Source organism: Panthera uncia, unplaced genomic scaffold (genome assembly GCF_023721935.1).
Source record: "Panthera uncia isolate 11264 unplaced genomic scaffold, Puncia_PCG_1.0 HiC_scaffold_401, whole genome shotgun sequence".
NCBI lineage: Eukaryota > Metazoa > Chordata > Mammalia > Carnivora > Felidae > Panthera > Panthera uncia.
Window position 1 is genome coordinate 1 of NW_026059541.1, and position 50,815 is coordinate 50,815.

The window sequence follows — 50,815 nt, forward strand, 5'->3', positions numbered from 1 at the left end:
CTGCAGGGGGCCAGTGTGGCCGACCGCGGGGCGGGGTTGCGGGGGGGGCGGGAGGGAACGGGTGCTGGCGCGGCCCCAGGAGCTCGGCAGGAGGCGTCTGGGCCGTCCCGGAGGACCCTGCCTGGCACCGGACTCCGGGCGTCTGCCGAACTCGCGCCCCGGAGCCCCGGCCCCGCCCCCGGAGCCCCGCCCCCCCGGTGCCCCCGGTTGGCTGGAGCCGGCGGCCACGCGCGGCGATTTGCCACGCGCCGCGTCATTGAAGCCGCTCCTGGTCCCGGCCCCCGCGGGCTGGTCAAGGAGGCAGCGGCGGGGGGAGGCTGGGGCTGTAGGGCGCGACGCCGCCGGGCCGCCCCGCCCTGGGAGGCGCCTAAGCCCTCATCAAGTGACCAGTATCCCTTCCAGGAGAACACGGTTCTTCACAGGGAAGCGAGCTCCAGCCTGTAGCCCCGGCGCCAAACCGCCGTCATCTCCTTCCTGTGCCGGGTGATCCGTCTCCTCACCCACCCGGAAAAACATAGTCCGCCCCCCGCGTCCTTGTGGAGTAGCGCTTGCTTCCACTGACTCTCTTTGCCCGTACCCTCGTCTTTCCCATTCCAAGTACTCTAGGACCCACCGAGAGTATAAGTCAGCGCTGAAGAGAAACCTCAAGGGAAAAGAGAGAGAGAGGGAGCCGAGGGAAAGGGAGGGAAAGGCGAGGCTGGCGGAGGGACACCGAGGACCGCGGCCGTAGTGCGCACGCGCGGCGGCAGGAACGAGTTCCGGTCTGGCCGGGGCCTGTCTCCTAAAAATAGCCCCGGTGTGGGGATCCGTGCGCGGATGTCCCGGCGAGTCCCGGGCTGAAGGAGGCGGCTCCGGGCGGCGCGGAGCGCTGGTGGCTGGCCCGGGCTGCAGCGTGTGCGCGCCCGTCAGCTGCGCCGGAGACACGGTGAGGGCCGCGGCGGCGGGGCTCCGTTCACCGGGCCGACGGTGCCGGAGGGGGCGGCGTCTCGGCGAGGGGCCCGGGTAGGGGCCGGGGGGCGCTGGGGCGGGGGGCGGCGCGGCCGAGCAGGAGCGCCCGCGGGGCTCCGGGGACAGCAGGGCAGGGCGGCGTCCGGCTGGCAGGGGGCCGTGGTCGCGGGCGCGCGGCGGCGGGGCGGGTGGGGTGCGGGGAGGCGGCGCGGGGTGGTCGCGCGGGGTCTGCGTGGAGGGGCGAGGCGCCCGCGGTGGTGGGGGCGGGGTGCCCCGAGGGCGGGCCCGGGGTCTGACCGCTGTCGCGCGGGCCGGCGGAGGGAGGCTCGGCCGCGCGGGTTCGGCGCGAGGAGCCTCCCCATGCGCGCACGGGGCTTGGGGCTGGGGGGCGGTGGTGGACGGCGCCTTCTTGAAAGTTGAGGGACTTCTCTGGGGGCCCGGAGTCTCTCCGGGGGGTTCCGCCCGAAGGCCCGTTTCCTCCCTCTTGCCCTCCGCGGCCCGGGTCTCCCCAGAGGGATTGACCCCTCGTGCCGAGGGCGCTCTGCGCTTTGGTCGGACTTGAAGAAGTTCCCCCACTTCTGCTTTGGGAGAAGGTTGGTCGAAGCGGGCGGAACATTGAGGTCCGAACTCTGGGCGCGTGTGTGCAGATGTCAGTGGTGGGGTCGGTATTTGGGGCGGCCCGGGCCGGGGGCACCTGCGGGGTGCGGACGTCCGCGGATTCTGGGAGACGTCGCGGGGAAGGGGAGGCTACAGAGGGAACAGCTAGCTACCCCTGACATCCAGGTAGATCCCGGCTCCCAGGAAAGGTTTTATGTGGTAGAAACTTTGCCTTTTAGTTTGATATCCTCTGTCTTCGAACAGCGGGGATTAAGTCGGTAGGTGAGGTAGTGCAAACAAGTTTGGAAGAGGTGAGCATCTCTGAATTAGAAAAACAGATCTCCCCTCCCTCCCCGTGGAAGTGTGACTATAAAAACATTCTTCAGACCTGAAGTGTGGCTCCAGTGGTACGAAGCGAGCCCCCCCCCCCACCCCCCCACGCCGTCATGGTCCAGCAGGGAAACCGCGTGTAGACTGAAGAATTGCGGCAGCGTTGACCTGCATTTTAGTTGACAGTAAGATTGGTATTGCAATTAATGCGCTATTTGAAAGGCTGGGTGTGATGTGTTGACAATGGTGTAAGTATTTTTGAACAAATGTCTAAGATTTTTCAAGTTTTTTTTTTTTTTTTTTTTTTTTTTTTAGCACAGCTTGTTTCCCCCGTGTCTCGTATCATCTTTTACTATATGAAGAGAAGGTTCTCCAAAGCTGTAATTAGGTGTACATTACACAAGAGTACTTTCCCTTTAAGAATCCAGCTGTGTTGTTTTGGCAATTGCCAAGTGCTCCAGTTGTCAGTTTTAAAATCTGTTACCTTGGCAGTACTTGAACAGTCTGTGGAAAAGGTAAACAAAATAGCTTGAAAAAAAATCTTTTTTTGAAAACGCAAACATGGCATCTATTTTAGTATGAATTTAGAAAGTGAGGATTAAATAGCTGTGTTGTGCTGTTACGGCTTTTGTATGTACATTTTTGTTTTTGGGTATATTTTTGGACGGTTCAGTCTTTACCAAATGGCAACTTTTGTTTTAGGAAAAAAGTCCACAAGGTGTTTAAATTAAAAGGGATGCCAATTTTAGTTAGGCTTTATAACAAACATAAGGAACACTTGTGTCCTATAAATTATTAAGATTAGTGTGTGTAATGATACACTAATTGGTTCTGGAATCACTTTTAATTCTCAGTGAGCACTGTAAAAAGTTGTGATAATGGTATTATAATTAAACTCTGAAGAGCTAAAGCTAGTGATTTAAATACTTTGTACAGACCTAGTTTTTAACAATAGTGTTGGAAGTGTTTCCAATAGAAACGTGTTCGTTAAAGCAGTCAGCAATTATGAGTAAAAATATTTTTCTAAACGTAATTATTTGCATATCTGTTTCATTTGATTCACATTTTGTTATATATAAAACCATGGTTTTGTTCATATTGGAACAGAGGGGCTAAAATTATGTTTAACCCCATAAATTACTTCCTAGCAAAAGTTTAAATTCTTGAGGGAGGCAGTGAGAGGTGGGGGGTGCCCAGTGGAAGGAAAATAGCTCATTGGGGCTCTGAAATGATAATTGTAATGTCACTATGCTGAATTATGGTTTGAGAATAATCTCCTTCCAAATGCTTAAGAGTTTCTATGTTTCCTTAATGGGTATGTGTGACAAAGATTGTTTTTTGTAAATGCAACCGGAAATAGTCTTTTAAAGGTATTGAGTTGTTTTCTGGTGGTGATGTTTTATTTTTCAAAGCAATTGCATTATAGTTTTGTATAGGATGCAGTACAGGTTAATATTAATTTTATTAATATGCAAGAAGTAGCAATATTTGGCTACCAAGAGGAATATCAGTGTATTCTGAGGGTGGTTAAGTAATAATAAAAGTGTTTTCTATTAGAAAATAATTCTGAAGTTTGAAACACTTCAGAAGTCTTTTAAAAGATTTATGTCCTGATTTAGGAGGAGGAAACTAAGCAATTTGTTTTTGAGAAGTAGCATGCCTTTCAGTCAGGTTTTGGAAGGCCACCTTTTTTTTTTTTTCTTCACTCTCTTCACTGCTTGTAAGTCTGGCAAGAGGAGTTTAGTCTAACATACAATGTTGATGGTCTTGAATTTTCTCTGGGCATTTTCAGTTTCATGTATTTTGTCTTGTAATTAGACCGTACTTTTTTTTTTTTTTTTTTTTTTTTGAAGAGGTGCTCATGGTGCATATGAATGCTACAAAGTCTAGCTGAAGTTTTCTTTTAGCAGTGATGGAGCACTGAAAATACTGCTTTGTGGGTTGAAAAGGATCATTGCTCTTTTCTAGATGAGAGAGAAAATCTGTGTACATTCTTAGTAAATTGAGAAGTGAGTGCCTAGTTAGATAACCTCCTGCAAAATCAATCTAGTTAGATAACCTCCTGCAAAAGAACACTTTAACACGTCCTGCTGTGTTTGCAAGTCCTCATAAAGGAAGGCTGCTAGACTTTGTCATCACATCTTGGTTCAGATCCCAACTCCGCCACTTACTCATAAGGTGTCACTTATGAGATGTCTTCTGTAAAGTGGGAGGGAGTTATACTACCTGCCCCATGGAATTGTTAGCATTAAATGAAATAATGGGAGTGAGAGTTCTTAGCACACTACCTGAGGCTTAATGTACAAAAGTGCATATCGCCTGATGTCCTTCATCCCTTCCTCTGTACACCCCTTCCTCTCCATACATTTTCCCTTATTTCCTATGAAGACTGTAAAAGTGCTGTATCCGATGCCTCCGTCTGTGACCAAGAGGACTTCATATAATGTATAAATGCAGGAGATTGCTCATTTACTTTTGGAACAGAAAAATCCCAGCATTTTTTAAAATATTTTTTTTTTTAACGTTTGTTTTTCAGAGAGAGAGAGACAGAGTATAAGCAGGGGAGGGGCAGAGAGAGAGGGAGACACAGAATCTGGAGTAGGCACCAGGCTTTGAGCTGTCAGCACGGAGCCCAACACGGGGCTTGAACCGTGAGATCATGACCTGCGCTGAAGTTGGACACTTAACCGACTGAGCCCCCCAGGAACCCCCAAATCCCAGAATTTTAAATTTATTGTCAGATTATATATAAAATGTTTAGTTGGCCAGTCTACATTAGGTTTTTGATTTGCAATCATTGATTGTAACCTCCATAATCTCTCTAAATATTAAAAAAAAATTAGAATTCAATGTAAGTATATTCCCTACTCTTCACTGAAATATGTTTTTTGTGAATTATCCGTGCGAGTGGTCTTCAAGATACAGTATTTAAAATTTGAAATTAGAAAAATATTTTTATTTCCTACCTGGAATAGGTATATTTTTAAAAATAGCCTTTCTTTATTGGGTATCTGTAAGTTTTTATATTTCATTTTACCTGCTCTGTGGAACTAAATGATTTAATCTGTGTATGCTTTATCACTGTAATCTTTAATAAATGGACCTGTGTCCAGTGTGTTATAATTAAGAGTATAAACTCATTTATTAATCTCTTGTATAGCATATGTGTTGCCGTATATTTAATAAATACTGTATTTTTGTTTGGATGTTTAGTTACTGATTTTAGTAATATTTGTATTTATTGAGTTTAATTGATATTTACTAAACTAAATATTTAATATTGAATTGTCTTAATCACTTAAAATCATAAACTGGTGAGTTAAAAAAAATTAGCTGGTTTGTGAGGTGGAATATCAACTGTTTGAACATTAGTATATGACAGCAGGTAATTTACTTTATTGGTTTCCTAAGTGATGATGCTGAAAGCCAGAGGAGTTGTTAACATGGGGGAAAAACACACTAGTTGATCAGATTTTTAATAAATATGAAGGCACATCTTGTTTTGAATCAATACTAATTTTATTTTCTTCCTTATACAAAAATGTAAACTTTATGAACTTAAAAAATAATTCAACCATCAGTAAAGTTACATGTTTTGGGAAATATTTTGGTATTGGAGCGCAAATTTATACTGCATGAGCTGGACCTTTTTACCAGGTTACATAAAGAGTATCCCTTTGTTTCAAGAGTCACAAATCATACCTCAAACTAATCCAAGTCAACCTGCATATGCATGGTGCTTGTAACAAAAATAACCTGGTAAAATAACTTGTAACTCTTGGTTTAGTAAAACTCTGGTGCTCTTGCTTACAAGTCTCACCTTATTCCCTAGCCATTCGCATTTTACATAGAGACGGGGACTATATTTCTAAAATTTACATCTAAATGTCATTCTTTTAAGGAAAACTTTGAAGGCACATAAAATCAGTAGAGAGGCAGTAATTTAAAGGATAAGATTGAAGACTGCCTAAGTTAGAATATCCAACTCTAGCACCTTGTGTTCTTTGGCAGTTTCTCAACCTTCTTGAGGCTCAGTGTATAAAATAGTGATTATAATATTACCTACTTCATAGGGTTGTTGAGAGGATTAAATGAGATGTTTATTATAAAGCCTTTAGCACAATGCTGGCTACCTAATTTTTTTTTTTTTCTCCTACTGTTACTGTTGCTGTTACTTCTATTGTTGGCATTAATTCATCATGGTTCACTTTTTAATGATTCTAGTCTCTCCAAACTCATCGTCAGCCACTACCCTTCAGTTTCTGTGACCCAGTTAAGGCCAGCTGTTTGCTCTTCCCTGAAAATGCCATATATTTTCATGCCAATGACTCCCACTTTTATTTTTTTACCCCAGAATTTTCCCGAGCCTGATGTTCACTTGGAAATCTAGTTGGAATCTCAAACATAATGTTAACCATATGACTGAAATATAGTTATCTATTCCTCTCCCCCAACCTTCTTCCCCCTCTTACCCCAGACTCTGATGTCTTTACTGGCCCTTACCCATCTCCGTGAATGGCAGTACTCATGTCGAGAACTTAAAAGATAATGCCAGGATTCTTTTCTTTTCTCTCAAATCCAGTCCATCCATACATTCTCTTGTACCTTAAGAATTTATCTTGTGCCAGTCTACCATTCTAGTCTTCACTGCCCCCTCTTTATTTCAAGGCATTATTATCTCTTGTATGAATTGCTGCAGTAGCTTCCTAACTGGGCTTGTTTCTTCTCTTGCTCCTCAGACGTTGGTTCTTCACATAGCAGCTGTAGGGATCATTTTAATATCCTAAATCATGTCATTACTCTGCTTAAAATCTTCCGATGACTTCCCATTCCTCTTCAAATAAAGTCTGTATTTCTTTCCATGGCCTGAATGGCCCTGAATAATCTTTCTCCTTCTCATTGTTCTTCCCCTGTTTTATTGTGTGCCAGCCACACAGTCCTCTTATTGTTCTTTAAACCTTATATGTCCTTTCCTATTTTAGGTTCTTTTGCACTTTTTGCACTACTTGCTTGAAATGCTCTTCAGAAGGCTGCATGGCCAAACCCTTTGGAATATGGCTCAAGTCTCACTTTGTCACCCAGCACACCTTTTTTAATGTTGCACTCTGATAGTTACTCTTTTGTGCATCTCACTTACTTCAAGACACTATAATTTGTACACGTTTTGTTATTCCTTATTTGTCCATTATCTGAATGTAAACTCCTTAAAGGCAGAGGCCTTGTCTGTCTTCTTGATAACAGTCTCCACAGGCATTAGCACACTGTCGGACACTCGGAAGACAGAAAAATTTGAATTAATGCTTCTGTATCTTTGTTCATGTTTTTGCTGGAGATTGGAATGCTCTTACCTTTAAGTTGTGGCTCAGGTGTCAGGTATGATACCAATTTTAGTCTCTAGACAAAATTTGTCTCCCTTGCTCTTGATACAGACACAATTTGAAGAGTAATTCCATTTTTAGATTTAAAGGATTATAATTGACGTCATTTTCTTCTGTGCTGAGTTCTTGTGTCAGGGACTATTTTGTTCTTTGTGTATGCCCAGGACCTACCAGTCTATCATGGTGCATAGTGAATGTTCAGTAAATGGTGAATGGAAGTTGTCTTAATCAACTAAAATGACCACAAACCAGTGTACCCACATCAGACTTTCAAAATTATAAAGGTACTTTTCACTATAAAGTACTGCCTTACATATTTTCTATACATATTAACATGTTGTCGTCATCATTTTGGGTCAGGACAGGAATCCCAGAGCTGTTGAGCACAAGTGGCATTTCCTGAGATTCCGTGTGCCTTCTTTCTGGACAGCGAGTAGCCATCTTGTCTGAGGGCTGTATTTCCAGTTTCAAATGTGTAACCTAGTAAAAACGGTGTTAGAAATTACAATTAGTTACTGGTTGTTCCTTACTAACCAACATTCTCTCTCTCCATCTTATCCAGCAGATTCCATATTATTTCAGAAAGGCTAGGGAGATGTGCAAGTTAACATAGTATTGTATTTCACATATACCATTTCTGCTGTATTGCTAAAGATTTATCAAAGAGCTTTTGTGGCCAATATCAGGAACTTAACCACCATTTGTAATAGTGAAAATCAATGCACATTATACACAGTGGATTTATAAATGGGCTTTTTAAAACATTTGGGGACTGCTTTAGTAAAATGTTTATCTTAATACTGAAAATTTTTTTCATAACAGTATTAAACTTAATTTGACGTGGATTATTAAAGGAAAAGGAGAGAAGAATCTGGGAGTTAAGATTTTGTTTTTCACAAATGACTTCCGTCAAAGTAAAGTTTCAGCATTGGCAGGTTTTTTAACAAAACATTTTGTCTTGAAAAAATTTACAGAAAAGTTTCAGGAATAGTACAGTGAACTCTCATATACTGGTCACCTAGAGACACTAATTGTTACTGTTTAGCACAATTGCTTTATCATTTTTTATATTTGCAGAGTGGGCCTGAAGTCTGGAAATAGATATTACTGTTTTATTTATAGCTTTAAGCTCCTTGATTACATCTTCTGGAGTATGCTCTAGATGCAAGTTTATTCAGTTAAAATCAGAGGCAAATCATTTGAGGCAAAACCTTACAGATGTGTCTAGGGGTAGATGGAATCTTGCATTAATGCATTGTGTACCTTTCTAACAAGGAAAACATATTAATATTATACAATGTCATTGAACATTAACATGTAATAGCAAGAATCCATTCTGTTGATCTTTTTCCTTCTTCCTCCTTTTCTCCCTGTTTCCCTTTTTCTTCCTCTTCCTCTTATAATTTTATTATTGAATCATTTGAGAATATGTTGCATACATCATGGTCCTTTATCCTTAAATTCTTCAGTTGATATCTCCTAAGAATTAAGACATGTTCTTATATAACATGTAAGAATAGTATGATGGATTCAAGAAACTTCATACTGATACTGTAATTTAGTCTATAGTTCATGTTGACATTTCTTCAGTTGTGCCAATAATATATTTTAATAGCATTTTTTTCTAAATAGTCTTTCAACCTTTTTTTCTTTTTCCTGAAATTAATAGTTTTGAAGAGTACAGGCCCTTTGTTTAGTAGGATGTCATCAGTTTGGGTTTGTCATATTGCTTCTTTGTTAGATTCAAGTTACGCATTTTTGGCAGCAATACAAAATAAGTGATGATATACCCTCAGTGCATCACATCAGGAGGCAATATGATGTCAAACTGATGGTGATGTTTACTTGGATCACTTAGTTAAGGTTTGCCTGCCAGATTTCTCTGTATAAAAGTTATCATTGTCCTCATTGTTGTTATTGAATAATCTGTGGGGAAGCATTTTCAGACCATGTAAGTGCTCTGTCCTCCCCAAAACGTTCACATAATTCATTGCTGATTCTTGCCTGAGTCCGTTATTACTCATTGGTTCCAAAATGGTGTTTGTCTAGCTATTCGTCTGCATTTATTAGTTGGCAATCTGTTGTAAAGAAGAGCTTTTCCTTCTCATTTGCTTACTTAATATCAATATAAATTCATAGTCTTTTTTTATTAAGTAGATTATACTCTGTTACTATCAGTATTTTGGTATTCCAGATTAACTCAGGTTTGGTCAGTGGGAAATCCTGCAGCCTCCTCATTTTGACACATTTCTATCATGTTTGGAGTAGTTTCTTACTTTTGGGACATTAAGATATTCCAGGCTCCTCATCTGCTTTTCCTGCTCATGTCCTAGAATCAGCCATTTCTTCAAGGAGTTCTGTTTTCTCTTCTTGTAAGACTGTTTAGAAACCAGGAACTGGGCAGTTGTTGGTATGCTCCTTGATACTGGAGTTTCACTGTTTCAGAGCCCTGTCAGCTGACCAACCTAAGACATTTTGAGTTTATGCTGATTTCTCAGTAGATTATCATTTCTTTACATTCCTGAAACTCCTTAGAAGAAAAGTCTATTCCTTTGAAAGTGTTAATAATTTGATTGTTTGCTTTTACTTTATTTTTTTTAATGTTTGTTTATTTTTGAGAGAGACAGTGTAAGTGGGGGAGGGGCAGAAAGAGAGGGGACACAGAATCCTAGGCAGGTTCCAGATTGTGAACTGTCAGCACAGAACCCGATGTGGGGCTTGAACCCACGAACTACTAGATCATGACCTGAGCCAAAGAAGTTGGATGCTCAAGTGACTGAACCACCCACGTGCCCCTGCCTAGTTTTTCTATTCAACTCTATAATGGTTGGTTCTTGTTTTCCAAAACATATTGTACGCTTCTTGGGAGTTAGGAATGCCGTTTTATATCTCTTTGTATATTCCGTGTTTGTGTTCCACAGTGCCTTGAACATGGTTGATAACCCATGTGTTGCTTATGATACATAATTACAGTAACGGCTATTATCTTTATTACTCTTATACTGTGATTAAATATTGTTATGTTTGTTATAACATTCTAGGTAATTTTGTGGAAACTTTGAAGTGAATTTGTTCTGTTTTTGATAACATTGTTATCCTAGAAGAAATGAAAAACTTGAAAGTTTTTCAACTTTAAAAGCTTAAAAACTGGGGCACCTGGGTGGCTCAGTTGGTTAAGTGGCCGACTTTGGCTCAGGTCATGATCTCATGGTTTGGGAGTTCGAGCCTCGTGTTGGGCTCTGTGCTGACAGCTTGGGGCCTGGAGCCTGCTTTCGGATTCTGTGTCTCCCTCTTTCTCTGTTCCTCCCCTGCTCACACTCTGTCTGTCTCTCTCAAGTATAAATAAAGACTAAAAAAGTTTTGTTTAGGGGCGCCTGGGTGGCTCAGTTGGTTAAGCGGCCGACTTCGGCTCGGGTCATGATCTCGCGGTCCGTGAGTTCGAGCCCCGCGTCAGGCTCTGTGCTGACAGCTCAGAGCCTGGAGCCTGTTTCAGATTCTGTGTCTCCCTCTCTCTGACCCTCCCCCATTCATGCTCTGTCTGTCTCTGTCTCAAAAATAAATAAAACGTTAAAAAAAAATTAAAAAAATGTTTTGTTTAAAATAAAGGCTTAAAAACTTAATTCCTGAGATTAAAGTATGTAATTAAAAGAACATCAAAATACCTCGTCTTGGTATTGCTGTTTAATAGTGTTTTGTTCATTAGCAAGTAATAACCTTTCTGGGCATCTCTTTAATTATAAAATGAGATGATATCTAGATCCTTTTAAACTCTGAGTTACCTACTTTACGCTTAATTAGCATTGAATTGTTTATGAAAGTAAAATTAAGTGCCACAGAGTATAGTGGAAAGAATATTGTGTGCCTGGACCATGAGTCATTGGGTTCTAATTTTTTGTAAGCATACTGTTACTTTAGCAATTTATTTCACAGTTTGGTCTTTATTACCTTACTCGTTCAGTCCATTGGTCTAGGTGAATGAGGAATACAGTGAACAGGCTTGGCTTTCATAGATGGCAGTATGGACATATGGTTTTATAATTCATTTTGCTATTCACTTGATGTGTACCATGCAGAGTGCTATAGGAGCATATAGAAGGGGTGATCAACCCAATTTCAGGGAGGCCAGGAAAATTTATACCAGAGGAAGTGACACTTCCATTTAGTTTGAAGCCTCAGGAGCATTTAGCCTTATAAAGAGGGTGGGTAGTTTTACCAGAGCTGTGTTAAGGATGAGAGATACACTTAAGAGAGTTTGGATTGCTTGGAGAAACTCAGTACAGTATGGATGGATCAGGCAGTATAAGAGAGGGCAGACACTGTAGGAGTAGTGAAAGATGAAGCTGAAGACATAAGTAGGGGCCAGATTATGAAGAGCCCTTAAGCTGTGTTAAGGAATTTGAACTTTAAGGGAAAATTAGAATATCTTAAGCCTGGGAGGAAATTAAAAAGATAATGCTGCACTGGGTGTTATATGTAAGTGATGAATTACTAAATTCCTCTCCTGAAACCAATACTACACTGTATGTTAACTAACTTGAGTTTAAATAGAATCTTGGAAGAAAAAAAAAGATAATACTGATTGCACTGTGGAGAATTCTTCAGAGAGTTAAAAGTGGTAGGCAGGAAGAATAATTAGGAGGGTGTTACAGGAAATTAGTTAAAAGAGGTAAGGTGGCTTGGACTGTGGTATAGGATGCGGATGGAAGAAATAAGTGGATTTGAGAGATATATAGGGGTGTAGAATAATGGAAGGATTCAGTGATGGGAGGGCATGTGGAAGGTGAAAGAGAAAGAGGAGTTGAGAGTGATGGCTTGGGCAATTGAGGGAATGAATGGGTAGTTTACTGATACAGGAAGCACAGGAAGAAGAGCAGGCTTGAGGGGACTATGATGAGTTTACTTGTGAGAGAGTGCCTGGAGGATGAAGAGGTGTAGTCAGAGGTGGAAGACTTCCTGGTAATGACAAGACCTCGGGATTTGGCCATGGAATGGGTGTTTGAAGAGGAGTGGAAGTGAAGGTGGGATATGATCTGGAAAGTGTGTATGTGTGTGTATGTGTGTGTGTATGTGTATGTATGTATAGCCAAGGACAGGTCTGTGTCCTAAGGCAGAGTACCCTATTTTAGATGATCTTAAGGTTTTCATTGTTTGGTTTGGAAAACAGAAATGAAAAATTTCAGATAGGGTCTTAGTAAGATTGTCCTATTAAACACAAGAGCAAAAAAAAAAAAAAAAAAAAAAAACCAAAAAACCCCACAACAATGAAACATTTTTTCCTAAACAGAGTGGGAAACTATTGCCCCAGCTAGCTAAAAGTGTCAATGCTTCTCAGTAGTGGCTAAAAATTATGAAACCTATCAGGTATACGAAAATCAGAGTGAATAACAGAGCGTGAATGTAATGTAAGAATTTTTATGAATCCCATTGCCCTTTTTCTTCTGCAGAGGTAATCATTACCTTAAATAGGATTTACCTTTTTCATTCATTTTTTAAAAATTTTATCTTTTTAATTTACATCCAAATTAGCATATAGTGCAAAAATGATTTCAAGAGTAGATTCCTTAATGCCCCTTACCCGTTTAGCCCATCCCCCTCTCCCCCAACCCCTCCAGCAACCCTGTTCTCCATATTCAAGAGTCTCATGTTTTGTCCCCCTCCCTGCTTTTATATTATTTTTGTTTCCCTTCCCTTATGTTCATCTGTTTTGTCTCTTAAAGTCCTCATATGAGTGAAGTCATATGATATTTGTCTTTCTCTGACTAATTTCACTTAGCATAATACTCTCTAGTTCCATCCACATAGTTGCAAATGACAAGATTTCATTCTTTTTGATTGCCGAGTAATACTCCATTGTATGTATATACCACATCTTCTTTATCCATTTATCCATTGATGGACATTTGGGCTCTTTCCATACTTTGGCTATTGTGGATAGTGCTGCTATAAACATTGGGATGCATGTGTCCCTTCGAAACAGCATACCTGCATCCCTTGGATAAATACCTAGTAGCGCAATTGCTGGGTCATAGGGTAGTTCTATTTTTAGTTTTTTGAGGAACCTCCATACTGTTTTCCAGAGTGGCTGCACCAGCTTGCATTGCCACCGACAATGCAAAAGAGATCCTCTTTCTCCATATCTTCGCCAACATCTGTTGTTGCCTGAGTTGTTAATGTTAGCTATTCTGACAGGTGTGAGGTGGTATCTCATTGTGGTTTTGATTTGTATTTCCCTAATGATGAGTGATGTTGAGCATGTGTTTTTATGTGTCGATTGGCCATCTGGATGCCTTCTTTGGAGAAGTGTCTATTCATGTCTTTTGCCCATTTCTTCACTGGATTATTTGCTTTTTGCGTGTTGAGTTTGATAAGTTCTTTATAGATTTTGGATACTAACCCCTTATCTGATATGTTGTTGGCAAATATCTTCTCCCATGCTGTTGGTTGTCTTTTAGTTTTGCTGATTGTTTCCTTCACTGTGCAGGATGAGGTCCTGCATTTTGGTGAGGTCCCAATAGTTCATCTTTGCTTTTGTTTCGCTTGCCTCCAGAGATGTGTTGAGTAAGAAGTTGCTGTGGCCAAGATCAAAGAGGTTTTGCCTGCTTTCTCCTCGAGGATTTTGATGGCTTCTTGTCTTACATTTAGGTCTTTCATCCATTTTGAGTTTATTTTTATGTATGGTGTAAGAAGGTGGTCCAGGTTCATTCTTCTGCATGTCGCTGTCCAGTTTTCCCAGCACCACTTGCTGAAGAGAGTGTCTTTATTCCATTGGATATTCTTTCTTGCTTTGTCAAAGATTAGTTGGCCGTACATTTGAGGGTCCATTTCTGGGTTCTCTATTCTGTTCCATTGATCTGAGTGTCTGTTTTTGTTCCATTCATTCCTTTCATTACATTCATTCATTTTTAAGACCACATATCCATTTATATTGCTAAAAATATATAGTGTTTTTCATGTTTTAAAACTTTATAAAATGATATTGAATTTGCATATCCTTCTGCAGTTTATGTCTCAACAAATAATCCATTGCAATCACGTTCTTTCAGTATAATGAATTGGATATTAACATTGGAACAAAATGATATGTCATTGATGAATTATACTTTGAATTGCCATGAGAATTATCATAATTTACTTAGTAAGATTTTTGTAAAAACTAATCATTTTGTGGGTATTTCTTTTTTTATATTTTACTAAAAAGATACATTGTGGAATAATGTTGGAGATAGAGAAGAGTTGAAAAAATAGTATGACTGTTGCCCTAATGTTGGGCCACTATGGTATAATAATCAAAACCATAAAATTAATATACTATTTGCTAAACTAAATATCTTATGTGAACTTCATCAGTTTTTTTCCTAATGACCTTTTTTTTGGTCCTAGGATCCAACCCGGGATCCCACATTGCATTTATTTTTTATATAGTCTCTTCAAATCTGTGATAATTCATTCCTTTCTCATTCTTCTACCCAGATGCTTCCTGAGGAGTACTGGTCATTATTTTGTAGAATGTCATCCAATTTGGGTTTCTGTTGCTTTCTTAAAATTAATTTGAATTTTGCGTTTTTGCCAATAAAACCACTGAAGTAATGGTAGCATATCAAAGAGGTACATTTTATATCAGGAGTACATGATGTCAATATCTGATGTTAATCTTGATTACATAAAGTGGTTTCTGCTGGTTTCTCCATTGTAAAGTCACAGTTTTCCTCTTTGAAAATGATAAATATCATGGGGGAGATACTTTGAGAGTATGTTGATTTTCTGTTTCTTCTTAAACTTTCACTTGTTTTTAGCACTCATGGGTGGAACTTAACCTGCAACAATTAGAGGATTTTCCCCCACTATCGAATAGTAGATTGTGCCTGTGAAACCTTCTAAAAAGGTGAAATGGTGTAAAGAAGCCATTACCATTAATTTATATGGAAAAATTTTTGAGATTTTTGTTTAAAAACATAACCTCTTTTAGGCTTTTCTGATACCTTAGAACACATCATGTTAATGGATGTGCAGAATGAATAGAGATAAAGCACAGATGTGCACGCACAAAATTCAAAACTATGGCAGCTTGAGATTAGAGATGCTGAGTGTAGTTACCAGAACAAGGAGCTTGGTGGTGCTGCTCAGGGTGTGTGCTGCCTCTGTAATGACTCATTGCAAAATAAATGCTGAATACTGTTTTTTGCCTTTTTTCTTTGTTTTTTCTTTCTCTATTCATTCTTTATCTTTTGCCTTTTTTCTTAAAAGAAAAAAACTCTTTCCATATTTCTCTCAGGTAGAAAATAGGTGCTGTTGTGGGTCTTTCTAAAGTGAAGTGGCTTAATGTAAATTTTCAAAAAGCTGGGGTGGGGGGATACCTGTATTATTGTAATAGTTACCTAATGGCAATTTTGTTTTGTTTTGTTTTTGTTGTTGTTGGTTTTGTTTGGTTTCTTTCTCATTTATCAAATAGAATTCTTATTAATGAAGAGATGTCACTTCTCTATTCGGTTACTTATTTATATCATTATAGACTCAAAGGTATTTTATATTGTAGATTATAATTTGATGCTATCATTTATTTTATTTCTCAGATTGTCCAACTTTGGCCATTGAGAGCTCCTCCTGTTTGACTCTTGTGTCTTTTCGACATTCTTTCATCTTTTTTTAAAAAGAACTTCCCTACTTTCTGGTGCTGCAAGAAACTCCAGGCTCATTTATGTTTTACCTATCCCAACCCTGGAATTACTCTCTTTTCCAAAGAGCCCTGACTCCTTTTATTGGAGGATGACATTTAGAATCCAAGATCTGGATGCTGGGTGTGCTCATTGCTTTTGGGGTGTCATTGTCTGTGTCTGCCTTCTCAGCAGAGCTAAGAAAATAGATGTGTGTATATTAACCCACACATACACATCACATTCAGTTCTACTATAACACAGTATATGTGTTCCTAAAAAATCACCATGCTGTGCAAAGTCATGCAGTAAAAACCATGGATGGAGTTCATGGGATCAGTGGAGTTAGCGGAATAATACTCAAAAACTGTCAGTGATACACAGTAAGGAGGGACCTAATATATTTAGAACAACAGCTTAGTTTTAGACATGTTGAATAGTTAAGCAATACTTGGTAATATGGCATTTCACTATGAAAAGGACATGAAGTTTTCTTATATGAGTGTTAGTATGGCTTGTGAGGATTGTGAAGCAGTTGGTGGATAGACAGTTATTTGAAATCAGATGAGAAAATAACACCAAATGTGGATGGATGTGGCTTATAAATCTTGTGGTAGACTGTGGTAGCTCATATTCATTTGAGTTGTTCTTTCTTGGATGCCTTGCAATTTATTCTGCATTTCTAATTTTAGTTTCTCCATTTCTTTTTGAATTCATTCACCTTTTAAAATTCTCTTTCTGTTTTATCCACTTTTTTTTTTTTTTTTTTTTTTTTAGTTTTTGAATTGCTGATTCAAAGTAGTTTTCATATCCTTAAATGTTTGTCTGGATGTCTTTGATTTGGAGTATTGACTTACCTTTTTTTCTTGCTTTGAGTTTGTTTTTGGCAGTGGGTTTTCCTCAGTTGGTAAGTGTCAAATTCAGTTTCCTGATTTTTCTGGATTTCACTTTTCTTTTGTTCATTTTTATGGTATTGGGGTGTTGTACAGTATTCCTAGTTTAATGGTGCCCTCTTCTGTCAGTATAGAACAGTCCTATTCAGTTGATTTTTGTTTTAATGGTTGGAGAAGGGTTGTGAGACTTCCAGTTTTATAATTCTCTTTGATCATGCAAGACCTTAAATTTTATCCTTGTTCTGTTTCCTATTACCGTCCAATTGCCAAAGAACTCTCTTCCTTTCCTTTTGCCTGTTTTCTCCCCCAGAAGCTATGTGTTTCAAAGTTGTGTCCCTTTATGTGGCAGCCAGTGCCTTAAATGGCACCTGTTCCTTTAAATCACCAGAACTTTGCACTTTCTTACCTGTAGTCTGTGTTCTGATCTGCCCAGACACTTTTCCAGTATATCCAGGTTTAGGAAAGGTTTCATACTTTCAGTTTTCGTGCAAATGACCCTGAGGCTCCTTTGCTTGCCTCCTTGCCACCAAGCCTCTGTGTTCAAGTAGGGGTGGAGTGACAGCCTAAGAGATTAAGTGCTAGGATTTGGGGGATTTTTCTGTTTTCATTCACAGTTGTTCTGCAGTATCAGCAGTCTTTGTCTTCAGGCTGTGCTGAAAACATGGTTTTGTATAGAACTTCTTTTTCCTTTCTTGCTTTTTTTCATATGGTTTAGGGGGAATATTTTTAGAGTTACTTAGGTATACCATCACGGTTGTCCTCACTGAAGTCTCTACTTTTGGGGGAGGAAGAGCAGAAATCTTGAATTATGCTGCCAGTGCTACAAAGCCTTTAGTTAGAAAGAGACCTAGGCATTCAGCTTCCACTGGTGAGCTAAAGACTCTAGAAAATACCTTGTAAGAGAAATAAACTAATCAAATTTAAATACTCTTCATTCTATTAGCATGCAAATGCAGTTTCTGGTATTACAGGAGTCTTAAGTGCTTTTCTCTGTAAAGCAAAGTTACTAACTCAAAAAGATTTTTTTATAGAATGTATATTGGAAATGCCTTGGTTTTAGTATAACATGAATGAGTTGTAGGCCTATATTTAGCCAAGGGCTTCTTGGTACTTCTTTATTCTAATAGCAAGCCAGTATGTGAACTTTTGGGAGAAGGTAACTTTTAAACTTGGGAATTGATCTGATAGGTGTTAACTTCTTTGAAAATTAAACTACATGTATCTCTTTTCGTTCTTTTTCTACTCTCTCTTGGTTTTCTCTATTTTATGACCTTGACAATTGTCTTTTGATTACAGTAAATGGTAGGTGTGGGGTTATTCCTTGCTTACGTACTCATTATTATGTTTAATAAGATAGCACTAAGTCTGTTTACTCTAAGTTTACTGGGTTTTTTGTCTTTTATGCTATTTATCTGTCTTGTTAACATGAGAAATTAAAGTTGGAATTACGTTGGTTCTAGAATTCAGTTTAAAATATTTATTACCTTAAAACATTCCTTTTCCTAGAATTAACAAGTTTTTTTTGTCAGTATCTCATGTTGTTGGAGTAGACATGGACTTGTTTGAACTAGTCACTGTACATTTTAAAAAAATAAAAGTACCAACCAGGATTGAAAGGTGTATTGACTTTAAGCATCAGATATCTTACATATATATTAAAATCTTTTGTTATTAATGATACATCTTTGGAATTCTCTACCTGGCTTTCTAATGGTGTTTAAAAGCCAATCAGTACCTATGCCTAGTTGTCTTTGGATCCTCATTTATAAGCTTTCATTTGTTTTTCCATAGTTTCTACAAATCTTAAATAATGACTTGTCATGCACTTTGTACATTTTCTTTTTATTGCCTTCCCCTTTTTCTTTTGACTGGTAAATATGGTAGCCCCAAAGCAATGTCCATGGCTCTGATCCTTCACTCCCTCTTTTGGACTATCCCTTATCTGTTATCAGTGCTTTAACTGTTGTTTTTATATTATTGGTTCTGAAATAAAAACACCTATGAGATATAGCTATTTGCTTCTAGGAGATAATGGCTTAGGTAGGGTAAAATTCCCACTAATTGCTGTGCTGTGCTAATTACCAAGTGATGTGTAAATCTTAGACTCAGTGAATGAATTAGGGAGTTCAGGGAAGGAAAGTTCAGAAGTGATGGGGGGGGGCTGCTTCATGGAAGAATTGATATTTGAGTTGAATGTCAAGTTTTATTGTCACAGATATGGAAGATACTCCACATAGAGCAAACAATTGGAGCAAAGGAACTAAGACAGGAAAGTTAGAGGTATGTATCAGACTTAGTTTGGCTTTTCAGAAGAAAAGTAAGGCTTTTCAGAAGTGAAGTGTGGCGGGGGTGCCTGGATGGTTCAGTCTGTTGGGCATCTGACTTTGGCTCAGGTCATGATCTCATGGTTTGTGAGTTCGAGCCCCATGTTGGGCTCTGTGCTAACAGCTTGGAGCCTGGAGCCTGCTTTGGATTCTGTGTCTCCCCATCTCTCGGCCCCTCCCATGCTCATGCTCTGTGTGTCTGTCAAAAATAAATAAACAGGAAAAAAAAAAAAAAGGAAGTAAAGTAGGAAAGAGGGCTTGAGGCCAGATTGGAGACCATCTTGAATATTGAGCAGTTTGGACTTTGCTTTTTATAGTTAAGGAAGAGATGTTGAAAGTTTTTAAGCATGGAAGTAACCAGTGCCTTCTGTAATATGCCCATACAAGATAATGATGCTAATGTGTGTGTCTTTTTTCATTACTAAAGCTTAGTTCCTTAAAGAATTCTCCCCAGCAACACTTTTTAAAAAGCACAATGCTAGGCTCATTCTTTAATTTGATTGTTTGAAGGGAATTGGTGGGGATACATACCTTTCAGGTAGAAGGCATAGGTAAAGATGTCTTTTCTTGTTTTCCTGTGTATCTTCTGCATCCCACTTCTTAGTCTCCTTTCCAAGGCTCTGCTCTCCATAAAAAAACAGGTTCTTTCCAATTAAAAAGTTTTTTCTTTTGAAATCCAATAGTACTTTGTATCTGTCTTACTGTAGTTACCATGTTTGATCTTATACTAAGGGCAGTAAACCCATACATGCTGCATTGAAGATTTTTATGCTGGTGTGTTAGTTCCTGCATTCTTTTCTTGTAGGTTCTTGGTAAATGTAAATGAATCTTTAAAAATTTTTTTGTTACATTTATTTATTTTTGAGAGACAGAGACCGAGCACAAGTGGGGGAGGGGCAGAGAGAGAAGGAGACACAGAATCCGAAGCAGGCTTCAGGCTCCTAGCTGACAGCATAGAGCCTGACATGGGGCTCGAACCCACAAGCCGCGAGATCATGACCTGAGCCGAAGTCAGACACTCAACCAACTGAGCCACCCAGGCGCCCCGTAAATGAATCTTTAAATTCCTGTCTTTCAAATGACCCTTTGTAAAGTGTAAAACCTAGGATCTGGATTGAACTAGGCTTTTAAAACGATGCCTTTAAGACATCTCTACTCCTTCTGGTCCAGATCAGTAGTTCTTAACGTTTTTTTTCTGCTGTGAGATGAAATTTTGACACGTGTAACCGTGGATCTACTTAGCAGAGAAGTAAAGTATTATAGTAGTTTATAATTGCCACAATTATTCTAGGTTATGTTGTAGATAATGTGCAGTTCTTAGGGCAGTAGTTATAACTTTTCCCCGTTCTCTTTTCACTTAAGAAGGGGTATCAGAATCAGGCACTTTAGAGGTATCAAATAACTTTCAAGAGAAATCACAAGTTATGGTATCCATCTTTCATGGTAACTTTAAGACCTTTTTTCTTTCCCTTTTTGTTGTTTGCAATGGAAACTTTATATATTTGAAATACAATTCACATACAGTGTTATATTAGCTCTAGTATACAATAGGTGTTCAGCAGTTCTATACATTACTCAGTGTTCAGCACGATAGGTGTAGTTACCATCTTGTCACCAAGATGGTTATTACCATCTTATTGATATATCTTATTACCTATGCTGTATTTTTCATCTCTGTGACTTACCTATTTTGTAACTAGAAGCTTGTATCTCATAATCCCTTTTATAGGTTTGGCCCTTTTCTTCTGGATTTCTTCATTTCCATTTGTTCAGGTGTTTTTGTTGTTTGTTTTAAATAGGGAGAATCCTATTTTAATATGGGTTAGATTGGTAGTCTGGATTTTACACCTGGATTCCATTTCATTTCTATAAGCTTTAGAATTTGGTCGCTAAAAAGACCTTTCTAAGGCCTCTTCCAGTTCAAAACTTCAGGAAGTTGCAGAATATCATGAACACAGTGTCCAAGCTTTTCTAGATTCTGGCCAACATTTATATTAATATGGACATCTGTTTGACTTTACTGGTTTACCAGACTGTTTAACCAAACTGGTATTTATGTGGCTATTATTTTAACTACTTAGTGTCACATTTTACAGTATGCTGATCTTTAAACTTTTTTTGTTACTGTTGTTTTGGTGTGTGGACAAAATGTGCTTCTTGTTATTGAAATGTGGGTAGTTGAGGACTGTTGGTTCTCAACTGGGAGAAGGAATACTGGGAGTATTAGCCATTAAGGTAAGGTTAAGGGGTAGAACAAATGGAACTTGAGCATTTGAGAGGTCACATCCTTCACTTGAAGAATGACAGTATTATCAGATATGTAATAAATATTAAATATTGTGAAAACTGTCAGTAATCTTGCTGATTATAGATTGAGGGGGTTGGTAAGTTATGTGGGAGAATAAAATAGGTCGTAGTAAATTACTTAAAGTGCCTAATTTATACCTGTGGCATAACAACAGGTATGTCTATCACTGTGGGGGGGGGGGGGTTACTGTAATGAAGTGAGATTATAGAAAAGAAAATCTGAAGACACTCTAAATATGTAAAGGGGAGCCTGGGTGGCTCAGTTAAGCGTCCGACTCTTGATTTTGGCTCAGGTCATGATCTCATGGTTTATGAGTTCAAGCCCCGTGTTGAGCTCTGTGATGAACATGGATTCTTTCTCTCTCCCTCTCTCTCTGCCCCTCCACTTCTCCCTTCCCCCATCCCTTTCTCTCTCTCAAAATAAATAAACTTAAAAAAAAATGAACACATATATTCACACAGAAACTTGTGTACTAGTGTTCATAGTATTAGGTAAAAAGTGGAAACAACTCAAATGTCCATTAATTGATGAATGAATAAATAAAATGTGGTATTTCCATGCAATGGAATATTATTTGGCAGTAAAAAGGAATTAAGTATGGATACATGGTACAAAGTGGATGGATCTTGAAAATATTGTTGAGCAAAGTAAGCCACAAAAGACCATATGTTGTATGGTTTAATTTATGTGAAATGTACAAAATAGGCAAATCTATGCAGACAAAAGTAAATGCTGCAGGTATAGGTGGAGATAAGGAATGGGGAGTGACTGCTAATGAGTACTATATTTCTTTTAGCATGATGAAAATGTTCTGGAACTAGATAGTGGTAGTGGTTGCACATACCTTGGAATATAAAAAAACATTCGAGTGTATTATTTAAGTGGGTGAATTAATATGGTATGTTAATTATTTCTTAATAAGGTTATTTTCTTTTGTATTTTTGTAAAACAGAAGCCGTGTGAAGAGGTATTTTGGTCCTCATGGGTAGTTTGGAGGATAATAGATGAAGGTGGAAGGTCAAGGAGGAAAATGGGCATTTCTTGGCATTAGTATACTATTGCATGATGACACAATACTATCTTCTTTGTCCACTAAGAATGTAATAAGTTGTGTTTTAGTGGACTGTATATGAACCCAGCTTTGTAACCTTACTTAGCATTGAGGTGGGAATTGTGCATTATCCTAGTTGAGAAGATAGTCTGGCCTTTCTCTTATCTTTGCATTTTTTGTCATATTAAATTCAAGTGCTTGCCTGTTTTCAAGGTAGTGCGTAATTGTGTTCTGCCCATCTGTCCACCCTACACTCTGCTTTGCTCTTTTTGTTGATACCTACTCATGTTTGTGTCATCTTTCCTTAGTTCCTCTAATTGGAATAGTCCCTGGTCTCCTGCTTAGAATCACTTTCTTAAATGCTTCCTTCTGTGAAGTTTTATTGACTTAAAGATTTTTCTTGTGACTTAGTATCTATTTGTTTATAAATCTGTTTTTTTAGGGCCTAAGTAATTTTTTCCCCAGTTCTAGTATCAGATATTAAATGATACCAGTGTCTGGCTCCTCCCCCCCCCCCTAATGTTTTTGCAATTCATCCATGTTTGTGTGTAGTTTGAGTAGTTTGAGTAGTTTGTTTTTAGAGTTGCCTAGCATTTCATTATATGTCTAGACCAGTTTCTCCATTCATCTTGCTTGGACACTCCAAATTTGGAGCTATAATGAATAAAGCTACTCTTGCATTTGAGTATAAGCCTTTGTGTAGACCTATGTTTCCATTTTTCTTGGATAAATACCAAAGAATGAAATTTCTGGGTCACATAAGTGTATGTTTTACCTTATAAGAAACTGAAACTGTTTTCCAAAGTAATACGATTTTACAGTTCACCAGCAATGAGAGTTGCAGTTTCTCCAAATCTTCAACACTTTGCATTGTCAGCTTTTCTTTTTTTTTTAATTTTTTTAATGTTTATTTATTTCTGAGACAGAGACAGAGCACGAGTGGGGGAGGGGCAGAGAGAGAGGGAGACACAGAATCATAAGCAGGCTCCAGGCTCCCAGCTGTCAGCACAGAGCCCGACATGGGGCTCGAACTCACAGACTGTGAGATCATGACCTGAGCCAAAGTCGGTCGCTCAACCAACTGACCCACCCTGGCGCCCCTGCATTGTCAGTTTTTTTAAGTTTAGCCGTTTTAGTGGGTATATACTGGCATTTTATTACAGTTTTATTTTGCATTTCTTTGATGAGTAAAGATATTAAACATTTGTCATTTGCTTACTGGGTATTCATTTGTTTTCTTTGGTGAATGTTCAAGTCTTTTGCCCATTTTTTTCAAGTTTATTTTGAGAGAGACAGAGAGTGGAGGAGGAGCAGAGAGAGGGAGAGACAGAATCCCAGGCAGGCTCTGCGCTGTTAGCACAGAGCCTGTCATGGGGCTCAAACTCACAAACCAGGAGATAATGAGCTGAGTCAAGATCAAGAGTCAGATGCTTAACCAACCGAGCCACCCAGGTGCCCCTTGCCCATTTTTAATTGGGTTTTTTGTCTTCTAATGACGGAACTGTAAGAGATTTTTATACATTCTAGATAGAAGTCTTTTTCTTATTTTCATTATTTTACTTTGGCTAGTTTCTTTGAGTATGTGGCTTGATTTTTATCTCCTTAATGTTGTCTTTCAAAGAGAACAAGGTTTTAATTTTGATAAAGTGCTGCTTGTCGACCTTCTAAAATTGTCAATTTTGCCTTTTTGTGGTATGTCTGATAAATCTTTGCTTTACATGGGGCAGTAATAATTTTTTGTCTTGTGTTTACTTCTGGAGGTTTTATAGTTTCGTTTTTACACATAGGTCTGTGAAACATTTTGAATTAATTTTAGTGAGTGGTAGTAATTTTAGTGAGGTAATATCAAGATTCATTAATTTGTTCTGGTACCATTTGTTGATAAGGCTTTTTCATTTTAATTACCTTAGTGCCTTTGTTGACTATCAAATGACCATATGTGTGTGGATTTACTTCTGCACTCTATTCCTTTGATTTAGGGGTGTGTGTGTGTTTTAACATTGTGCTGTATCTTCCAACTTTTGTTTGTTTTCAAAATTGTTTTAGTTATGTTATAATTTTTTTTAAATGTTTGTTTATTTTTGAGAGAGACAGAGACAGAGCACCAGCGGGAGAGGGGCAGAGAGAGAGGGAGACACAGAATCTGAAGCAGGCTCCAGGCTCTGAGGTGTCAGCACAGTGCCCGATGTGGGGCTCGAACTCACAAACCACGAGATTGTGACTGGAGCCGAAACTGGACACTTAACCCACTAAGCCACCCAGGCGCCCCTGTATTATAAATTTTTAATTGTGAATTTCTGCAAGAACACTTGCTGGGATTTTGATTGGGATTGTTTTGAATTTGTAAATCAATTTGCAGAGAAGCAGTATCATAGTAATATTAAGTGTATGGATCTGTGAACATGATTGTTCCTTTTTTTTTTTTTTATGTCTTCCTTAATTTCTCTCAGTGTTTTTTAGTATTCAGGATAATAGTCTTGCACATATATTGTTCAATTTGTCTTTAAATATTTCATACCTCTGATGCTAAGATGAATGGTATTTTTATTTTTATGTATTAAAACATTTTTTTAAATGTTTATTTATTTTTGAGAGAGAGAGAGAGACAGAGCATGAGTGGGGAGGAGCAGAGAGAGTGAGGGAGACACAGAATCCGAAGCACGCTCCAGGCTCTGAGCTGTCAGCACAGAGCCCGATGTGGGGCTCGAACCCAAGAGCCATGAGATCATGACCTGAGCCGAAGTTGGACACTTAACTGACTGAGCCACCCAGGCACCCTTGAATAGTATTTTTAAAAAGTGTAACTGTGCATTTGTCATTATTGGTATATAGAAATTTGATTTAAAAACTATAGATCTAAGGCTGGCTCAGTCGGTAGAGCATGTAACTCAGTTTCATGGTTGTAAGTTCAAGCCTCATATCGGGCATGGAGCCTACTTTAAAAAAAAATACATTACAATCTTTATATAAAAAATATTGATCTTATATCCTGTACCCTTGAAAAACCCATTTTTACTTCCAGCCACTTTATTGTAGGTTTTTTGGGATTTCCTATATATGTTGTCATATCATATGTGAGTAGAAGCTGTTTTCTTTCTTTCCTTTCCAATCTAGATCCTTTTTTTTCTCCCTGTTGTATTGTAGTTATTGAGATCTTTAGTAAAATGGTAGAAATAGTGAGCGTGTGCATCCTTTGTTTATAATCATACAGGAAAAATAAAATCAGCCCTTTATCATTAGCTGTAGGTTTTTGTAGATGACTTTCATTAGGTTGAAAAAGATTCCTTCAGTCCTAGTTTGTTGAGAGGTGTTCCCCTCTACTGCCCCACAAATGGGTATTTAATCATGCACAGATATTTTTTCTACCTCTTGAAATTAATCACTTTTTCTTTTTTAATATGTTAATACAGTAAGTTACCAATGTAACTAAACCAACCTTGCATTCCTAAGACAAACCCCATTTATATTGATATTTAACTTTTTATATATTGCTGGATATGACCTGCTTATATTTTATTAATAATATTTGCATCTTATATAAACGAGTGATAATTAGTATGTATTTTCTTTGCCTTGCCTTGCTGTGGTGTCAGGATTATTCTGGCCTTATTAAATATGTTAGAATGTGTTTCTTTTTCCTCTGTTTTCTAAAAGAGTTTGTGTAAGACTGATATTGTAGATGTTTAAGGGATTCACTAGGGAAGCCATCTGGGTCTGGAATTTTCTTTGTGGGAAGCCTTTTGATTTTGAATTAAAATTTCTGAATTGGAGGATTATTCAGGCTTTCTTTTTGTGTCTGTTTTGATAATGTGCGTGTTTCAAGGAATTTCATTTATTTCATTTAACTTGTCAAACTTATTGGCAAAAAATTGTATTTACTACAAACTTAATGTGCATTTAATGTTTGAAATATCTGTAGTAATGTATTCTCTTTCAGTTCTAATGTTAGTAATTTGTGTCTTCTTTCTTCTTTTCTGGACCAGCCTAGCTAGGGGTTCTTTTCAAAGAACCAACTTTTGGTTTCTTTCTTTCTTTCTTTCTTTTCTTTCTTTCTTTCTTTCTTTCTTTCTTTCTTTCTTTCTTTCTGTCATCCATTTCACCAATTGCTACTTTTATTATTTCTTTACCTCTGCTTTTAGTTTAATGTTCTTTTTCTCTACCTTCTTAAGGTGGAACTAATTTAAAACACCAATGTTAAACCTTGATTCTATTCAAACGTAAATACTTAAAAGATATAAATTTCCAAGCATCCTTAGCTCCACCCTATGTAATTAGGTATGTGTTTTTATTATCATTAGTTCCACGTGTTTTTAAATTTTCCTCATGAGTTCTTTAACCTATGGGTTATTTAGAAATGTGTTAATTTACAAATAACTGGGGAATTTTCCAATGTAGTTTTATTACTGGTCATTAATTCTTTTGTGGTCTGAAAACACTTTCTGGGGAATGTGTCTTTGCTTGCTGGATGAGATGCCGCTCCATTTATGAATCCTTTAATAAAGCAAATCAGATCTTCAAAAAGAAAACCTTTCAGTGTGATTTCAGCTCTGATAAATTTATTAGGTGTCTTGTTTTATGGTCCAGCATAAATTCTCTCTTATTGACTATACCAAGAGACATGAACAACTCCACTGGTTCATAGTGTTGTTCAGGGTTTATATATCTTTACTGATTTTCTCTCTGCTTGTTTTACTAATTGTGAGAGACTGTTGAATTTCTAGCTATAATTATAATTTTATCTATTTCTCCTTTTAATTTTGTCAGTGTTTCACATGTTTTGAAACTCTGCTATTGACTGAATAAACATTTAGGATTACTTTGTATTTCTGATAAATTGACACATTAAGCATTATGATGTATGTCCCTTTATACCTGGTAAGATACGTTCCATTGTGACCTGCTTTGTTTGTTATTAATATAGGTATTCCACCTTTCTTGTGATTAATGTTTGTATGGTATATCCTTTCGTATTTTATGCTTGATCTATCTATATCATATTTAAAGTGGGGTACATCTCTTTATCCAGTATGACAGTCTCTGCTTCCAGTGTAGTGTCATAGTCTCTACCTGTTAATTGGGACATTTAGATCATACATATTTAATATCATTATTCACACAGTTGGATTTAAGTCTATTGTTATATTTTTTTAAATTTTTTTCTGTTTTGTGTTTTCCTTTTTTTGGATTGCTTATTTTTTAGCATTTCATTTTACCTCTTTCTTGGCTTATTAGTTTTATTAGTTTCTTTTTTAGTAGTTGCTCTAGGGTTTTACAGCTTGCATCTTGAACTTATCACTTTATGAATAATGAAAGATCCTTAGTACAGTGTACTTTCAGTTTTTTCCCTCTCATTCTTTGTGCTATTTTTGTGATTTTATTCTACAGGTTATTGTATGCTACTGCCACTTTTGCTTCACACAATCAAATATCTTTTTAAAAATTAAAGATAAGAAAATAGATGGTAAACATTTCACATTTTTGTTCTTCCTTTGTGTGGAAGTAAGTTTCTATCTATTTCTATTTCTATTTTATTTTATTTTATTTTAATTTAATTTAATTTTTTAAAGTTTGTTTATACTGAGAGAGAGCTAGCAGGGGAGGGGCAGAGAAAGGAAAGGGGGAATCCCAGGCAGGCTCTGTGTTCAAATCCACAAACCATGAGATCATCACCTGAGCTGAAACCAAAGAGTTGGACGCTTAACTGACTGAACCACCCAGGTACCCTCTGCTGTTTCTTTTTTAATTAATAAACTTATTTCTTAGAACAGAAAAACTGAGCTGAAAGTACAGAGTTCCCATATACTTTCCTCTTTCCCTTCCCCTATTCTCCCTTTTGCTTTGGCCCCCAGTGTCCCCTGTTAGTAACAGTTTGCACTGGTGTGATAAATTTGTTACAGTTAGTGAGTCAGTATTGGTACATTTTTAAAAATTTTTTTTATTATTTTTTTTACATTTATTTCTGAGAGACAGAGACAGAGCATGAGCAGGGGAGGGGCAGAGAGAGAGAGGGAGACACAGAATCTGAAGCAGGCTCCAGCCCTGATCTGTCACCACAGAGCCTGATGCAGGGCTCGAACCCATGAGATCCGTGAGCTGAAGTCAGATGCTTAACCAACTGAGCCACCCAGGTGCCCCTGGTACATTTTTATTAAGTAAGTTTATAGCTTACGTTAGGGTTCCCTCTCTTGTACAATTCTGTTATCCTTTTTCTTCCTGAAGAATTTTCAGTCTTGTAGTGCATACCTGCTGGTGACACATTCTCAGCTTTTGTTTGTCTGAAAATGTCTTTATTTGCCCTTTGTGAAGCATATTACTGCTTTGTATAGATTTTGATTTGCAGGTTTTTTTTTTTTTTCTTTGTAGCACTTCAAAGGCTTTTTTTCTTTGTTTTAAACTTGTTTGTATTGTTTTTGACAAAGAGCCTGGTAATTCTTATCTTCGTTCCTCTGTTTGTAATGTGTCTTTCCCCCACTTTGGCTGCTTTTAAGATTTTGTCTATATTACTGGAATTCAGCAGTTTGGTTATTATATGAATTGGTGTGATTTTTCTTGTGCTTAACCTGTTTTTTGTTCACTGAGTCTCTTGAATATGGGTTTAGTTTTTGTCAAATTTGGAAATTCTTTGGTCCTTATTTCTTAAGATATTTTTTCTGTCTCCCCAACCCTCCAGGACTCTAGTTATACCATTTTTAGACTGCCCTTGATATTCCCACAGGTCCTTGATGCTATTTTTTGTTTGTTTCTTTTTTTTTTTTCTTTGCTTTCTGTTTTTATATTTTCAAGTTAGGGGTCTTTTTTTCCTGCACTGTTTTAATCTGTTGCTACATCTATCCAGTTGGTTTTTTATTTGAGATACTACATTTCTCATATTTAAACATTTATTGATTCTTTAAAAAATAGTTTTTTTCTTCAAATCCTTTCATACATTTCTTTCTTTCTTTCTTTCTTTCTTTCTTTCTTTCTTTCTTTCTTTCTTTCTTTCTTGTTTTATTTATTTTTGAGAGATAGAGTGTGAGCAGGGGAAGGGCAGAGAGAGACAGAAACACATAACCTGAAGCAGGCTCCAGGCTCTGAGCTGTCAGCACAGAGCCTGACTGGAACTCACAAACTGAGAGATCGCGGCCTGAGGTGAAGTCGGATGCTGAACCGACTGAGCCACCCAGAGCCCCATAAACATAATATTTTAAAGTTTATGTCTTCAAAGATTTAATCTCTTTTGTTCCTGGGTCTGTTTCTTCTGTCAGATTTTCCCCCTAGTATGTGTCATGCATTTCTCCATTTTCTTATGTTTAGTAAGTTTTGATTGACTCTTGGACATTCATCACACTGTTGTCTGGATTTGTTGATTTCCCCTGGAGAGATTTTAATTTTGTTTTGGCAGGGTGTTACATTTCTTGTAGATCTGTTTGAACCTTTTGAGGCTTGTTTTTAAGCTTTGTTCTGGCAGGTCTAGTGTAGCCTTTGCTCTAGAAGTAGTTTAGTACAGCTACTAAGTGATAATTGTGCTTCAATTTCTACTGATTGCCCCAGGTTTCAGTGAGGTTTTTCTCCTTTTTGGTTGAAACTTACACATCCCCCAGTCTTATGTAATCTTTGAGAACTTTTGAGCCTGCCTGATCATTATTCCTTGCCTGACCTTGTAGAGTTTCACTTTACCATGCACAGGTTTTTATTCAACAATTGTGGAGTATATGGTAGCATTTAGCCACATTGTGGCTATTGAGAGCTTGAATTGTGGTTAGTTCCAATTTAAATATGCTGTAAGTGTAAAACACACTGTCAAGAACTTATGGGAAAAAAAAGAATGTAAAATATCTTTTTTATATCAGTTATATCCTGAGATGATAATATTTTGAGCACATTGGGTTAAATGAATTGTGTTAAAATTAGTTTTACCTGCTTCATTTTACTTTTTTTTTTTTTTTAAGTTTATTTATTTATTTTGAGAGAGAGAGAGAGAGGGAGGGAGAAAGAAGCCTAAGCAGGCTCTGTGCTGTCAGCACAGGGCCCAATGCGGGGCTCGAACCCATGAACTGTGAGATCATGACTTGAGCTGAAATCAAGAGTCGGGTGACTGAGCCAACCAGGTGCCCCCCTCATTTTACTTTTAAAATGTATGTGCTAGACAATTTAAAATTACATTTTAGGTTCATGTTGTTTCTTTTGGGCAGAGCTGCTCTAGAAACTCCTCTACAGATTTCAGGAGTGCTTTCTGTTCTTAAACTCCATCCTCCCTGCTACTGTGCCTTTCAAATTCCCATTACTTCAGTCTTCCGAAATTTCGATGTCTGTTTCTTTTACTAAGTCCACGATATTATACTTGGCTTCCCATTCCTGCAGAGCCCTCCTGACACCTTGCATACAGCTATTTGAGGGGACACTTTTTCTTTTCTCAGGTATCACAGTGCTCAGCTGCTTGGTGTCCAGTTTTATATATCTGATCAGTTTTCTAGTTGAGTTTATTGGGAGAGCATGTCTGGTACTTAGTTACTACATCATGGCTGGTACTGAAAATCTTACTAAGGCGTGAATAGTTTGATGCCCATGTGTGAGAGCTGACCCTCGCTTGAATTAAAAACGCCAGTGATGCTGAACCTAAGTTTTCATTACAAAATGAAATTAATATTTGAGCAAATATGCAGTACTTATTGTGTTTACAGACTGTTATATATATATTTATTTGTACTTTGTAGATAAATAGATGTAGATAAGTTTTTTGTCCTGTTTCATTTTTCTCTTCATCGGGATTGATTTTAAAGCTGTTTGTTTTCATATAGAAATCTCTTTTTTTTTTTTTAATGTTTATATATTTTTGAAAGAGAGAAAGAGAGACAGAGGTGAGTGGGGAGGGGCAGAGAGAGAGGGAGATACAGAATCTGAAGCAGGCTCCAGGCTCCGAGCTGTCAGCACCAAGCGCGATGTGGGGCTCCAACTCACGAACCATGAGATCATGACCTGAGCTGAAGTCGGATGCTTAACCAACTGAGCCACACAGGCTCCCCAAAACCTCTTATCTTAGACACTCATTATGCTCAGATCAGAGGTATCCAGTGAAATTTTGATAACTTCAAACATAAAGCCATAATTTTCTTCATAATTATATTTTTTTAAATCAAGACTAGAGGATTTTAGGAATCCTTAGGATTCCTAGGAATGCTTAGGAATTTAGGTCCTTAAGACTTGAAACTAGGAATGTTAATACCATGTCTGATAGCACTTTGGCTTCATTTTGCTTTCTAATTTATTGGCATTCACTGATTAAGCATTTAATTAACAAGCTAATATAGCAGGAGATAGGCATTAGGGAGCAAATTATCTTGGGTCATTCAGGTCTTCAGTTATTACCAGCAGTTGTATTAGGTGTTACCTGTTTGCTTCATAAAATGTAGTAGAGATATTTGAAAAGAGGAATTTGAATCTCAGTCATTTCATTTAACTCTTCTTGTTAATATGGGAGATTGGAAGTTGATAATGACTTGTGCCACAGCATAAATTACGATATTTGACATTTAACCTTTATTAAAATGATAGTGTCTTCAAAGGTTTCATTTGTTTCAGAGTACTTCTTTAAAGTTTTTTCTTTTTTTTTTTATGACCTATCCATGTGATTTTTGTGATACTGTCTTAAGTTTTAGTTCTGGTAATTATCATATGGAAATATAAGTCTTACTTTAAAAGTTATTGAGAAATTATCAGTATATATTATTCTTGTTTATGCACGCACCCACCTGTATTTGTCAGGGTACCTGTCATATATAGGTATTGATGTACTGAAGCTGCTCAAATATATCCATCCTCTGAGATTGAGATTTGCTTTTCTGTCTTTTGAATCCATTGCTGTATACAGGATGCATTTATTTTTGTCATGTATTTAATTCATTTAACAAAAGCATGAACTGGGTTCAGCTGTTTAAAAGCATGCCTGGATTCAAATCCCAGCGACACCATTTGACTAACTTAGCTATGAGACCTTGGCAGGTACCTTCTTAGTATTTCAGTTTCCTTTTTTAAAAATTATTTTATTATTTTTTTAATGTTTATTTTTGAGAGAGAGTGTGCGCAAGCGAGGGACGGGCAGAGAGAGAAGTAGACACAGAATCTGAAGCAGGCTTCAGGTTCTGAGCCGTCAGCACAGAGTCCAACGTGGGGCTAGAACCCATGAACCATGAGATCATGACCTGAGCCGAAGTTGAAGCTTAACTGATTGAGCCACCCAGGCACTCCTATTTCAATTTCCTTTTAAGGATAATAGATTATTGTTGGCTTTACCTCTGTTATACATTAAAGCAGTTAGGATACTGATTAGTATATGATAAATACTCAAATGTTGCTGCTGCTGCTGTTGCAGTTGCTTTTATTATCATCACCCCATTAGGTCTTCCCTGGATACCTTTTCTGAAATTTTAATCCCTTCCCTATGATCTTACTTAATTCCTTGCTCTGTTTTTTTCTTTTCAAGGACTTTCTTCTAACCTGTTATATACAATAATATATTCCTCATTCACTGTGTATTGTAGTTCTTCCCCAGTAGAATGTAAGCTCCATGAGGTCAGGCATAGATATAGGGACTTATCCCTATCACCTAGAAAGGTGCCTGGAATATATTGGATGCTCAGTAAATATTTTCTGAATAGATTATATTGAATTGTATCCTAGTTATTGACTAGATATTGGAGATACAAAAATGAATGAAGTTCCTTCTCTAAAAAAGGCATAGAGTATAATAGAAGAGACTGATACAGAACTAATTGTAATAATTTTGCCCCCTGGAAGTGATGTTGATGGTAAGGGTATTCTTGAGGTTGCTATCACAGAAGATGCCATTAAACTGGGAAAGATTTGTTTTAGAGACAGGGGAAGATTTTTTCCAGCAGAGGTAAAAACTTGAACAGAATTACAGAGCTTGACATTTTGGGCCGTGGCTTGTAGTCCAGGTTAACAACAATGTTGGTTAATTAGAAATGGAGGGAGCTAGGAGGTTGGTTGGAACCAGATTTGGGAGTGATAGCAGTTGGAGGTACAGGTTATCTAGCTCTTGTCTGGACAGAAGCAATGAGATTTGGAGTTCAGTATATGAAATTTAATGATAACTAGCACTAGCATTTTAGTTTTGGTTTTATTTTGAGGGTAAGAGTGCGTTTCATTATAGATTATAGTAAAAGAACTTGATTTTTGGAATATTTTCTTTAAGAAACTATTTGAGAACTGTGTACAAAACTCAAATCATTAATAACGGTTCATTTATAGAATTGAGAGTGAATTTTTGATACAAGAAAATATACCAGAATGTATCAAATTTGTGTTTAGCAATTTGACAGTAAATAACCAATTAAACCTTAGTTTCTTCTGTGACACACAAAGCTAGTGTTGAAATACATTTAAAAATGTTTAGTTTTGTTTAGATCGAGGATTCATGAAAAATAGTTTCATTTTGGATTTTTGGATTATAGAAGTTGGTTGGTGATGAAACTGTATTTAAGGAGGTTTTTTCTACATTTCGGTGTAAGTCTGTGTGTTTTAAAGTTCAAGCCTTTAATACTTAATTCATTAATACAAAAAGAATATTTGGCAGTTTGTGTTTTTCCCCAGCTCTAGAGGAGGTATTCATTTCAAATAGAAACAAAATTGCTGTATCATAATAATTAATATTGCTGAATCAGATTCAAAAACTGGTATTTCTTTGGATAAATTACTGTTTTTATTTGATGTAATAGATTTATTTGGGGGTTGGTAGAATTACCCAGTCATGGAATTCTAAGTTATTGGATTAGCATCGTAATTGATCCTGGCCAGTCTGGGTGAGGAAGGTGGGTGGGTGCTTTTACCATCTTTCCCTTTTTTACCTAACTGCCTTCCTACTATTCCAAGCAAACTGGATTATTCCTTATGCACTAATCCAGTAGTTAGTATTGACCAGTGTTCCTTTTTTATTTCAAAAAAATATTTTTTTTTTAACGTTTATTTATTTTTGAGACAGAGAGAGACAGAGCACGAATGGGGGAGGGTCAGAGAGAGGGAGACACAGAATCTGAAACAGGCTCCAGGCTCTGAGGTGTCAGCACAGAGCCCGATGCAGGGCTCGAATTCACAGACCGTGAGATCATGACCTGAGCCGAAGCCAGTCGCTTAACCGACTGAGCCACCCAGGCGCCCCCAGTGTTCCTTTTTTAAATGTGAATTATTGACAGTGATGAGTTTAATGTTCATTTTGGGTATTTCATGTTCATTATGTTCATTCCATCGTTCCCTTTAAAAGATAGTGAAAGCTACAAGTATACACATTGTATTTGAATACAAACGTATTTTATGGCAATGCAAGTCACTGACCCTTTGACAGTTTTCTAAATGAGAACATAATACAATGACTACTTTCAGCTCTTCTAGTAAAACATATATTCAGTAAATATAGTAAGTATAAGCATATAAATATAAGCAAGTAAATGTAAAGCATATCAAAATAAGTGGAGGATAGGAAAATGGGACCTAGGAAGCCAATTTGTGAATCTAGCAGTACATAGAATATCACTGAACATTTAAGTAATACTTCTTGAAAAAAATGGGTTAGTGACATTAGAAATCCTCAATTGGCCAGCATTATGTTTTTATTAGACAAATGCAACAAATTACTTTCAATAAATTATTTTTCTATTATTCAGTATGTGTTTGTGGTGCTATCTGCCAGACATATAGTGTTGAGAGTTGGAATTTATAATGATGAAATGTATATTTAATTCTTTTTTAGAGTTAACACTTACTAACCCATCTCATATTTTTTTCTTTATTAAGGAATTGCCTTTTGTGAAAAAGGAACAAAGAAGAGTTTTCTGCAAGGATCATATTAAGTGCACTTTTTTGCTGATACATCATTTCTAGTAAGACATTTTCATTTTTCTATGTTATGAAGTAAATAATTGAATTTTTTCTTTTTTTAAAATCAGACTGTCTTGTGAGCTTTGAATTGCAGTCTTTTTGGAGTTTATTTTGAGGTTTATTGTAGATGAATTAAGGAAATTTGTAAAGTCTACTTGAAGTTTATTGTATTATACAGTGACAGTTTCTCATATATTTTTTCTGGTATTGCCAAGATAATCCCACACTTTTTCATCTTACCTACTTCATCTTCCATATCAATTACCTTTACTTAAAAAAAGAAAAATTCTGTCGTTCCAATTTTAGTATATGTGCTGCCAAAGCAAGCACAAAAGAAAAAAATTCTAAAGTAAGTAGTCCATATTTACTGTGACAATAAATAGGAGAAAGGGAGGGTTTGAGGATCTGAGTTAGACATTAGCTGAGAAAGATATTCAGATGAAAGACAAAGCGAGAAAATCTAGCCATGTTTCTTGAAATTCCTTAGGAAGGATGAAAGAAAAAAACTAAGCAGAGGTAGGAGATTTTTTTTTTTTAAATGCAGGCTTCTGTTTGTTACTTTGAATTTGTCACCTTAAACATTTTTTTTTTTTTTAATTTTTATTTTTTAGAGAGGGAGAGAGATAGTGGGAGCAGGAGAGAGGGGCAGAGGAAGAGAGGAATCCCAAGCAGGCTCTGAGTTCACTGTGGAGCACGACTTGGGGCTCTATCACATGATGCTGAGATCATGACCTGAGCCAAAACCAAGTCACTGAGCCACCCAGGCACTCCTGCCACCTTAAATCATAGGCCCATATTTGCAAAGCCCTGGAGTTGGCTATTTGACTTTTAAAAACTTGGAGTGGTCTTTGTTAATGGTTCCGGTATGTTACATCTGTAGTTTTTGTGTTTTAAGTCAACATTAACATTTTATAAAGTATATATTTTTTATTTTTTCACACTTATTCATTTTAGAGAGACAGAGAGTGAGCAGGGAGGAGAGGATCAGAGAGAGAGGGAGACACAGAATCTGAAGCAGGCTCCAGGCTCCAAGCTGTCAGCACAGAGCCTGACGCGGGGCTGGAACTCACTGACCGTGAGATCATGACCTGAGCCAAAGTCAGATGCCCAACCAACTGAGCCACCCAGGCAGCCCAACATTAACATTTTAAATATTAGATATCGTTGATCATGCCTGATGATTATGTCAGTAAAAACTGCAGGGGGGTAGTACTTAACATTTTTTTTTGTACTTGTTTTAAGAAATAATTTTGCTATTTAAAGTGTAAATTTTTTTTGAGAATTAAGTGATGTAAAAAACTTTTATGAACTTGCAAAATGAAAATGAGTTCTTTGTTAAAGTACTTTACTCTGATACTAGTTTCTTATGGTTATATATTTTTCTTGTAAATCTTGACTGAGGAGAGGTTTTTAATGCTATCTTTCAGTAGGGGGAACTGGGAGAAAAGGCATTATTTTTTCAGTTGAATCAAAGTATCCTTCTTAGTCCAGAACTTGGACACACACAGGCAGAATGGGAATAGTGTAGTCTAATTCATATTTTTAAATATAATCTTTTTTAGTTTTCTGAAAATCTTTGAATATTGGTTTTTTCTCTTTTTCACCTTATTTACATTTCTTTTGTCCACTAACTGCTCAAAACTCTGTGATTTGAGTTACAGCACTATAGGAATTTAGCCATTCTGATTGATGCCTATAATTAAGAACTTTGCACCTTCTGTGAACCTCAGGGATGGCTGTGGGCATAACTTAAGCTGTTGTATTTTGGGGCTCTATCACATGTATTTTGGGTCCTGTTTAAGCTTTAGGGAATCCTTTATGATGCTTCCTCCACTAGGCTTTATGGATGTATACAGTTTTTTATTCTTCATGGCAGGCCTTTATGGCTCTGAGGGTTGTGCTTGAATTAATAACTACTTGCTTAGGAGTACCTAAGGTTCTGAGTACCTAGATGGGAGATGCTCCTTCCTTTTGAATAGATTCATATGCTGACTGAAGGACTTCAGATCAGGGATTTTCCCTATAGTTCTGCCCTAATTTGGAGTAGAAATTGGAGAGGTTGGCACAGAGATTGGGCAAAACTTTTTCTACCTCTCTTCCTTTCCCTCATGTATTTGAACTGTTTTGGGCTCTTACATTTTAGGTTTGTGATACACTTTGAGTTAATTTTTGTATATGGTATGAGGTAAGGGGTAAGATTTATTTCTTTGTGTATGAAAGTCAAATTTTTCCAGAAGCAATTTTGTAAATATTATAATTTTCTCTGTTGAATTACCTAGGCACCTTTGTTGAAAATCAACGGTTTATTTTAGAACTTTGTTCATTTTATTGATCTGTGTATCTGTTTATGGCAATACTGCACTATCTTGATTACTGTAGCTATATAGTAAGTCTTAAAATTGGGTGATGTAAATCCTCCCAACTTTGTTCTTCTCTTTCGAAGTTGTTTTTATATACTCTCCATCCTTTCCGTTTCTTTCTGTGTATTTTATTTTATTTTATTTATTTATTTATTTTAATTTATTTTAACGTTTATTTATTTTTGAGACAGAGAGAGACAGAGCATGAACAGGGGAGGGGCAGAGAGAGAGGGAAACACAGAATCTGAAACAGGCTCCAGGCTCTGAGCTGTCAGCATAGAGCCCGACGCGGGGCTCGATCCCACAGACCGTGAGATCATGACCTGAGCCGAAGTCGGATGCTTAACTGACCAAGCCACCCAGGCGCCCCTCTTTCTGTGTATTTTAGAATCAGCTTGTCAATTTTTACAGAAAAGCTTAATGGGATTTTGATTGTGCGTGCTTTTATCCTAGAGGCTACGTTGGGGAGAATTGACCTGTTAAAGATGTTGAGTCTTCTGATGCATGAACTGGTACCTCTCCCTGTTTGCATCATCTTTTGTTTTACTTAGCAGAGTTTTCAATGTAAAGTTATTACACCTGTTTTGTTAAATTAATCCCTATTTTATATTTTTATGTTACTGTAAGTGGTAGTGTAAAGAAAATCAGTTTTCAGTTGTTTATTGTTAGTATGTAGACTTTTGATTAATTTTGTTAAACTTTGTAATTTGTGATTCTAATTATTACTTCTAGTGGCATTTTTTATAGTCCTCAAATGTTCTGTGTAGATCATGTTCTGTGTAGATCTTGTCTGTGAATTAAAGACTGTTACTTGCTCCTTTAAATTTTTTATACCTTTTATTTTTTTGCTTGCTTTATTGCATTGTCTAGTCAGTAGTCCCCATGCAATGTTGAATAGAAGTGGTAAGCTGACATTCTTGCCTTATTCCTGATGTTAGGTCAAAAACATTCAGTTTTTCACCAGTAAGTATGTTGTTAGCTATAGGTTTTTAACAGATACCCTTTATGAGATTAAGTTTTCTTCTATTCATAGCTTGCTGAGAATTTTTTTTCTTATCATGAATGGGTATTGAATTTTTACCAAACAGCGTTTCTGTATTTATTGAGATGATCACATTCCCCCCCCCCCTTCTTATCTGTTAATGTAGTTAGTTACATTGATTTTTTTGAATAGCATACCAAGGAATCATGCATTTTTGAGATAATCCCCACTTGGTCATGATTCGTTATACTTTATATATTGCTGGATTCATTGCTAAAACTTAATTAACTTTTTTTTATCATCCGTGTTCATAGTAGGTATTGGTTTGTAGTTTTTTTTTTTTTTAATTAATTTATTTTGAGAGAGAGAGACACAGCATGAGCAGGGGAGGGGCAGAGAGAGAGGGAGATTGCGCACTGCTAGCACAGAGCCCTATACAAGGCTTGAACTCATGAACCGTGAGATCATGACCTGAGCCAAAATCGAGTCAGACGCTCAACTGACTGAGCCATCCAGGCACCCCAGTTTGTAGTTTTTAAAATAATGTTTTATCTGCTTTTTGTATCTAGACAGTGGCTGGAGTTGGAAAGTTTTCCTCTTCTGGAAAAGTTTGTTTACATTTGGTGTTACTGCTTCTTGAAGTGTTTGGTATAATTCATTAGTGAAGACCTCTGGGTTTGGAGTTTCTTTGTGGGAAGGTTTTAAATGATGAACTCGATTTCTCTGATATTGGGCTATTTAGATTTATATTAATTTTTCTTGAATAAGCTTCAGTTTGTGTCTTTCTTATAAATTTGTCCATTTCAGGTAAATTGTTCTATTTATTGGCATAAAGTTGCATGTTATATTCCCTTACTCTTATGTTTGAGGGATTTATAGTGATATCCCTTCTTTTGTTCTGGCATTAGAGATTTTGCTTCTTTTTCTAAAGGAGCAATTGTTATTTAATTTTCCTTTTTCTGCATTTTACAAAGTTTGTTTTGTGTTTGTAAGAGTTCAGAGAATTTTTAAATTTACTTTGTGATTTTTTTATGACCTATATAATTGCCAAATATTTGGTTAATTTTGTAGATCTATTTCTCTAATACATTTCTAATTTAATTATGCTGTGATCTAAGAACATATTTTGTGTATTTATTATGAAGTGCAGAATGTTGTCTGTGTTAGTGAATGTTTTGGTTTTGTGGGCACTTATGCCATGTGATCTGTTGTTGAGTAGAACTTTGTAAAAATGTTAATTAGGTCAAATTAGTTGATAGTATTCTTCAAAGTTTAGTTCTCTGATTTTCTGTTTGTTTCAGTAATTGCTGAGAGAGAAGTGTGGAATTTTCAGCTTTAATTGTGGATTTGTCTGTTTTTCCTTTCACTTCTTGGTTTATGTATTTCAAAGTTCTAATATTAACTGCATGCATTATTTAGTTTTCTTAAATATTCTTGATGAATTGGGTTCTGTATCTTGAAATGTCCCTTTTTATCCCTAGTAATATGTTGTGAAATTGTTTCTGAAGTGGCTTGCATAGTTTCTGACAGGTCTGCTGTTTTTCTTAGTATGCATGACTCCTCCCCCCACACCCCCTTCCCCCCACCATGTAATTTTTCTATTTTCTTTGGTCTTAAGACTTTTTCATTTAGTCATTTGATCATGATGTGTCTTAGTATATAGTTTTCTTTGAGAAAAATCCTTGTTAAGTTTTGTTTTTAACCAGATTTGGGAAAATATTGGCACTATTTCTTCAAATATCTCACTTACCCCAGGTGTTTTTTTCAAGGTTGAGGAGGGAAATTTATACATTTGAACTGTTTTGGCATGACACTTACACTTTCTCTCTCCCCTTCTTCCCCTGCACCCCCCCCCCCCTCCCCCCTGTTTTTTTTTTTTTTTTTTTTTTGGTATGGTTAATATTGTCATGTTTCCAGGTTCACTGATCTTTTCTTCTGCAGCATATTATCTGTTTTTAATATCATCCAGTGTGTTTTTTATTTCTGATAATTATTTTTCATCTCTGGAAGTTTTATTTCTTCAGTTTTTCTTCTCATCATGTTCCTATTTTCCTTTACCTTTTCTAACATTCAGAGCTTATATTTTTAATCATTGTTTTAATGCCCTCATCTGTTAATTCCATTAACTTTATTTTATCTGAATTTCTTTATATTGATTGAAGTTTTTTATTATGGGACACATTTCCTGCTTTTTATTTTTATGTTTATTCGTTTTTGAGAGGCAGAGATAGAGTGTGAGTGGAGGAGGGGGCAGAGAGAGAGGGAGACACAGAATCCAAAGCATGCTCCAGGCTCTGAGCTGCTAGCACAGAGCCTGATGTAGGGCTCGAACTCACAGACTGAATCACAACCTGAGCTGAAGTCAGATGCTTAACCAACTGAGCCACCCAGGCACCCCTCTTGCTCTTTCTTAAATATTTATTTTCGAGAGAGAGAGCGAGAGAGAGAGAGAGAGAGAGAGAGCGTTCACGCGCCCGCGCATGCAAATGGGGGAGGGGCAGTGAGAGAGGGAGACAAAGGATCTAAAGCAGGCTCCATACCGACTGCAGAGAGCCCCAAGTGGGGCTTGAATCCACTACCCACAAGATCATGATCTGAGCCGAATTTGGATGCTTAACTGACAGAGCCACCCAGGTGCCCCTTCCTGCTTTATTTTTTTATTCCTTATACTTTTTTTTTTGGATGGTGGACATTGTACTTTGAGATCCTAGAATGAAGAAATTTTTTATATTATTTTACATAGTGTTGAATTTTTATTTTTGTATTCATACAAGTTCCTTGGTATCAGCTGAATCCTTTTGAGTTTGTTTTTTTTTTAAAGTTCTGTCAACATTGGTCCAGAATGTTTTTTTTCTTTTTTCTTTTCTTCTTCTTCTTCTTCTTCTTCTTCTTCTTCTTCTTCTTTTTTTTTTTTGTTGTTGTTGAGAGAGAGAGAACATGCAAGTGGGACAGAGGAGCAGTGGGAGAGAGAGAATCTTAAGAAGGCTCCATGCTCATCATGGAGTCTGATGTGGAGCTCAGTCTCACAACCCTGGGATCATGACCTGAGCTGAAATGAAGAGTCAGATGCTTAACTGACTGAGCCACCCAGGTGCCCCCAGAACATTGTTTAATGTAGGGTTAATTTAGTTGTCCACTAAGGTTCTGTCTTTCTGAAGGTTATAATCCATGTCCATTTGAGGATTATTCTCCAAGTAATCCTAACAAATATTGTAAAATCTTCATTCGTTTGTTTTTATTTTGTATTTTGAAGGAAAATTTTTGGCCCAAGAATAGCTTAAGCAGTCTTGGAAGAACAGATCAAAGCAGGAGAATTTTCTTTGCTCAAAACTTATAAATCTATAATAAATACTTGCATGAAATAATGCCACAAGGATAAACAAAAGAAGTAAAGAGTCTGGAAGAGGGCCAGTGTGTATGTACATGGATGCTTGCTTTATGACAAAATTGGCACTCTAGCGTAATAGGGAAGGAATTATTTAACAAATGTTACTAGAACAATTGGTGATCCATAGGAAAAAATGACTCATCTCGATACCCCATGCAAAAATCAATTTAAGATTGATTTGTACATCTGAATGTGAAAGGCAAAACTATAAAACTTTAGAAGCTAATACAAGGAGAACATGTTCATAAAAAGTATAAGAAGAAATAAAATCCACTAATATAAATAAAACAGTTGGTACATTTCGTTACCTTAAAATTAAGAAATTTTATTCTTGCAAAGTCAAAGGAGAATAGAGAGGCAAGCCAGAGTGGAAGAACATATTTGCAGTACATATAACAGACCAAAAGCATGTATCAGAATATTTAGAGCACTTCTACAAATCAGTCTGACAAACAATTCAATGGAAAAATGGGAAGGGACATGAAAATACACTTCATAAAAGGTGTAAATATGCAAGAAATAAGTGAAAATGTGCTTAACATCATTAGTAATCTGAGAAATATAAATTAAAACTGAAGAGACTCCATCATAAACCACTAGAGTGGCTAAAATTTAAAAAGAGGTTAACATAAGTTTTGGAGAGGATGTTAAGTTATGGGAACTCATTAAACACTGCTGGTGCAAATGTATGTTATTACAACTTCTTTAGGAAACACTTTGATATTTGCATACCCTGTGACCCAGTAATTTACTTTAGTGGGTATATTCCTGTGAGTAATGTGTGAACATGTACACTAAGAGATGTGTTAATAACATTGGTAGCAGCATTGTTTGTAATAGAGTCAAACTCAATACATTGTTCTTCAATAGGACTGACTAAAATTGTGATATGCTCATACAGTGCAATACTTTACGGCAATAAAAGTGGATGAAGTACAGTTACATGCTGCAGGGTGAATTTCGCAAGTATGTTTCTCAAAAGAAGCTAGAAACCATTCAAAATTTGTGATTTCATTTATGTAAAGTAAAATGAAAACACAAAAATAAAGCAGGTAAAATGTATACATTTTATGTTTATGTACAATTATATGTTAACACCAGAAATGCCAATTCCTGATTCCATTGCACACCTGTTCACATTTCTATACCCCTTCCACATTCATTAAAAAGTTTTCTTGGGGCGCCTGGGTGGCTCAGTCGGTTAAGCGTCCAACTTCGGCTCAGGTCACGATCTCGCGGTCCGTGAGTTTGAGCCCCGCGTCAGGCTCTGGGCTGATGGCTCGGAGCCTGGAGCCTGTTTCCGATTCTGTGTCTCCGTCTCTCTCTGCCCCTCCCCAGTTCATGCTCTGTCTCTCTCTGTCCCAAAAATAAATAAACGTTAAAAAAAAAAAAATAAAAAAAAAAAGTTTTCTGATTTTGAATATAATGGTATACCCCAAATCATATTTATCTTTATAAATAAAGATACAGCAGCATTTTTGTACAGGTTTGATTCAGGTGATCAGAGGTTAAGTTTTTAATATATATCTAATATTTGAATCGTAACATTGAGAATTGATACGGTTTCTAATAATGATAATTCATCTTTATACAGGATATAATTATTGATAAAGCATTTTTCCCAGAAATCATTATGACAGCCTGGGAAGTATTTGGAATGTCTGCACATGAAGGAAGTGTTAATATAGAGAGTGAGTTGGTGGTGGTTGAGAGACTAGAATCTCATTTTCATTTCCACACCTTGCCTTACTGCGTTCTTTATTTCTCTTGTGTGTCCCATGTGAAGACAGGACATTGCTGTTATGTAGGTGTAAGCAATCAGGGAATGTGTGGATGGGCTTTAATCTTAATGAGGGCAGTTTACAAGTCTCTTTTCTAATAGTGATTTTAATATTGTGCCTATCTGTAAGGAGCCAAGGATGCCTGCCCTCTGGTTTTATTCTCATAATTTCCTGTAAGAGTTTGAGCTATATTCTTGCTCCACTTTGTAGAACTGATCAAGGTGGTGAGAGGAGGTGAGTCCCTGACAAACACGACAATTCATTGGTGTATCTAGAAATAAAGCATTTTATGGACTGGTCATTCTGATAAAAATTTTGAAGTTATAATGTCTTTTTAGTATTTGGAGTATTTATCATGATTAATAACTTGTATCATTTTGAAAATAATAGTATTTCTTTAAGGAAGCACAATTTCACAATTTAGAAAACCTTTAATTCCCTGTACAATTAAATGGAGTGATAATAACATTAAAAAAATTACTTCCAGTTTCCATCAAATTTACTTAATTTCCATACCAAATTTAAGATGCTTACCTGACCAGTATTTGTGACCAATACATAATTTTTAGCACTTCATTGCATGTTGTGTAAAACAAGGCCTGTATTTCTCTAATAGGAATAGAGCCTAATAGGAATAGGCTCTTAACATTTTACTCTATGCTTCTCCTCTAATTTTTTAGCATTTTCCTGAAAAAAATGTCTCTCATCCAGGGGCGTCTGGGTGGCTCAGGTGGTTAAACATCTGACTCTTGGTTTTGGCTCAGGTTATGTTCTCAGGGTTCCTGAGTTCCACCCCACGTCGGGCTCTGCACTGGTGGTGCGGAGCCTGCTTGGGATTCTCTCTCTCTCTCCCTTCCTTTGTGCCCCTCCCTACTTGTGCTCTCTCTCTTTCTCAAAATAAATAAACATTTAAAATAAAATAAAATGTCTCTTATCAAAAGCATAGGGTCAAAGCATGCAAAAATATATAGCCTAATAATCAGAGAAAACCAAATTTAGATAGATACCATATTTAAACCACTCTAGATTTTTAGGTGACTTCTCCCCATCAAGCTATTTATGTTTTGTCTTATTGATGATTTTACCTAAAACATTCTAAGTAAACGCTTAGTAAGAAGTGATATTTTGGTGTTATGATTTCAGGCAGGGGCACCAATATTCTGTATCTCAGTGGTCTTAACTTTTCCAACAAGTAGTTGGTTGTTTGCAGGTGTCATTGCTAAGCCACAGATAGTTTTGGCAAAGCTTGAAAAAGGCTCTTCTCCCAACTTTTGGTGGATGCTGCCCTCTGTGAGCGCTCAGTGCTTAGAGTGGCTAACAAACTGGATTTCAGTCCCCATTTGCTTTCTCTTGGCTGTGCACTCATATGTGCAGGGTACAACCTCCACATTGTTCATAGTGGCTTTGAGTCGTGATAATTCCTTGCATTTTTATTTTTTGATGTTTGTTTACTTTTGAGAGAGAGAGCACGAGCAGAGAGGGGCAGAGAGAGGGAGACACAGAATTTGAAGGCTCTGAGCTGTCAGCACAGAGTGCGATGTGGGGCTCGGACTCACTGTGAGATCATGATCTGAGCTGAAGTCAGACCCTCAACCGACTGAGCCACCCAGGCACCCCCCCTTGTGTTTCCTTTGATAGATTTATAGCATCAGAATTGTTTGCAGGCCAGAATATGTCATAATACCCACAGAATCCTTCAAGTAGTCCCTTTTGTAGTTGGTAAGGGATAACTTTCTCAGTGCTATTTGTACTTTTGTTGATCTTAGTTCTTTAATGAGATGTTATGTTTTTGAATTTTACCCAAAATTTATGACAACCTAATGTGAGTTAGAACTTTATAGGATTAGGTATGAATGTTTGTAGGACATGTTCTGTTTCTATGAAAGTTACATACAACAATACAGCTGCATTTTCAAATAATGACCATAAATATATAAGTTCTATATTTGAACTAAAGTTTGTTTTCCTTGTTGAATCATTTCTTTAAATAGTGGCTAATAGACATTATTGTGTTCATACAACATATCATTGTACTTTTAAAATGTGTAATTAGATACAGCATGTACAGTTCTGGCTGAAATGGAATGGTTTAGTCATTTTCCATAAAACAGTAGTTTAATGATAGTCTTAAATTAATTTAGAATTTGAGTTTATGCCTGGATTTCATTGTTTGTGTGCAGTAATGAAAACACCCTATTTTAGAAGGAACAAAGAAGAATGTTCTTATATTAAAAGTAACTGAAAGATAATTCTATAAGGTCAGAAACCTCTGATTGCATTAAAAATTAACAGTAAGGGAGTGCCCAGCTGGCTCAGTCGGTTAAGTGTTGGACTCTTGATTTTGGCTCTGGTCATGATCTTACGGTTTGTGGGTTTGAGCCCCACATTGGACTCTGCGCTGATGCCTGCAGATCAAGCAGTGCCTCCTTGGAATTCTCTCTCTCCCTCTCTCTGCCCCTCCCTCACTTGTGCTGTCTCTCTCTCTCTCTCTCTCTCTCTTAAAAGAAAATAAATCAAAAAAAAAAACTAAAAAAAAAAATTAACAGTAGGATAGTTTTCCCCAAGTTTGTCTGACAAAGAGAATGTACAGTATGAGTGGGTTTTTTTGTTTGTATGTTTGTATATTTTATAAGGGAATGTATATAAGGCAGTGTGTGTGTGTGTGTGTGCGCGCACACACGCATGTAATGTAGCTGCACTGGCACTAGTGACATTGGGATTAAAGTTATTTGGCCTTGCTTGATTTTTTCAAAAAGCTCTTTTAGCAAAGTGGATTTCTTGTAGGGTTTAGATCAATTTTTTCTGTTTTAGTAGATCATAATTAGAAGAGCCATGGTATTTATACTTAAATGCAATTAACTTCTCTAATTACCTTTTTTATATCATTGAAAGTTTTTGAAATCAAGAATGATGTAGAATGCTAGCAGTGAAATTAAACAGTTCTATTTGTATTAGCATCAAAAGAATAAAATACCTATGAATAATTTTAACAAAAGAAGTGCAACACGTGTACACTAAAAGTTAGAAAGCATCATTGAAAGAAATTAAAGAAGAAATTAAATAAATGCAAAGACAGGACATATTGGATTTATGGTTTGGAAGACTTAATATAAACTATTAAGATTGCAGTATTCCCAAACGAACTCAATTTCCTAGAGTTACTATGTGACCCAGCAGTTCTGCTCTTAACTATATATCCAAGAGAATTGAAAATATGTACACGTACACAAATGTTCATAGCAGCATTATTCAGAATAGAGTGGAAACAACCCAAATTTCCATCAACTATTGAATGGATAAAGGAAATGTGGTATTTCCATAAAATACAATATTATTCAGCCAGAAAGGAAGCGAAGTACTGATAATACTTAACACAGATGAACTTTGAAAACATTATGCTAAGTGAAAAGAGCCACAAAAAGCTGCACATTGTATGATTCCATTTACATGAAATATCTTGAATAGGCAAATTCATAGAGATGGAAAGTAACTGTCAGGAGTCGTGGGAGGAGAGGAATGGGGAATGATTGCTAGTGGACATTGAGTTTCTTTGGGGGATGATGAAAATATTCTAGAATTAGATAGTGGGAATGGTTGTACAGCTTTGTGAATACAGTAAAACAGAGAAAGGGGTGCCTGGATGGCTCAGTTGAGCATCTGGCTCTTGATTTCATCTCAGGTCATGATTCCGGAGTCGTGGGATCAAGCCCTGCATGGGGCTCCGTGCTGAGCGTGGAGTCGTCTTGGGATTCTTTCTTTCTCCCTCTGCTCTTCTTCTCCACTGTGTGCACTCTCTCTCTCTCTCTCTCTCTCTCTCTGTCCATTTAAAAAAAAAAAAAAAAAAAAAAGAAAACAATTTTTAAAAAGACAAATAAGCCCCAGATTGTATACTTTAAAAAAGATGAGTTTTGTGACGTGTGAATTATACCTCAAGTTTAAAAAATCACATAAAAAATGAAAAGAGTGAGGGGCAGTTGGGTGGCTCAGTCAGTTAAGTGTCCAACGTTTGGTCTCAGCTAAGATCTTGATCTCAGTGCTGCAAGTTCAAGCCCTGCATTGGGCTCAGTGCTGGGTGTGGATCCTGCTTTACAGAAAAAAAAAAAAAAAAAGGAAATGAAATGATAAGAGTGGCATATACTTGTGATCTAATTATCAAACCAGGAGGTGTTTGAGAGTAAGGGGTCTCACTTAATAATTACTCCTGCATAGGGTCGCCTGGGTGGCTCAGTCGATTTAGCGTCTGACTTCAGCTCAGGTCATGATCTCATGGTTCTTCAGTTCTAACTCCACATTGGGCTCTGCTGACAGCTCAGAGCCTGGAGCCTGCTTCCAATTCTGGGTCTCCCTCTCTGCCCCTCCCCTGCTTGTGCTCTGTCTCCCAATAAATAAACATTAGAAAAAAAATTTTTTTATAAATAAAAGTAATTACTCCTGCACAACACACATTTATTTAAGTGGCTGTCCCTGTTAAACCAGTATACATGTTCTCCCTGCTTTTCGGTGTGTTTAAAGTATTTTCTTAACCCTCATAGAAGAAGTATGAAGAATATAAAATTTTTCTAGTATCCTTCTTTATCAAATGTGAGAAAAAGAAAAAGATTAAGAAAGCCATGTAATTTGAAGAAATGAGAAGGTATTTCTTAATGAAAATGAGTGTAAATGTATGTGTTAAATGCAATATGTAGATACACTGTTAGGACTGTGCTCATGTGACTTTTGTCATTTCACTCTCACATATAGCCAGTCAATGAATGAATAAGGAGTTTTGTGTTGTAATATAATAAAACAGCCTCTCTGAACTAAAGATGTGTATCATAATCTGTGGAGCTTTTAAAAATTACTCTTGCTTGGGCGTTAGTCTCAGTTCTGATTTGATGGTTTTTGTGGGGCTAGGTTAAGTTGATGCATGCAAAATACACGTTTTAGTTTTCCATTTGAATCTAGTATTCATTTAATTTGAGAACTGCTACATTAAATCAATGAGTTTTATTGATCCATTTATTAAAATTTATAGTTATTATTTTGTGTATAAATAGTATATAACAGTAGCAACCAAGAGAAACTCATTCTAACTACACCCACCTATCAGTCCTTTCCCCTCTTTGGCTAGCCCTGTGTGTTGGTAATCCAGAAGTTGTGATTCTTTTAATTTTCCAAGCATTGAGATTGGGAGGAATCTTCTTCTCTAGTTATTTAGGTTACCTTGAGGCAGGAGGTGTAGTGCGAAGTAGATAGAAGCTGCAGTTCCTTTGCAAATGTTGAAACTCTTATCTTTGGTAGAGAGGAAAGGAATCATCATTACTGTACAGTATAAGAGGGCTTGGGAGATGGAGACCTGGTAGGAGGAAGTCAGAACTCTCTAAGGTGGTTAAGAACTGCCCATGGCCTTTGTATTTTGACAACCCGTTGTACCGATAGGTAAGTTGCTCTCTGTTGTTGGAACTGGGGGAGGACACAATGACTGTGTGGTTCTTTCATATCTCTGGTTTCTCTTGTGCATCCTTGCACAGTTGGGCAGAAATTCCCCTCATATTCTGCTACTGAAAAGTAGCATGGACTTGCGAAATTGGAGTTGCATGACTCCTTGAAGATTTTGTAGTTCAGCTTATTTAATGATGGATCATGCCCATCCAAAAGTATACCTAGGACAGTTTTGACTGATAGCCTTTCTTCAGCCACTACTTAAATAGTTCCAGTGGTGATGCCATATTGTTATACATGACATTAGAGCCAGAATTTCAACTCTGTCTCCTTGTGTGACTTCGGAAGGGTATTCGCCATTTTGGTCCCCAGTTGCTTCATCTAGAAAATGGAGCAAATGGTAACTACCTCACAGATTATTGTGACTACTGAATGGCTGTAGCATACATGAATGTCTGCCACAGCTGTTGGTAATTGTAGGTTTGTGGTACCTTTCCTTTTGCAGTTCAATCAAGAACAACTAACCACCTTCAAAAGATTGGCTCTTAGAGAGCTTTTATAGCCTGGGACCCGAAATCTTTCTATATGCTGATTTATTGCTTTCATTCATTAAGGATGCAGTTGTTTATTGAGCATGTGTTTCAGGCTAGGCACTTTGGTAGCTGCTGGAGTTATAGGGGCAAATACAACATACTTGATCTTCCTCATTGAGCTTATAGCTTGGTTGGGGAAAAAAGATAACTAATTATACAGGTAACTAATTACATTTGTGGTAAATGCCATAAAAGAGACATAGGATGTGCTCTGAAAGTGTAGTAGGAGTCGTCCTCATATAGTTTGAATGTTAAGAAACACTTCATAGAGGAAATAATGGTAATACTGAGACATAATGGATCTGTGGAACTCGTAGCCAGGGGAAGTCCTTGGGATGAGACCTAGTAAGAGATGGCAAGCTGGTAGGTTGTATGTGTGAAGGCCCTGCAGCAGAAAGGATTTAGGAGCTTTGTAAGCAGAAGGACCTGTGCCCAGAAGCTTACTGGGTAGTAGGAAGAGTGGCAAGGAATGAGTATGGTGGGGTAGAGGCAGGGCAAGATTAGACAAAGTTCTGTAGGCCATGTTAAGGGTTTGGACTTTCAGAACAGTGTTAAGTGACATTTGCATTTTAAAATCACTCTAGTGAAAATGGGGAAATTGGATTGGAAGGAATAAGAATGCCTGCTGAGACCAGGCAGCTCTTGCAAAGCCTAGGCTAGACATGGCAGTCGCTGTTTCCGGAAGTAGAGTACTGTGCTGTGACTGGAGTTATGAGTTGGAACCAGATTTTCTAATGCCTTTGATCTTGCAGGCAGTGTAGTCAGTGGAGATTTTATAAATGGGAATGAGTTTAAGACTTTTATCTTACCAGTACTTGTTACTGTCTACTAAAAATCAGAGAAAAACAATTAAGCTCAGTATTAACAGTCTAGCTCCTTCTTCAGGATCTGGCTTTGGAATAAATACTGCCCACCCCCCCCCCCCCCCCCCCCCCCCCCC

The 50,815-nt window shown here is 37.3% G+C and overlaps 1 long non-coding RNA gene across 1 annotated transcript; it reads left to right on the plus strand.

Moving 5' to 3' along the window:
* Positions 1-1,547: 1,547 nt before the first annotated feature.
* On the plus strand, positions 1,548-35,934 carry LOC125918048 (uncharacterized). Its single transcript, XR_007456362.1, has 2 exons — positions 1,548-2,390; positions 35,267-35,934. It is a non-coding gene; the product is annotated as an uncharacterized LOC125918048 (long non-coding RNA).
* The last annotated feature ends 14,881 nt before the right edge of the window (positions 35,935-50,815 follow it).